This window comes from Rattus norvegicus, chromosome 13 (assembly GCF_021556685.1).
Source record: "Rattus norvegicus strain SHRSP/BbbUtx chromosome 13, alternate assembly SHRSP_T2T, whole genome shotgun sequence".
In the NCBI taxonomy this organism is placed as follows: domain Eukaryota; kingdom Metazoa; phylum Chordata; class Mammalia; order Rodentia; family Muridae; genus Rattus; species Rattus norvegicus.
Genome location: NC_141546.1, coordinates 91,840,311 through 91,912,399, shown reverse-complemented (window position 1 = coordinate 91,912,399; position 72,089 = coordinate 91,840,311). Strand labels below are relative to the sequence as shown.

At 42.8% G+C, this 72,089-nt stretch overlaps 1 long non-coding RNA gene and 2 pseudogenes across 1 annotated transcript; 1 reads left to right on the top strand and 2 right to left on the bottom strand.

Moving 5' to 3' along the window:
- Window positions 1-19,054: 19,054 nt before the first annotated feature.
- On the top strand, window positions 19,055-69,033 carry LOC134481599 (uncharacterized). Its single transcript, XR_015636197.1, has 3 exons — window positions 19,055-19,324; window positions 20,316-20,395; window positions 68,821-69,033. It is a non-coding gene; the product is annotated as an uncharacterized LOC134481599 (long non-coding RNA).
- On the bottom strand, window positions 36,389-36,736 carry Rpl30l1 (ribosomal protein L30-like 1; annotated as a pseudogene).
- A 542-nt stretch (window positions 69,034-69,575) lies between the features above and the next one.
- Window positions 69,576-69,919, bottom strand: LOC148001832 (large ribosomal subunit protein eL34 pseudogene; annotated as a pseudogene).
- Window positions 69,920-72,089: the final 2,170 nt, after the last annotated feature.

The following is a 72,089-nucleotide window of genomic DNA, read 5'->3' as shown; positions in this document are numbered from 1 at the left end:
TCAACAGAGGAATGGATACAGAAAATGTGGTACATCTACACAATGGAATATTACTCAGCTATCAAAAACAACGAGTTTATGAAATTCGTAGGCAAATGGTTGGAACTGGAAAATATCATCCTGAGTGAGCTAACCCAATCACAGAAAGACATACATGGTATGCACTCATTGATAAGTGGCTATTAGCCCAAATGCTTGAATTACCCTAGATCCCTAGAACAAACGAAACTCAAGACGGATGATCAAAATGTGAATGCTTCACTCCTTCTTTAAATGAGGAAAAAGAATACCCTTGGCAGGGAAGGGAGAGGCAAAGATTAAAACAGAGACTGAAGGAACACCCATTCAGAGCCTGCCCCACAGGTGGCCCATACATATACAGCCACCCAATTAGACAAGATGGATGAAGCAAAGAAGTGCAGACCGACAGGAGCCGGATGTAGATCGCTCCTGAGAGACACAGCCAGAATACAGCAAATATAGAGGCGAATGCCAGCAGCAAACCACTGAACTGAGAATAGGTCCCCTATTGAAGGAATCAGAGAAAGAACTGGAAGAGCTTGAAGGGGCTCGAGACCCCAAAAGTACAACAATGCCAAGCAACCAGAGCTTCCAGGGACTAAGCCACTACCTAAAGACTATACATGGACTGACCCTGGACTCTGACCCCATAGGTAGCAATGAATATCCTAGTAAGAGCACCAGTGGAAGGGGAAGCCCTGGGTCCTGCTAAGACTGAACCCCCAGTGAACTAGTCTATGGGGGGAGGGCGGCAATGGGGGGAGGGTTGGGAGGGGAACACCCATAAGGAAGGGGAGGGGGGAGGGGGATGTTTGCCCGGAAACCGGGAAAGGGAATAACACTCGAAATGTATATAAGAAATACTCAAGTTAATAAAAAAAAAAAAAAAGAATAACCTCTTTCCCATGGTCCTGTTACGTTTCTGACAGATTCCATTCAAATTTTTGTTAAAAAAATATGCTCATATATTTTACTCACTTTTAAACTGAGTGATTCAAAATGAAAGAAGAAAAAAACCTACAAATCCCACTGCTCCAAACTGATTGATGTTAAGATTTGATTGGCAAGACTGAAGACATCTTTGTCCAGTGAAATGAATACCAAATGGAGATACATTTAGTTTAATGGTCTTTGAAAGAAAGGTTCTTGTCTAACCATCCAGAGACCAACAGTCACTTTCTGCCCTTCCTTCCTTCCTTCCTTCCTTCCTTCCTTCCTTCCTTCCTTCCTTCCTTCCTTCCTGCCTTCCTTCCTTCAGTGTAAGTTGCTTTTATCAGATACTTTATCATAGCAACAAGAAAAGTAATTAATTCAGTGTCTGAAAGCATCTCCTAAGCTGGATCGCTGCAGTCTGACAGCACACTTCTGCCAGGCAAACGGTAACTGTATTGATGTCTAGCCACACACTGTCATTCCTTACTCTGTGCTTTGCTACAATGTTCCTTTCTCACAGCCTATGCAGGCCCCATCTGTTCTTCAAAGGTCACGTTCAACATCTTTAAATCTCATCTTGGTCCACTCTCTTTCCCTTCCCAGCATCCACCTTTCCTCTGGAGTTCTCCCAGAGTTACTGTCTATAGCACTGATTTTACTATCTGATCTTCTAATCTTCTTGCATTAGGCCCATGTGTTATTTCCCTGAGGAAATCCTAAGTATCTGGAGGATAGAAACTAAATCCAAAGCTACAGTTTTGCCCAGCAGCAGGCTGAGCAAGCAGAAAGTTGCCCAGTTAAAATGACCACCCATGGAGGTATACAAAAGCAAGACACTTCTACTTAGAAGGCGACAAACTCACAGATCCCAACCTACACTTATCCCCCCTGATAGTGAATATCCATTTTCACCTTGGCTGGATTTGGAGTCCCATGAGAGACTCACCTCTGGGTTTATCTTGGAGGGTACATCAAGAGATGTTTAACCAATGAGAGAAATCTCACCTTAACTGTGATCAGCGTAGGTCCCTGTCCTTGTCAGCTTCCTATTACTGTGATAGAACGCTGATCAAAACTAACCTGGGGAGGAAAGGGTTTATCTGGCTTATAGTCCCACGCCACAGTCAGTTATTGAGGAGAGTCAGGGCAGTGCAGGAATTCAAGCACGGATCAGGTGGCAGGAGCTGAAGCAGAGACCATGAAGGGACACTACTTACTGGTGAGGTCCCCCCCCCCCCCGCCGAGTCACTGAACTTGCTTTCTCACACAGCCTAGGACCACCTGCGGACTAGAAACACCCACAGTGGGCTGGGTCTTTCCACATCAATCATTAATGAAGAATGTGCTCCTCAACTTGTTCAGGAACCTATCTAGTGCAGGCAACTTCTCGGCTGAGGCTCCCTCTTCCGAGACGACTCTGATTTCTTGTCAAGTGAACAGTAACTCACTAGCACAGGGTCAGGCTGAGTAATAAGGGGGGTTGAGGGGGGCAAGCTAAGGTCCTACGCTCACCTCACTCTGCTTCCCGACTAAAGTCGCAACCTGACCCTGTTATTATGACCTCTGCACCATGATGACCCCACCAAACTGTGAGCCAACATAACCCTTTCCTTCTTAAACTGCCTCTTTTGTTTTTGTTGTTGTTGTTGTTGTTGAGGCAGGGCCTCACTACGTAGTCTTGACCACCCTAGGGTTTGCCTGTAGGACAGACTGCCTTCAATCTCATAGAGAATGCTGGGGCTAAAGGTGTGTGCCACCACGCCTGGCCTTAAACTGTTCCTTGCAAGGCATTTGGTCATAGTAATAAGGAAGTAACTGTCACTTTCTGTTTGCTAATCACAGATAGCTGGTAGCCTCCAAGCCCCTCAGGCCCTCTAGTAGAAAATATATATTTCAACTAATGTGAGGAGATCCTCCTAAAAAAGAAGTAAGTCAGGTAGGAGGTGGCAGTGTTACCTTTAATCCCAGAACTGAGGAGGCAAAGCAGGTGGCCTCTGTGAGAGTGAGTTTCAGAACAGCCAGGGCTACACACAGGAACTCTGTCTTGAAAAACAAAACAATAAAAAGGTGGATCATTTTCTGTGTAGTCATGTTTTTTAAAAAAATTAGATTTTGTGTGTTTGGTGATTGTCTTGTTTGGGTTTTGTTGCTGTGAAGAGACATCATGACCAAGACAACTCTTATAAAGGCAAACATTTATAAGACATTATAACTGTTGGCTTACAGTTTCAGGGGTTCAGTTTGTTGTCATCATGGTAGGAAGTATGACATCAAGCAAGCTGACTTTGTGCTGGAGGAGCCAAGAGTTCTATACATCTTGAGCTGAAGGCATCTAGAAGGAGACTGGCATCTGCAGCAGTCAGGAAAAGTCCTCTTCTACACTGGGTAGAGCCTGAGCACAGGACTTCAAAGTCCACCCCCACAGTGACACACTTCCTCCAACAAGGCCACACCTTCTAATAGTGCCACATCCCATGGGCCAAGCGTATTCAAATCACCACAGTGATGGTAATGTTTGAACCCAGTGCTCCGTATTCACTGAGCTGGTGCGCTATCGCTGAGCCTTACCCCCTAGTCCCAACAGATTTTTGTTTTTAAAGTTATTTGGTATTTCAGTTTATAAAAATTCTGAGTTTCTTCACTTGAACAATTGTTATTGATCAAAGGTTATGTGCTAGGCACTGGGGACACATTACTGAGCTTGATTTAAGTCTCTCCTTGGGAGCTAAGGGGCAGAAAGGGCAGGCATTAAATAAACAAGTGCTGTGTCCGTGGACGTGGACGATTCAACAGACAGATTGCAAGTGTTAATGGGGTCAGAGTCAGAGGGAGCCTGGCTGACTCAGGTTCAGGAGGGCTATCTGAGAGAGCTCTGTTCAATGTAAGAGCAGAGGGTTTCTGTCGTTTAACGGATAGGTGTTCTGCTGGAAGATTAGCTAAAGAATTTTAAATTTCATGGCACACACTAAGGATTGGAAACCAGGGCCTTGTACATGCTAAGCACATGCTCTACCACTAAGAGCTACATGTAAACCCTTGCACATATGACTGACAAGAGGGATGCTTGATAGGAGGGCCGTCTTCTTTGACAGCGTGTTACAAATAAAGACAAGATAAATAACCAGAGGGGGCTGGGGATTTAGCTCAGTGGTAGAGCGCTTGCCTAGGAAGCTAAAGGCCCTGGGTTCAGTCCCCAGCTCCGAAAAAAAGAACCAAAAAAAAAAAAAAAAAAAGAAAAGAAAAATAACCAGAGATGGCACGCGCTACAGTGATGCTTCTCAGAACCCATGGCTTTAATTACGGAATAGAATGGCAGCACTGGATATCTCCTTGATAAGGAAGTTAATAAGCCTTCCCGTTTGCTGGTCCACGAGCTCACAGCATCGGCGGGGCTCAGGCTCATGATGGAAGAGTCAGGTCCTCACTCCTGTTCCCTATACAACGGCTTTTTGTCCAAATGAGTGGTAAGTGCTTGGGTTTTGCACTCTGCTTATGTAGATATTTTTTAAATGTCATTTTAAAATGTAAAGTGATTACCAAATAAACACGGACATATTAGTCTAGTCTGTTAAATATTACCTTTAAAAATATTTACTTTTATTCTGAGTGTATGGATTTTTTTTTTTTTTTTTTTTTTTGCTTATGTGTGCCTGGGACCCCAGGAGCCTGGAAGAGGGTGTTGGAGTTCACGGAACTAGAATTACAGAGTTGTTAGCAGCCATGTGCGAGCTTGAAACTACACCCAAGTCCTCTCCAAGAGTAGCAAATGTTCTTAACTTCTCCAGCCACAAGAGATTGCCTTTTTATCTAACACTTTGCATGTGGTAGCTCCTAGTTCTTAGAAACAGACACCTCTCATAGTAACGATATTCAACATTCCCCAGAAAAAAGACAGCATGTGAGTTTGCTAAGTATGTTTTATTGGAGAGGGATCCTAAACCAAATGGTGTGTGTGTGTGTGTGTGTGTGTGTGTGTGTGTGTGTGTGTGTGTGTGTATTGATATTCTACTTAGGCAAAACAACTTTCCGGTTAAGGGAACACATAAACTCTGAGATTAATGCTTCCTACATGATCGTTGCAGAAATATGAAGCATGTGTTTCTGGGACAAAAGACTCTTCTAGTCACTATCGGCAGAGAAGGTCCCAGCCGCCTCTCCTGTGTTTGCAAACGCTGCCCCATTAACCATCTCCTTCCAACTGTCACCTTTTCTGGTGCTTTAAATGGAACTGAAGCTTAGTGGAGAACCATAGACTTGGTAAGGTGCTGGGCCAGGTGCATCTCAGAGGAAGGAGCCTGAGGACTGGGGGACACTAGGAAGGAAATAAGAACAACAGGGAGTCTGAGTTCCCTTGTCCTCTGCAGGGATTCTAACTGCACAGAATAGGGAGTTAGAGGATCAGAACTTCTGTCAGGATCACTGTTAAGTCATTCCAAATTGGGACCTATGGCTAACAGACTCTTCAAAGGGGCTCCATCCTGTCTTCTCCTCTTTCACTTTTCCTAAGCTATTTGGTCTTGACTCCAGACCCCTCTCCTCAAGCCCCCACCACAAGCAGAACATATTACTTTTCCTAATCCCAACATGAGGCTCGGAACCTTTTATTCATTTTCAAATGGTCGTGGAGTTAAGTAATAAATGAACAAAACAGGAAAAAAATGTCTTCACTCCTGTTTTTGAGATGAAGCTTTGACAGGGCCTGATCGTTTGGCCACCATAGGCCTTCGAGAATCTTTTGGGTCTTTTTGTGCATGGAAAGGCATCAGTAAGCCATGAGGAAGTCCCTTCCCCACGAGTTCTGGCTCCAGGCTCAACTCCAGAATGTTGGTGTGTTTTGGAGCGTGGTTACCTCAAACTTCACCATCCACAAATATTTAATTGCACAGACTCACAGGCCTGAGGTGGTCGGTTCTGAGAGAGATCAAATTCCAATGAAAGGGAAACGCGTTGTTTGGGATTCTTTTTTTTTTTTTTTTTTTGGGGGGGGGGGGGGGGGACCGAACCCAGGGCCTTGCGCTTCCTAGGTAAGCGCTCTACCACTGAGCTAAATCCCCAGCCCCGTTGTTTGGGATTCTTAACAAGGTTCCACCAAAGGTCAGTTTATCTCCTGGTTTTACCAACACCACCAGGACCCTCTTTTTGTGTTGTTTGTTTCTTACTTCGTCTTCTAATACCTCGCTGTTAAACTAGCCGTGCCTGGATAGTTTTACATTACAGTCTTCTGAAATCCTCAGTCATGGAAGCAAATGTGCAAACCAGAATATACAAGTGCCAAAGCTGGTTCTGTGAGCAGAAAGGCACCCTCCATGCGCTTCTGTGTCAGCCGCTCAGCAGCTCTGGGCTGGGACCTAATACAAGGGAGGCAACAGTGCCCCTTCCCCAGACTACAAATGAAAGGCGAGCCGAGGACGTAGCTGTTTAGGAATGCCCGCATTGCGATGCGTATTTACCACGGCCCTGCTTAAGCCTCGCTGCCGACGCGTTCACAATATAAACAGGAAGGATTAGAGTGACCCGCGTCCCCAAAGACTGCGGCAGCCCGGGAAAAGCTCCGGTTACCTTGCATCCTGCGCAGCCTGCCCCTTGATGGCAAATGCCCCAGATTCGAGCATTCTTTTGTAGTTCATGGGAAAGCAGGCTAATCCGTGCGAGCCCGCCCGCGCACAGCCCTGCTCCATTCAGCGTTCCCGCACAATACGCTCTCTGCGCGCCCGGCAGCCCGCAGCCGAAGCTCCTCCACCGCGACCTGGCCCGACCCGTGCCGCGGGTTTTGCTGCTTCCCCTCCACGTGCGGGGATGCTCCCACCCTTTTGGCAGCGGCGTGGGAAAGTCTGCACCAAAAAAAAAAAAAAAAAAAAAAAAGACATGCCGGGCTGCTGACCTCCCTCCAAAAACTTAGGCTGGCCTCTGTGTTCACTTACCCACCCACCCACCCCCCTTTTAAATATTTCCATTCATTCCCACACCTTCCTTTGCTTCATTAGCTCCCTCCCCCCACCTCTCTCCCCCCCTCCTCACTCCCTCTCAAACTCAGGGCCCTGTGCTCTACCATCCAGACACACTCCTACCCCTTTAGTTCTCTCAGTAAGCCAGGTCTTGAGAGCTTTTCTGGAGTGAGGAAATCACCACAGTATCTCTGTGAAGCAGGTACATTTCATAGAAGAAGGAACTGAGGCTCAAATGAACCGGGTAGGTACTGAAGGTGGAAGCAGGCCCCTAAAGGCCCCTTCACCCTTAAACTATGTACCTTGACTGTCCATAGCACAGACCCATCCCAACCTGTAGCTGGTGTCAGTCTGCAGAAACACATCTGGTTGCCAGCTCACCTACCTCCTTCAGAGAGAGGAAGGTCACAGCTCAATCAGCATGGGCCCATGGCTGATTCACAGCTCACTGAAGCATTTGTCACCAGGAAAGAACAGCTTGCCTAGGATGGCCATCCTGTTCAGTGAGTGCCTCCACTTCCGCCTGCTCCAGGTTCTCCTAAGGGAGCTCCCTCCATAAAGAAGTTGCAACTGTCAGCTGTAACCCAGCAAAATGGAGCAACCTATGGTCTCAGCTACAAGGGAGGCTGAAGTGGACGGATGACTTAGACCCAGCAGTTCTAGGCAGGCCTGGGCAACACAGCAAGACCCTGTCAGCACAGCATTCACAAGCTGAGCTTTTAAAAGAAAACCGAGCTTAGCATGGTGGTACAAGCTAAATCTCCCAACAAGGGAGGCAGGAGAATTGGGCTTTCCAGGTCAGTTGGACAGGGAGGGAGGGAGGGAGGGAGGGAAGGAGGGAAGAAGGAGGAGGAGGAGGAGGAGGAGGAGGAGGAGGAAGAGGAGGAGGAAGAAGAGGAGGAAGAAGAGGAGGAGGAGGAGGAGGAAGAGGAGAGAGAGATCTTGTCTAAATAAAATAGAAACACCAACAAAGCCATGAGTTTGTTTGTTTGTTGTTGTTTTGTTTTGTTTTTTCGTTTCCATGGATGAAAAGAGGTTGCTCTACAGGGCCTGTTGATTGGTCTCAGGGTCCTGGAAAATGCCTGAAGTGGTGTCCCATTGTACCTTAGCATAAACGAAGAGTACAGGACTGGATGAAGCAGCATTCAAAGTCTGGAAAGCCCCCATATGTGTCGAAAGGGCTTGGAGTACGGCTGAGTATATTGAGGGCTAGGGCGAGTCCACACATGATTACAGAACTGAAATCGGGAACCCAGGATGAGCTCACTACTAAACTGGTGTGCCTAGCACACTCAAGGCACACACACACACACACACACACACACACACACACACACATTACCCTTAAACAGTAAAAAGATTCCAAATCTTACCCTTGCAATAGTGAGGGAAGAAAGAAAAGCTAATAATATACAGGCTACCTTTAAAGATTTTGTTTTATTATTGTGCCTGGACACACTGTGTGTGGTGGGGTGTTACGGTGTGCATGTGGAGATGAAGGGACAGCTTTGTGGATTTGGCTCTTTCCTTCGACTCTTTATGTAGACGCCAGGGATCAAACTCAAGTTGCCAGGCCTGCCCATCAAGTGTCTCTCCCTACCTAGCTTCTTAAACTGTGGGCATGATCACACACAGGGTTTTACATTCGTCTGAGTGTGTGTGTGTGTGTGTGTGTGTGTGTGTGTGTGTGTGTGTGTTCCATAAAACTGGCAACAGCGGAAGGGTTTCTGAACCCAGAATGACCAAAAGTGAATTTAGAAACCAAACCATAATGCAGTCAAAGCACTTCCTGGAGCAGTGGCTCACAAGGTATCAGATGATGTCCCTGCGGCCTTGGTTATAAATACAGAACACAAGCACTTTGCACTGCGCATGCTCTCATTCCACACAATGCCAGTAAACACCGCCCAGAACACCTCAGCTCAGACTTGAGATTGTGTTATGAATTGCAGTGTATTTACTGTAAACACAAAAGTTTCGGCTCTCGTAGTAGCATAATGGTGTGCTTATGGAGAAAACTTTTTTTTTTTAATATTTTCCTCAGCACGTACCACATTAGTATATCTTTGTATCAGGTTAGAGAAGACTGCTCATCCATAAAGCTCTTGCCTCACAAGCAGGAGAATGTGAGTTCAAACGTATTTATTAACAAGCTGGACGTGGTGTTATTTGCTTGTAATCCCAGTACTTGGGAGGTGGAGACAGGATACCTGGATCTCAATGGTCAGTCAGCCTGGCCTATTTGGTGCGTTCCAGACTTCAGAGAGACCTAATAGGGAAGCAGAAGGAGGGGTGTGCTTGATGACACCCACATTCATACTTTGACCTTCACAGACACACACAATGAACACACACACACACACACATACACACAGAGACACACAAATTCCTATTTTAGTTGCTGACTTGAATTCATAACAAGTCATTAAATGAATTTTGGCTTGGGATTAGGACAGAATGTCTGGCAGTTCCTGAAATGGCTCTAAGCATACTTCTGCGTTTTTGTACAATGTATTCATGTGAAGTGGTATTCTTAGTATTGACAATTATAAAATCAAAATATTGATCAGCCCTAAAAATGTTGCAGAGAGGCCAGGGAGACAGCTGATGGTTAAAGTACTCACCACAGAAGTGCAGGGATCAGAGTCAGAGCCACAGATAGCCCAGCCTTCAGAATTCCAGTCCTGGAAGGTGGAACCTAGAGCAAGTGGGTTGCAAATGGAGCTATGTCTCTGAGCTTTGGGTCTGCCCCAGCAAGTAAGGAGGAAGAGCTATGGAGGTTGATTCTTACCATCAACCTGGAATTTCCACATATGCACACATGTGCGCACTCACAATTACAAGCACATGCAAATGTGTAATCGCACAAGTGCGTGCCCCTACAAATGCAAAAGCTTTCGTACACATACATGCATACCATACACATGAACAAAATAGAATTAAAAATGTTGACGCTTTTCCGTCCCACGGTATTCAGCCAAACTTCCTTTCATCTTTAATCAACACTAAAATTGTATTTATACCAGAGAATTGTTTCAAAGTAAATTTCTTTAGGAGCCAGTAAATTTTTAATTTTCATACCCATTTTATACGCCCAATTTCCCAAGGTTTTCTAAAAAATTCTCAGGCAAAAGGAGTTGTGAACAGAAAAAATTTAATATCTGTAGTCCTTCTCGTATATTGTTGTAAGGGCACAAAACAAAACAAGGCTGTGAGATGTACTATAAATATGTCTCAAATGTTTTAAATGTACATATTTTATCACATTGGTTCTACCTGTAGTTTTCTCCTAAGGCAATAATTTAAATATGTCAAATAACTTAAATGTAGCAGTTAATGAAATATTGTTCACTATAGCAGAGTAGATCCAGATGTTCATCAACGAGGGATGGCTTAGTTAATTTATGATGATCCTTAAAAGAGGAATTATATTAGTAACAGGACAAAGCACATTATAATAATATTATTTTATCATATTTTGGCGGGGGATAAAAAGTATACAGAAATAAGTCTGGAGGGATGAATAGAAATTGTGCTTAAGGACCGATGATTGTTTTGGGTTTTCCCCTTTGTAGTTTTTTTTTTTTTTTTTTTGTTCCCTTAATATTGTTTAAAGGATCTTCAGTGAATACATACTGTATGGGTAATAGAGAAAAACAAACTTGCTTCTGAGTTAAGGTCTTGTTATCTTCTCAGCTGACCCCAAACCCCTGGTCTCAAGTCTCCCACAGTAGGTGCCCTACCACTGTGTCCCGCTTAAGCATTTGTTTTTAAAGGAGTAGATGTTTCTGCTCCCTGTACGGTGGTAAGTGAGAACAGTTTGAAAGAGGTTCTCCCAATGAGTGTAAATGCCTGCCAGGCACCAGAACGTTCATAACAAAATATGAGTCTGATTCCCCTGTATTATGTCCACAGAATGCAAGGCCTTATGTCTGTACCAGGGAACTGCACTGGGAAGTAGAGAAGTGGTGTTTGAAGTGCACAATTCCATTGGTTGCAGCTCTCACAGATGAGTTCAGGCTACTGTAACTCACACCAGTTAGACCAGTAACTCTACACAGACACAATCAGTTCGTGTCAGAGGCACCACTGCCGAGCTATGTCTCTTGTTTTGTCCTAGGCTTCCACCTGTGCTTAAAGTGAATTCACAAGGTAAAAGGATCTACCCATGTTAAGCGAGTACACACTACTGGGCTACATCCCCAGCCCTGGGATTTTCAAGGCAGGTCTCACTGTGATGTCTAGACCAGTTCTGAACTCACAGACCTCGTCCTTTCCCCTCCACTCCCCTGTCCCCGGAGTGGTAGGACTGTACACATACACACACGCACACACACACACACGCACACACACACACACACACACACGCACGCGCGCACACACACACGCACGCACACACACACACACACATGCTCTGCTACCCACAAATGGCCACTAACAACAACAAACACAAACTCTTCAAAGCTAGTATTACATTAAAAGAAAGCAGAGAAAGTCAGCCTAGATTTAAGTTGCTTTTTCTAGAGTTATGTCCCCACAATTGAAGATTTCTGGATGTCACTGAAGCACGCCTTTTAAAGGGCATTTTAAAAAGAAGCAATAAAATAAACGACTAGGTTGTAAAAAAGACCACAGGCATGTGTTATGTTTGTTTCCAGGACTTTTGTAACAAAATACTGATTGGTTTAAAACAACAAAAAGATATTTATTGTCTCCCAACTCTAGAGGCTAGAGTAAGGTGTCAGAACCTTGCTCTGGAAGCCTGTTGGGGAGAATGCCTCTTTACCCTTGTAGCTTCTGGTATCTTCTAGCCATCCAGAGCTTCAGCTGATTCCTTCTGCTATAATACATGGTGGTCTTAGCCTTGTGTGTGTCTCTGCTTGTCCTTTGAGGACAGTCATTGGTGGGTTAAGGCTCTCCCCTACCACAGTATCATTTCCTTGTAGCTAACTACATCAGATATGGTATAATTTGCAAAATATGTCCCATCCCAAGGTGCTGGGGATTAGGACTTTAGCATATCTTCTGGAGAGACATAATTAAACCCATAACTATGTCTATAGAATTAGCTTCCGACAGTCAACTCTCTGTTTTTTTTATAAATGACATTTGTGTCTTGAGGCAAAGTTATAGCAACTGGATCCTATGTGGAGCCAAAGACTGCCAAATCAGGAAGATTTCAGATGAGACGAAAATATTACAGATGACTCAAAAAAAATTCTATTTGATGGCTTGCTTCGTGTCGGCTTTTGGTTACCATAACCAAAAGTTTTACTTTGGCTCATTGTTCTGAGGTTCCAAACTCTGATGTGTTGGTGCTGTTGTTGCTTTGGGACGGTGATGGGACAGCCCACTGTGGCGGAGAACACACGGCAGGATAAGCTGTTCACCTTGTGGTGGCCCAGAAACAATGGGAAGAAGAAGAGTGCGGTGCGCTTTGACGGTTATTGGGGAATAATTAACCTTTCAGTGGATCCTCCTATCTTCTCCATGTAAGCACACTGGGATCGGAAAACGCTTTGAACCCTGGGGCCTGTGGAGGACATGACAGACCCAAAGTGTAGCAACACCGATATTTATGCTCCATGCTGGAGGTAGTGACACACGCATGTGATCCTGACAGTCACCAGCTCCATCGGTCCTGGACCCGAAACGAGGCAGAGCATCACGCTGCAAGGCCGGGAGCTACGGAGCTTCAAACACAACAGCCAGGAAATGGCGAGAGATAAGGTCTCTTTCCAGGTCATGCTCCGTGACCCCACTTCCTCCATCTAGGTCCCGCCGCCTAAAGTTTCAGTCATTTCCCGAAATAGTGCCACCAGCTGGGGACCAAACTTTAACATAAAGATCTACAGGAAATGTTTTATGTTCAAACCATAATGCTCCCCTGTTTTCATTTAAACTTCACCCGAACTTCAAAATTAGTGGTCACCAGACCTATGCACATTCCTATGTGACGAACCCCTCTCACTCTGTCTCTCCGTCCAGACCATTTTCGCTTTTGTTTTCAAACTCTAGAATCGTCCTTCTAACATCCCTGGTTAATAAATGTCTCAACGCTAAAACACCCAAAAGAGGGCTCCAGCTCTCTCCCCCCAAACATGTTCTCTCATCATTTACACAGTTGCCTCCGACAGCACGCAGGATTCCGGTCTTCATCCTTCTTTTCCTCTCATCCCTGTTACCAAACTCTGCAAGGGACAACACCTGCTCTGCGCCTCATCTCAACCCAGCACCTTTACAAAGGTCTCCTTCAACTCTGACCTCTCCAGGCTTGCCCTCTAGGAGGCGCCGCACTCACTGAGGCTTCCTTTAGCTTCTTCCGCCCTCTCACAAGACTTGCACCTCTTTATCCTTCTGTCTCAGTTCCGCTGCCACCCACAGCTTCTCCTCCTGCATCCCTGTTGCCTGTCTGTTTCATGTCCGCTCTCCCACCCCCACCCCACCCGCCGCCGCACACAAACCAAAACATGGGGGCAAGACTGTTGTCTGTCTCATTCTTCAACCACATAGTAAGAGAAGAAAAGGGCATTGAAGAGGCTGGGAGGATGCCTCAGTGGGTAAGTGCTTGCCACACGAAGGTAAGGACCTACGTTCAGATCCTCAGAACCTATGTAAAGCCAGGTTTCATCCTGCTCACCTGTAATCCCAGGGCTCCCGAGAGTAAAACGCGAGATAGAAACAAGAATCCCATGAGGCTGGTCTAGGCCAGCTAGTCTGGTATATGTAGCAGAATAAAGAGACTTGGTCTCAAATATGGTGGAAGGTGATGACTGACACCGGAAGTTGTGTTCGGACCTTCATATGTGTGCTATGGCACACATCTGCAAACACACACGCACGCACGAACATACACACACACGCGCACACGCATACACACACACACACACACACACACACACACACACACACACACACACTGTGAAGGTGCTGGGGAGAGGGCCCAGTATGTAAAGCTCTTGCCGCACATACATGTGGGTGTGGTGCCATTCACCTGTAAGTCTACTGTGCTTAATCATCTACTTTGTGTGTAGTTCTTTCTCTCTCTTTTTTAATAAAAGATTTATTTATTTTATGTCTATAAGTACACTGTAGCTGTCTTCAGACACTCCAGAAGAGGGCATCAGATTCCATTACAGATGGTTGTGAGCCACCATGTGGTTGCTGGAATTTGAACTCAGGACCTCTGGAAGAGCAGTCAGTGCTCCTAACTGCTGAGCCATATTTCCAGGCCCATATGTAGTTCTCTTGAAACTTAATAAAACAGTGCAAGTAACATCCCTCAGAACCACCTGACTGTGTGGATGTGTCAATCTCCTTCCCTCCAGAGTCCTCTCTTTGTAGCAACTGTGACCTTGGTGACGATCAGTGATGACACACACACTGGAGGGCATTCAGCTTAAATCACGATAGAGGACACTGAGCATGCAGTCAGAAAGGTCTTTGAGGAAAATGAAAATAGGTGCAGGATCCACTTGGGGCAACAAATGCTGGCCAAAAAGAGTATGGATTTTGGAGAGAAGTAGCCTACTTGGCTCCCAGACTCACTGCTTTCCTCTCTAGCATCACTCGTTGGTAAACGCAGTCCATGCCTCTGGGGTATACACAGAGGCAACAATCTGCCTTACAGGTTGCAATGCTAGGTGGTAGACACACCCTATGCCCTACCACTTTTGAAGGCCATTCTATCCATCAGCCCTCCAAAGGAGAAGTCCCTAGAGTTGCAAGGTTCCTTACAGAGCTCCGATTTTGTCTTGTGGTTGTTAGTGCTAGACCCGGTAATATTTTTTGCTGGTATTATCTTGTTTTGTTTTTATAATCCACACACCCTTTGCATGATAGGCTGTTATACACAAGAAGAATTTACACTAGATTCTTTATGACATACTCTTTTTTCCCTTTGTCAGCATTACACAGGCAATCTTGCCGACAGAATCATGTCTGTATTCAGCTGGGATTCCCACTGTTCTTTAGGGGTAATTTTCAAGTCTTTCTACACAAGTTGAAGTGTAGTTCCCATTGATAAATAACAGCCTCAAGCTTTTACCTCCACACACTATTTTGACAGGTCACCCCTCCAAGGAAGACTTTGTGTTTGAGAAAACTAATTTGTCTAAAGGAAGAGGGTATTTTCAAATCATACTTCAAAAAAAATCATGTCAAAGAACAAGAATAAAAGAATAAATGAGCTATGGAGTTAAGGCATCAAACAGGCACAGGGAAAGTCTCCAATAGAAAGAATAGAGAGATCAAAAGTAACACATAAGGGAAAGTATGAACCCAACTATTTCTTAGATGTAGAAAATAAAGGGACAATAGCACAAATGTCAGAGAGACAAGAAGATCCTCAAACTACTGCATCATGGATTGGCTGTGTCAGACCTTCGTGTACTTCGTGTGCTGAGAACACCATCTCTAGCTGGTGGTGCCATTTGGGGAGGTGCTGGAAACTTCTGGGGGTGCACCTAACCAGAGGAACTGACATTGGGAGTGCTTCCTTAGGGATCCCGGCCTGGCCTCTGTACTTCCTGGCTACTGTGAGGTGAACAGCTTTATCCTACCATGCCCTTCTGCCATGATGCTCTGCTTCACCATAACCCAGAAGCAGTGGAGTCAGTGACCATGGAGCATCTGAGCCCGTGAGACAAAGTAAAGCCCCCTTCCGCCTTGTTTTTCCTCAAATATTTAGTCAGGAAAACACAAAAGTCCACCTCAGAAAAAGTCTCTCACGTATGGCATACCTATGACATCTCAGCACCTCAGAAGGCTGAGGTAGAATGATCACATGCTCTGTCTGCATTGACGCAGGCAGGCAGGAAGACAGACAGACAGACAGACAGACTGAGAGGGGTGGCAAAGTAGGGAGAAAATTTCTTCATTGCACTAAACTTGACTTCATTGTTTTAATGAACAAGAGTTCTAACTTCAAATAACTTGCAATAACTTGCCAACTCCATCAAAATGTGGGTCATTGAGAGCCACACTTCTCACTGAACTACTAGATCATTTGTTGCTGCTGAAAACTGAAAACTATAAGCTCGTGAGTCTAGTGTGGTAACATGAACCTGAGGTCCTATTGCTTGGGAAAAGAAGCCATGATCATTTCCTGGATAATGTGACGAGTCCCTCCTTAGAAGAGAAAAGTAAACCACACAGTAACCATCTGTGATGGTGTGAATGCTTGGTCCGTAGGAAGCGGCACTCTTACGAGGTGTGTCCTTTTGGAGGAAGTACATCACTGTGAGGGTGAGCTTTGAAGCTCCACCCAATATGGAAGAGGGCTCCCTTCTGGCTGCCTTCAGATCAAGATGTAGAGCTCTTGGCATCTCCAGCACCAAGCTGGTCTTCATGATGCTATGCTTCCTACCATGACGTTAAGAGGACTGAACCTCTGAAACTGTAAGCCAGCCCAAATTAAATGTTCACCTTTGTAAGAGTTACCTTGGTCAAGGTGTCTCTTCACAGCAACAGAACCCAAACGAAGACACTATTCCTACCTGATTTTCTCCTGCAGATTCCTTAATAGTAGAATTTCTTTATAGAACTCTAATCAAGTCCTCTGGGTTTGGAGGCTGGCTAAAAGAAAGATTTATTTGAGAGATGACTAGTAGGCACCCAGTAAATGTTATCCCTAAAAATGTTTCCAAGTGAACAGATATTCTAGGGCTTTGTTTTTGGTGTATTTGTTTTGTTTTTGCCTAGAATCAAGGCATGTTATAAGGTTTACAAAATGCTTTTGTGGAATTATTAGTCATGTGCAATTTGCAACTACCACACAGACTGTGGGATGAAAGAACTGGAGAGAAGGGGACAAACTATGCCAAACTATACAGTAACAATTGGCATGATTTTATGGAATCTTCTTCTCCCTTCTCCTCTTCCTCCTCCCTTTCTCTTCCTCCTCCTCCCCAATCCCCCTTCATCCCCCTTCTCATTCTCCTCCCTTGAGACAGGGTCTCTCTATGAAGCCTTGACTGTCTTGGAACTTGCTATAGAGACCAGGCTGGCCACTAACTCACAGAGATTCATCTGTCTCTGCCTTCCAAGTGCTGAGATAAAAGGTGTGCATTACCATGACTGTCTTGGAATCTTCCTTTCGAATTTTCAAAATGCTGGTTTCAGGCAAAAGTCCAGAGTATTAGTTCTAATTCTCTGGTTGTTCTAGTTCTTGTAAAGAAAGATACCCACAGACTAACACACACTAACAATACTGTCACTCCCTGTGACCCAGCAATGACTTAAGAAACACTTAATGTGCATTCTCTACCTGCTTTCATAGCCCATCAATGATGAGACACATGAGGCTTTCAGAGAGTAAGCCGATTGCCTAGGGGCACCCAGTGTGGATCTTTGACTCTAAGGAAAGGCAGTTACATTTCTTAGTGGGCAAAGAATAGACTGCTAAGTTTATAAACCTCGTAACTTGGAGCATGACTATCTAGTCACAGACTACTTAGAATTCCACCGTTGGGAATATCAGGGATTGAACTCATGTCTTTGAACATGTTAGGCCAGCACTTTACTACTATATTCTCAGCAGTATTTACCAGCTTAACTTTCTGGTGGTACAGGATAAAAACAGAGAAAGGAACGAGCTTCTTAGAGACCAGATCGTTTTTATGCGCTAACAAGCAGGTTGGATCGTAGTATTGACCTAAATTAAAAACCCAGTTAGGGGAGTGCTCAAGTAGCATGCAGGAAACCCTGAGCGTGATCCCCAGCATCAAATAAGCCAGGCGTAGTGACACAAACCTGTGATCCCAGTGCTTCACAGAGGTCTAGGCAAAAGGATCTGAGGGCCAAGGTCATTTTCAGTCACATAATGACTGTCAAGGACAGTCTAGGCATGTGACCCTGTCACTAAATAAATAAATAAAACATATTAGGGGAAAAAGAACAGCTAGTTGTTTTTGTCAAAAAATATTAGAAAAATAATAAGCTGTTGATAGACGTTCTAGCACGTTAGAGAAATACAGGAGAGGACTGTGGAGATGGCTTAGTGAGCAAAGTGCTTGCTATGTAGACTCAAGGACCTAGATTTGCATTCCCCAACACCTGTGTAAAAAGTCATGCAGGTCCGTGCATACCTATAATACCAGAGCTGGGGTGGTGGAGACTAAGACAGGTAGTTCTCAGGGACTTGATGGCCCACCAGGCTAGCCAAAGTGGTGAGCTCTAGATTCATGGAGAGACATTATCTCAAAACATAAGAGAGAGATAGAGGAAGGCATCTGACACTGCACTGTGGCTTTACAGGGGTTCACTCTGACCCACACACACACTTACTAGGAAGAGTAGCCAGGAGAAAACACAGTGGGTTGCACACATCATGGTTACACAGGTAGAAACACAGCCAAAACAATGCCATTGAGCCATTGCGCAGATCCCTGCGGTGAAATCGCAGCAGCCCTAGCAGAACCAGCATTGGACACTGCTGCCAAGCACCTACACTCTTGGAACCCAAGGCAACTGCCCTTTGTACCATAGCTGAGCTACTAGGAAGATTCTTGCTATCTGCTTTTGAATCACCAGAGCTCGAAGTCCAGGGCTAGGGAATCTTGTTTATGTACCAGGGTCCCAAGCATCAGAGGATTAGGAAATGGTTGTCTATCCTCTCACCATCCTAGTAATGGGAAGTGTGTGGAGATCCCTGTGGTGGCACATCCCCCTCAAGAGGAAGAAGACTGTGCTGTTTGTGCCTTGCCAACCACGCATTTAGCGCTCCACTTCCCACCAAGCAAATCTCCAGCAGTACATGTGTTCTGGGTTTTGGTTTTCATTGTTGTTTGGGCTTTTTTGTTTTTGTTTTGTGATGCTTGTTATGTAGGCCAGGCTGGTTTCTACATATCTCTGTCTCCCAAGGGCTAGAATTAAAGAACTGAGCCACCATGAATGGGCCAAACAGTTGTCTCTGGGAAGAGACCAAGGAGACAGAAAACAAAGAAACCTCACCACTGGGTGATAATGGTACGGACAGACAGACAAGGACAGACAAGGACAGACGAGAAACTTCCAAGGATAAGTTTGGGATAGCGTATACATAGAGCGGTACTTCAGAGCGCAAAACCTCAAGGCAGAGTCAAGGGCCCCTTTCCTTCCGATGTATGTGAGCACTCTTGGGGTTCTGTTACCTTGGCAACAGAACAGATCTGAAGAGGCCCAACCCTCTTGTCCAGTTACTGTAACTATCACCAGTCAAAGGAATTGACCTACGTGGACTCAGTGGGCAGCTGCAGGCTGCTCAAGGTTCTATGGACATTACATTCGTAGTTCTCATACGAGAAAATATCTCGCAAAAGCAACATGAGAAAGGACTTCTTTGGGCTTACCATTTAAGAGAGGGTCCTTTGCAATGTGACAGAAGACATGGCCCAGGAGTGGGAGATCATCCATCAGTTTGCATCTGCCATGAGATACAGCGAGATGTAAGCATTGATACTTGGCTTACCTTCTTGTTTTATTCAGTCAGTACTCTCTCGATCATAGGCTGGTGCTGCCCACATTTAGGTGCAGACATCTATCCCCCAATTAAATGTCTTTGGCATCACCCTCACAGACACACCCACAGGTATGTCTCCTAAGTGACTCTAAATACCATCAAGTTGACGCTCAAGACTGAGTGTTCTAGTCGTTATTTCGTGCGATGAGAATACAACCTTGAGAACTAGTTACTTTTCTATTTAAGGGGCATCGTATTAGGTGTAATTACTGAGGGTCGGACAGACCAGAGTTCGGACTCTGCCTTTTCTATTTCATCAGCCGTGTGATCTTGAGTTAGACATTTGCCTCTCTGTCTGTGTCTTCCTCTGGGGATATAGTCGTCATGCAAAATAAAGAAGAGAAAATCGTAGAGACCCCCCTGCACCCCTGTGCAGCGAGGGCTCGGCATCTGAAGTTTGTAAGCCATATTCCATGGCAGACAAAGCCTTCTATGCCCCCCTTTCATTGGGATAAACAGGTTCCCCTATGGGAACAACTATGCCATATTTCCCTTGGCCCTTCTCCTGATGCAAGTCCTATTAACAGAGAAAAGAATGCCTCCTAGACAACTGGCTAGGTGGGTTGATGGGTAATTTAAAGACTAAAGACACATACAATCTACAAGAATTTTTTGAAAAAGGAAAATGGGAAGGACAGGAGAGAAGGCTGTTGTATGCAAGTCTATTTTACAGATAAAAAGAGCTAAGGCTTAGAGACCTTGGCTTGCCAAGGTTATGTTCCTAGGAGGGGGTAGAATCTAGCTTTGTATCTGTGTCTTATTGAGTCTACACCCACCCTCACAGGCACTCAACACAACACAACAACACAACGTAACTTAAATTATGAAACTAGGTCATTGCAGAAGGTATTCCTGTCGCAGAATTCACAAGCCTCACTGTCAATTTCTCATGGATTACTTCCTTTCTTCCTTTTCAGGAGAAACCTTCGGACGCCTGAGCTGGCTGGCCTTAAGGGAAGTGGAGGCCTGGGCTTGATGCTCTCCAAGGTTCTGAAAAGTAAGGTTTGAAATTTAAATTTCGACTGCCCTTGGAAAGGTAGCCTCTTTTATGTTGGCTCTTCAGTTTTTTTTACACTCAGGGCAAAACCATCTGTGAACGGATGAAAATGAAATAATTATGAAATTTAGGCAGTTCTTAAAAGATGAAGTTTTCAACACACCCACATCCATTCACTAAAATTAAGGGAGATGAACTCTGCAAACAGACTTCCTTTATGCAGTTTTGGCTTTCCTCCACAGTTATGAAAGTCAATCCCTGCCAGCAATGTCTAAATTCACGATGGAGATTTCTTTTTTAGTACTGCAGTGAATATATCCTCCTACTGATGCATCATTGGTTCTGGAACATGGCTGAAGCCAGGGTAAGCATCTGGAAGCAGGTACCTGGTGGCATAGGTAAGAAACAGCCAGTAGAGAAAGGATCAAAGTCAGAATTGGCAGGCTGGAGCCTGGAAGAGGAAAAGTAATCAGAAGGAAACGAGGGGCGTGAGAATCTGAAATAAAGGGGCGAAAAACAAACAAACAAGAGAACCCAGAAAGTTTGAACGGGGCCGGTCAGAAAGGGCAAGAAGCTATGTCCAGTGGTGAGTCAGGTCTTTCAGCCCCTGGGGAGGAAGGGCTCACTCGCTGTCTCTTTCTCTTAATGCCAACTGCAGCAATGCTGTTTCTTTCCAAGTCTTTCTACAGAGCTCCACGGGGGTTGACACTGGGCTGGACTGACATCTGCCGCTGCTTCTTGCTGCATTCTGTGCTATTTGGAGATATTCTATTGATATCATCTTCTCTGACCTTGCTTCGCTTCCCCCCTCCCATCTCTCCTTCCGCTGTCCTATTTGTAGCAACGGCTGCCGTCCACTAACAAGGGCTCTTTTATCTACCGGTCTTTCTCTTGCTTTTGTTTCTCTTGTCTATTTGGAGTTAGCTTCTTGATAGAAAGCCAGCACGGATTCACTCTTGTCCTTGAGAAACTGTTGGACGCAGCCGACTTGCTAGAACCAGCATGTGAAAGTGAAAAAAAAAATTTAAAAAACCCAGAATCCTATATTTCATAGCAGTATGCCTAGCAGCTTTAAGTTTGAGCCGAGGAAATGATCGTTTTTTCCCTTGTCATTGTGCCTTTACAATGACAGTCCCAGGCCACCGAGTTGCAAAGACCCCATGCATTTAGAATAAATAAATAAAAAGGACCAGCTCCTGTCGTATGGATCCTGGCTTCGGCTGTTTGGAAGATACCATAGCAGCTGAAGACGTTTGCTGCTTACAGAATACTAATGGCTCTGACTATTCTGAACTGAGCTTTCTCGTGAAAGGGGGGGGGGGAGAAAAAGATATAAAAGGGAAGTTTATTTTGAGTTGGTCACTTAAAATCATAAGCTGAGTTGAGAAAAATTCTGTGTCACCAATATATGAGTATAGACATATATGCGTGCATATAGATATACAGACAGAATTCTTTTCCGAGATGCTTTTGGGTTTACACCAAGTCGGAAGTATCACGACTTTTTAGTTATTTAAGTTTTGTGTGCTAACTTTGTCACAGCAGTCTGTCAACAACGGTTACTGATGTGCATATACACAGAGCAGTCGGAGGCCGATGTGCTTACACAGAAAAGTCGGAGGCTGCTCTTGTTTTTCTGACTCAATTTAGATAGAACAAATTAACCTAAAAGTCCAAGTCCGTTTACCAGTGATTCACTATTGGTCACATATCATGTATACTCTGATGTATGATCCCTCTCTTCAGTGCCTAACATGCCGTGTTAGGGAACATGGAGATGAAGAGAATTAACCGTCATTCCTAGACAAAGGATTTCCCTAGTGGCTCTGGTACTTACAAGTTGATGAAACATAAGCAAATCAGTTTCTTTCTTTCTTTCTTCCTTCCTTTCTTTCTTTCCTTCCCTCCTTCCTTTCTTTCCTTCTTTCTTTTTTCCCCCTCTTTCAGTTTACTCTGCCTAAAGTGAAGGAAAAAGAAAACCAACCAGACCTGACTATATCATAAATAATAAGGATTAAGCGAGGCCATGATGGGGACTAGCTCTGTAAGCCACAAAGACTCTACAGTGCAGGGATTAGGAATCCTGACTGTAGTTTAACACTGTGGCTATGAAACAGTGACCACAGTTCAGAAGCTAGCCACTTGAAATTATTGTCAACCTCTTCTCCCAAGTACAAGTTAATACAATTATAATAAATTCAAAATGTGCTGCAGTCACCTCCTAGGGGAATTTCATTCAATCAGATGACTTATTCAGAAATGAAAAACATCATTTGTAGGGGCAGGAAGTAACTTGGTTCAACAAAGGTCTTCTCATTTTAACAATATATGTTTTAAGATGCATATACTGTAAGGAGGATCATTTAAATAATCCAGGGGCTGGAAGAAAATAAAATAGTACTTTATATATTTTTTAATTAATGGCCACCTCCCAAGCACCAGGTGTGTAACAGCACCATTGGGAAGGGCTGGTTGAGAGACACGCCCTCAATAAACAGTTAGCCTTCGAAGTTTGGAGACACATGAGAGAACATTTGGAACAATGAGAAGGAATGTCCCCTGCTTCTAATGAAGGTTCAGTGAATGCACCACAAACTGGAGGGAATATTTCAAGTGCCGGGTCAGTTATCTTCAGTTAAGGATCGCCAACCTTTCCCCCAAAGTTAGACAAACAAAGAGAACAGAAACAAACACAAGAACACAGTATGAACTGACACCATAACGTGATACACTTTTTCAAACAAAGAGAGTTAACTGTAGCACCCACAAGATGTGGCTAGCTGGAGGGGCTACTGCTGCTCACTGGTAGGGCGCCCACTTAACAAATGTGGGGTTTTAGATTCAATCCCTAGCCTCACGATAAGTAAACAGGTAAATAGTGAGATTCCCCACAATCCCTAACACCACGCAGCCCTGAAAACCCAGTCATTTTGCTTATTGGAACACTAAAATTATTGTCCTGAGAGTTGTCATTTTCTTACAAAATGGAAAGCCTTCCCCCAGCCCTCTGGTGCTGGTGCTGCACTGATTTGACTGATCGACTTGCCTAGACATCTTTTACTCTAAAGTTACTATGCTCACCTGAACCTATTTAGGCAAGAATGGTTTATTAGCCTTGTATTTTTTTTTTAAAAAAAATTCTCTAGCTGGGATATACAAACAACTACTTGAATGGTGATTGATACTTTTGCCCTTTCAGGGCCTCAAACTGTCATGTAACGTTTTGGTGAAATGATGCTTTCCTCAATGAATTTTGGTCATTCTTCATCATCCAGTGATTTTCCTATAACAGGAAAAAGAATCTATTGATAACCTTTTTTTTTTCTGATATTATCTCAGGCATTTGACATGTCCCAGGGTGCACGGAGGTGGTATGCTCCATTTCCAGTCAGAGGACCCGGTTGCCTTTTGTGGGGGCTGTGGGTTTCATCTGCCGCTCACTCGCTACTTCTGTTTGCTGAGACACTCAGTGTTCCACCTTAGCTCATGCCACAGAGAGCAGCTCTCACTGGGAAGCTGTTGCTGGATTAAATCCCATGACCTAAGTGTCTGGGAAATACAAGGTCTGCAGCTTTTCTCATTGTGAAACAGGAAAAAGATCTCTGTTACAGTGTGTGGTTGGTTTTCCCAGTCATCATATTCTCCCTAAGCTGAACCATTTTCTACAGAGACTCAAGATCAGAACAAAGAAGCAAAACAAACAAGCAAGCAAGCAAACAACTTCAACCCAAAAGATGTTTCCTATGAATAGAATGAGCAAGATTGCAACTATGTGATAACATTGAAAACTTTGTATATATGTTCTACATAGCTTTTCCATGTAGCTTGCAGGCTGCCTCTGCCCAGCAGAGTGGCTGAAAAGCACACTCATTTCTTTCTAAATCAGGTTTCCTTTTTTTCTTTTTTTTAAGCCCCTGGAGGGATTGAGTTAATTCCTTGCCCTTACTTTCTCCCAGTCTCCCAGCCTAACCCAAACCCCAGCAAATGCAGATGAGTTCAGGGAGAATTAGCCCACACCTTGGAGATGTTCACTCACCCATCTGTTTTTCATTGGGAGGATTTGTCTCAGGCCCACCCCCTGTAAGGCACTGTGCTAACTGTTGTGATTTCCAAGGTGAAAACCAAATTTCACAGTGTGATTGGATCTGTGGTGGGACCTCAGTCAGCATATATCAAGTCGGAAGTGACAGTATTTCTCAAAATCAAAGCTTTTAAAACTACACTCTACAATGTCAACACTGGATTTCTAGATTAGACATAACTGGTCACTCAACCAGCACTCAGATGAAAACCAAATCTTTGGCAAATAAACTTATACTTTTTGGTATGTGTTATATTGAAGTATTTCCTCTCCTAGTTCATGTAATTTTATTAAAAGACTCATGTGACCAACTAAGCTGATAACGGGTTGTGATTTGCAAAATAGCACTATGGGAGTCTGTGTGGGTAGTTCAGAATGTAAAAATCAATAGGGATAAGGCTGTGACAGGCACCATCTAGAAATAAAACAAAAGACAATGCTAAAACAGTGATACGGGGGTGGGGATTTAGCTCAGTGGTAGAGCGCTTGCCTAGGAAGCGCAAGGCCCTGGGTTCGGTCCCCAGCTCCGGGGGGGGGGGGGGGGGAAGAAAAAAGGAGCTAAAACAATGATACAGTAACTCCCCAGCTGATTTACCTTGAGAAAGATATTTCCCTACCATAAAAGTAGAGGACATTCTTTTACCTGGAAGTGTTACAGTTTAGAACTGATGAAGAACAACTTAAGAAATGGCACTAACCGGTGGGCAGGATTATATAGAAAGAAAGGCAAATATGGGAAAAAAAAGATAAAAATTCCTTGGTGTTAATCTCTCTTACTTCCATTCCCCACACTTGCACCCTATCCGTGGTATAGGCCAAAGATAAGTGGAACAAGACACAGATATTTGATAGAGTTAGAAGTTTTCAGACAGAGATTTTAAGTCTTGTAGAGAGAAAAACATGAGAGAAAAGTATATTAATGATTAAGCATAGTCAGAGACTGATTGATAAACTTCCCCATGAAGGTTTAAAACCTTGATACTTTGACTGTGTTGTAGTTTCTTAGGGATTTGTCTGCCTGGTCACCGTAGTCCTCACTATCTTACCTTGATGGCTCCTGCATGGGAAGGGAAAGGGGTTTTTGTTTGTTGTTTGTTTATTTGGTTTTGTTTTGTTTTGTTTTTGTTTTACAGGATAGGGTTTCTCTGTGTAGCTGTGATGGTTTGTATGTGCTGGGCCAAGGGAGAGGCATTATTAGGTTTGGCCCTGTTGGAGTAGGTGTGGCCTTGTTGGAGTAGGCATGGCTCTGTGGGTGTGGTCTTTAATACCCTCATCCTAGCTGCCTGGAAGTCAGTATTCTGCTAGCAGCCTTTAGATAAAGATGTAGAACCCTCAGCTTCTCCTGCCTGGATGTTGCCATCTTCCCACCTTGATGATGATGGACTGAACCAGTGAATGTGTAAGCCAGCCCCAATTAAATGTTGTCCTTATAAGAGTTGCCTTGGTCATGGTATCTGTTCACAGCAGTAAAACCCTTAGCAAGACAAGCCTTGCCTGTCCTGGAACTCACCTTGTTGACCAAGCTAGCCTTGAACTCACTGGGATCTACCTGCCTCTGCCTCCCAAGTGCTGGGATTGAAGGTGTGTGCCATCACCACCCAGCCCTCTCCTTTTGTTTTACCAGTTCCCTCATTATATTTGTCTTTTATTTAAATCCTTCTTCAGAATTCTGAGGACTGTAGGGCAGACCCAGATTTTCTCCAGATGTGGTAACAACTGGGTGTCCCATAGACACAACCACCACCCAAAATACAAACTGCCTTCCTTACCAGCTTCTTCTTTCCTTGTGGCTCCTTATTTAAATATCACTGGGCAGAACCAGTCTGTTCTCTGCTGCCTAGGAGTTTTAATTCCTCATGACCCAAGCATAATCACTTATGTCCTTAGGTTATGCCCATTCAGCTTTCTTTCTTTTTTTTTTTTTTGGTTCTTTTTTTCGGAGCTGGGGACCGAACCCAGGGCCTTGCGCTTCCTAGGCAAGCGCTCTACCACTGAGCTAAATCCCCAACCCCCCATTCAGCTTTCTTAATGTGAGTTTTGGTTGATCCCTCGTCCTCACACAGATAGGTGTCATTGTCTGGCCTTACTGCCTCTCAGTGTGCAAAAGACCTTCAGCTGCCCCAGTACTGGCCTGGGCCTCCCAGCATGGCAGGGGAAAGTAGGACAAGCAGATATGTATAGAAGGTGCAAAACACTAAGGGTAACTTTGCTCTATAGCAACCTGCTAAGCAGCTAAGCCAGTCCTGAGGTAGTAACATTGCATTCAGTCCCAGTAAGGAGGATGATGCTAATTCATGTAGGAAGACTCCAAGCACCTTGCACTGGCCCCATCTCCCAACGTAGCTTCATTAAGGAATTAAGGTTCTAACAGTGAGTTTGCAGGGATGCAGACAAAACACAGCAGGGCCTTTCAGCCTCACTTCTCTGAAAAGATATGAGTATCCATTTCTAGGTAGTTCTTAGGCCAAGTCAGTGTGGTTACCATGAGTGCCACACCAGCCTTGGCTGATAAAGGGACCAGATTGAGCAGCAGTGGACTGAAGGCCTGTGAGAAGATCCAGCACCAGAGATCTCCCAAAACAGAGGGATGTCTGTTGCTTCAGGGCACCAGCCTGGGTAACTCTGGCTTAGATGGGCACCCCTGCCTCATATTCTTCCTCTTGACCCTCCAATAAACTTATATTTGTCATGTCTCTGCTTAAAGCTCTTATCTCAGTAATGCTTTTCTTGTCTCCCTGACAGGTCCTTCTACAATATTCCATGAAAACAATTACCAGGCACACTGTAAACCTTCCAATCTGTATATAGTCTATCGTCACACAGAAAGGCAAGGCAAGAGTTTCTTGTTAACTCCTAGATCTTTTTTCATTTCTCTTTTCATTAACTGTTGTGTGACAAAACATTTCCTGGAGAGATGAAACACATATTCTAACGCTGGAGACAGGGAAGCCACAACAGACCAAAGTACAGATACCACCCAAGTCCAATTCGGTGAACTAATGAGTTTTATTGGGGTTACTTACAGGAATATAGGTAATGGGTTACTCACAGGAACAACAGTGACTCAGAGACAGCTACAGCACCAAAGCCCATCCTAGCACGGGTGACAGATCACCATGCGGAGTGCTCAGAGCTTATTGCACAGCCTGAACGCAGCTCAACAGGTTGAAGCATGTCCTTCCATGTGCCTGAGTTGGTTTAAACATCTTCTAGGCAGCTTGGCTAGTTTCTGCTTTGTCCAGGCAGCTCGTCTGGTCTGAATCTTCTTTATAACTATTCTCTTCTGAGAATCTTCTTTGAAGCTCAGCTTCACTTCACCAAAAGGGGCTCTTGCTTTTACTGCTTACTTTGGCAGGGAGGGGCTTAGTGAATCAGCTCAGTTTCATGGACTTCCTGATGTTATCTTTAAGTTGTTTGCCTTCCTGCTTAAGCTTCCCTGGAGGATGATCTGTTTCAATCTGGGAGGGGACTATTATGCAGCATTAAACAAGTACTTGATCCTTTGAAGACACAACTCTGCACAAGTCAGGTGCAATACTTACTCCCTTCCCACCATCACCCCAGCCCACCAAGCACACAGCCTAGCAGCAAAGATCAGCATTCAGTAAGATGATGTGACATATCAGGGGTAGAACAGGACCCCATGAGAAGCAGCAGTGCAGTTGAGAATTTCCTCTGTTACCTAGTGACAGTCACGTGAGACCTACGTGAGGAGCAGGGTACTGTGGGAAAGAGTTTGGATGGGAGGAAGGTTGGGAAAAGACTGACAGCAAAAGAAACTGTACAAAGCCTTGAAGGTAAAACAGAGCTTGGTGAAAAAGTGGCAGGCAGGAAGTTGGGAGAGAACAGTGGTCATTTCAGTGCTTTGCTTCCCAAGAATTATAAAGAAAAATCTCCATGATGTTGACCAAGAAGAGGAGGAGGTCATGACTTCACTTATACCTACTACCATACTTATACTTAAACTCTTAATATGTTTGTTGACAAAAATAACATGCATTCATGATACGTGATATAATATTTTGATATGTATGTGCAATGTTGACTGATTAAGCTAATTAAAAAGCTTTAATATTTTAAAAATATTATAGTGAGGATATTAAATTTTAGTTCTAGCTATACACACACACACACACACACAACACACACACACACACAAACACACACATATATCTTTAGCTAGACTCACCATGGTGGACAATAGATCTCCTGAATTTATTTTCTTTCCAATTGAAACTTTGTACCCTTGGCCAATGTTAGGCTAGAACTACTGCTCACCCCTGCACAAGCAGGAAACCCTGTCTGTCCTCTTTCCCCCAACCCTGCGTACATAGAGAAAACTCCAGGCTAACACGTCATCATTCCTTGTCTCCACATTTCTGGCAACCTACCCTCTAGTGCCCATCCAGGGGCTCAGTTTTTGACTTGTACAGGAACAGTCCCAGCTCCTAGCTGCCAGGCCATCACTCCTTGCCTAAGGTCTATAAAACCACCTTGCTTTAGCCTGGGTGTGTGACTTCACTGACCTCCACCCGTGAGATTACTGAACCCGCTGGGAGCTGCCTCCTAATAAATCTACCTTTACCCTTTAATCTGGTCTAATCTGGCCTATATATGCATCACTGAGGGAGAGGGGAAAGCCTATTAGCCAACTTCTCCCCACTCCAACCCCTAGTAGTATAGTCTCTATTTCTTGGTTAATTGTGCCAGAATTATTTTCAATCTCAAGTCTTTGGGTTTTAGTGCCTCTCTTCCAAATGACAGCCGTCTAGCAAGCAGCGTGCCTGACTTATTCTGTCTCTCAAAAAGGTCACATCAGCTGAAGGAAATGTTACACGTTTGAATTGCAGTTGCTATGTATGTGTCACATAGATGCTCTTGAGAATCCCTTAGCTGCTTTACATAAACACTCTGGAATATACTTACTTTCAATATTAGGATTGTCATGTAAAAAGAAACTAACCCGGAACCCCTTGGATAAGTGTTGAGCATAATTAAAAAAGCTTAAGCCTTAGGCTTTCTTATATAAAGTTTCGTGCAGTGAAACTATCGCACATGCTCGGGTTCCTCTGTAACACGAGGCTGTCTGTCTCTCGATGCTCTGCCTGAGGTAGACCAGCCATGAGCACTCGTGCTGTCCAAGAGCACACAGAAGGTAACTGACAAGTGACTACACGGTAGTGTGTCAGCACTAGGATTTATAGCATTCACTTCTAAATACCTGGTCCTTTCAAGTTCAATCCCAGCAATGAATGTCACTTATATTACATGTCTGAATTGTAAAATTGAATCTGTTAGAGAATTCAGTTTACTGTTTTGTTTTGGGTAGAATCCTGGAAAACACGATCCAGAAGAGCATGGATATTAAAGCTATAGATAGTTTTTTTACAAATTGAAAAACACCTTAAGCCAACTGAGCAGGTAAGGGAGTTTTGTTCTTTCATGCCAACCCACAGATGTTTGAAATAATCATCTTAATATCAATGATGTCTGGAGACTCACCTAGCATGTACTTTAAGGGACATCTTGTTTTGAGCAACCATTTTAAACACTAGTAAAATGAAGAATTAATTAGCCTGTACAGAGACTCAGCAAACTAATTCCTTAGTCTGCCAGACCATCTGTTCAGGACCACCCTTTGAAGATTTTGGCATTGTTGAGGATGGTGGAGACAGTACTTCTGATGCTGGTGCTGATGCTGGAGACAGGCTCTGATGCTGATGCTGATACTGGAGACAGGCTCTGATGCTGATGCTGATGCTGATGCTGATGCTGATGCTGATGCTGATGCTGATGCTGATGCTGATGCTGATGCTGGAGACAGGCTCTGATGCTGATGCTGATGCTGATGCTGATGCTGATGCTGATGCTGGAGACAGGCTCTGATGCTGATGCTGATGCTGGAGACAGGCTCTGAGGATGATGCTGATGCTGATGCTGGAGACAGGCTCTGAGGATGATGCTGATGCTGATGCTGGAGACAGGCTCTGATGCTGATGCTGATGCTGATGCTGATGCTGGAGACAGGCTCTGATGCTGATGCTGATGCTGATGCTGGAGACAGGCTCTGATGCTGATGCTGATGCTGATGCTGATGCTGATGCTGATGCTGGAGACAGGCTCTGATGCTGATGCTGGAAACAGGCTGCTCCTTTGTATTTATCACCTCACCTTCCAAAGGCATGGCAAGAAACAAGCTTATAAAAGACCTGGCTCTCTCTGCACTTACAGTCCAGCCACAGGGTGAAGCCCACTTTACTAGCAAGGGCCAGGAGAGTTGTCTGAGTAAGTGCGGAGAAGGTTCTATATGCCCCGCCAACCCACCCCCTGAATTCTCCCATCTAGATCATGTCTTGAAGCTTCACTTTGGAATTTTCATTTGCAGTGTTTTACATATTCATCCTTAAACAGAGGGGAAAGGATCCTACTCTATGTAGAAGGGAAAGACATTTCGTGTAAAAACAAACAAACAAACAAACTACCTGAGAGTAAATTAACGAGACAGATTTTATGGGTTTTAAATTGGCTTGGGTGGTAACTTAAAAATAAAAGTCAGGAATTCCTAAACCACGTTGAGTCATAGACAGTGAGAGCTGAAGCTAGGCTTAGTGGTGTAGACTTGTAGTCTCCGCCACTTAGGAGGTGGGGACGGGAGGGTCGGGTGTTTAAGTCTCACCTGAGTTACAGAGTGGTTCAAGGTCAGCTTGAGCAATTTAGTGGGGCCTTGTTGCAAAATTTAAGTGTTTTAAAAGGGTGAGGAGTTGCAGTTTAGCGGTAGAGCACTGTGGAGTATCCCCGAAGTCCTAGGTTCAATTCCCAGTATGGGGATGGGTATGATTTACATAAGCATGCGGCTTCCTAAGGTATTGCCATGTTTGAGTATAAGAGTTCCTTAAAAATAATAAGTCTCCAGCTGTTAAGCCCACTTCACAGAGGGCTGGGAGTATGTCTCAGGGGAAGAGTGTTTGCTTAGCACGCTCAGACCTTGGAGTCAATCGTGTTCATCAAACCAAAGCGCCGTGTATTTACCGACTGAGGTGTAAACCTGTTGTTTTTTCTGCTCAGCACTAATCTTTTCCTCTTGTGATGACTGAACTCTGATTCCCTCCAGGGAGCCAGCACTCTATCCACTCTCAGTTCACTTAGCCCTGGGAGAGTACACAGCTTGGACCAGACCTTGACTGACACAGTCTATTGTCATGGCTACGATCGTTGGCTCAGAGATGAACCCAGGCCCCAAGCCAGGCTAATGAGATTGACTTCCAGGGCCATGGCTTCCATATAGGAGGCAATGATGATTTGTTTCCTTTCGGGGTTATCAAGAATGAATGTAAAACTAATTGCCGAGAGACATCAGATGGGAAAACCAAGCTGAGTAAGGCAGAGGCAAAAAGATAATCCTGACGGCATTGTTTTGGTAGCTAGATGCAGCTTAGCCTGAACACGCATCCCTAGAATTTTCAGTTAGATGAACCAAAAAATTTATTTCTAGGTTTATATCCATTTAAGCATGTTTCCATAGATGTAGGTTCGGTCAAGAAAAAAAAAAAACCCTACCAGGGAGAAGTATATTTTATATACATACAAACATGGTATATTATCATTCCTTATCTTGCTACCATTAATAATTTGCCTATTTGTGAATTTCATAGCTACACACTGTGTTTTTTAATTGGGGATCTCATTTACAATTCTAAAGACTTAAGACCGGGAAAGAAAAGATGGCTAATTTTTAAGACTCCCTTCATTGGTGACTTCTGTTTGTTGTTTGTTGTTTGTTTTGGTTTTGGTTTTGGTTTTTTGAGACAGGGTTTCTCATTGGTGACTTCTTATGTTTGGAATGAAATAGCTAGGAATAAGAGATATCCAAAGACAGCAATGATCCCTTCCCTTAGAACCTAAGAGAATGTAAACAAATCAACCCTGACATCTCTGGCTTTCCTGTGTTAGTGCCTTGCCCTTTGCCTCATAGGTTAGCAGTTTGGACCCGATATGCTGTGGCTATCGTAACCTTGTCTGTGACATCCGGTCCCGTGAAACCATCACAGACTGCTCTTCAAAAAAAAAAAAAAAAAAACCGGACCAATATATCTGTTTACTCAAGGGAAGAGTCAGAGCTAGCACCAAGTCCGACTCTGTTCACTTCCTTAAGCGCCATGCTCAGCACACAGTTAGCACTTCGGCCCTTAGCTATTAATAAGTCCCTCTCCCGGAGAAGCTAAAAGCTCTAATTTTATCCAGATGCAGGCAGCGCGCAGAACCAAGCCACTCGCCCCAACATCCTAACAGAGCTGCTAAAAGCTTGGCGTGACTCGCTGACTTCTGAAACGTTCCTCTCTGTCCTCCATCTGAAACCCCGGGTTGGAACAGTACGCCCCTGGCGATCTACTTTTCTGCTACTGTAGTTCACACTATGGCTCTGTGATGTATTCCTCTGCTCACAGAGAAAGGCAGTTACAGACTGAGAATTCACTCAGGAGCTCAGCACCACATCCTTAAAGTCCCTCAGAGGCAAATTACAATGAGGCTGGCTGCAAACTCTGAGCTTCATCAAAAGAAGATTTGTAAACAAGTCTTTTGCTCCACTCCTGAAACTTCTGCAGGCAGAGGGAGGAATGCATCATTCTTTCAGGCCCCATGGAGAGAACCAGCATGCAGCAGGCAGCCTCTTATAAGCTGAGCTGAATCTTAAGACACGCAATGTCCTGTCTGGGATTTCTGTCTGTTCCTTTTTCTGCCAGAAACCCACTCATCAGGCCCCCGGTTGCTCAGAGAAATTGCCCCGATATCTTTTCGCTCTCTGTTCCCCTCCACGGTGATGCTCTGCATAATAAGTGCTCTTGAAAGGCAACAGTATTAAATAACCCTAGTAACAATTCCAAGACCACTATTCTGGAACTTTCATGATTGGAAGTTTAAGGGAAACTATTTCAACTATTAAAAAGTTTAAATATGAAGAACTTAACTATCTCTACTACACCTCTCTTATTGACGTGAGGCTTCATCAATCAAATACATTTCCAAGGGAAAAGTAAGAGCATGGTGGTACACTTGAGTTCTGTGTGTCACTTGCCTAGCATGCACAAAGCCCTGGGTTGGTATCCAACACACACACACACACACACACACACACACACACACACACACGGGAGGGAGAGAGGAAGAGAGGGAGGGAGGGAAGGACGGAGGGAAGGAGGGGAGGGGAGGGGGAAATGACTCCATGAGAGAAGTACCTGTATGGTTCCAATCCTCAGCACCCACATAAAAGTCTAGGCAAGGCTGTGCACACCTGCAGTCCCAGTTCTGAGAGGCAGAGACAGAAAGGTCCCCAGAGCTCGGTGGCCAAGCTGCCTAGTAAGCTGATGAACTCCAGGTTCACTGAGGGAGCCTGTACTAAACAATAAAATGGACAACAATAGTAGAAGATACGCAGTGTTGATCTCTGGTCTTCAGGTTCACACATGCATACGGGAGAAAAGAAAGAAGGGAGGGAGGGGGAAAGGAGGAGGGAGGAGGGAAGGGAGGAGGGAGGGAGGAAAGCTACTGTTTCTGTCTGGGAATAATTGCTGGCTGTCTGTAACACTTCAGAAGTTTGAAAGAGGCTAAATTTCCTAGAGCATCCTGCTCCCAACTGTAAAATGGACGTTTATATTAAATGTTAAGGAAAATGTGACTTGGTCAAAAGCTGAACCTCCCCTTTCATTTTAAATAACATTCTCCAAGATCTTTGAAAGAAATGTATACACAGGACACAAATATTTGACAAAGTTTCCTTCTGCTATTCTATAATTTTCAACATTGAGGAACAGTCTAATACTACTCACAGAATTCACAAATTATACAAATGAAGCATGAGACCTTTAGTTTCGATGCTCAAGTCAGCATATGAGTGACTAATTTTTCCAACTTAGTAGAAGAAGGTAGAACTATGAGTCAGTGAGTGGCTCACCCTAATGAACAGAAATAAAACTTATGCTTCTCCCAGATGGATTGTATTTTATTTTAAAAATATTTATTAAGGCTTATTAGTCTTCTGCCTGAATTTTGTTAATAGATCTTGTCCATATGTGTTTTAACTCTTCAGAATGCTATAGTGTTTAGACATGAATAGTCTAATATTGAGTCATAGGCATGGAATGACTTGGACAGCTGATACACATAATGATCTAATTCACACAGAGCCATAGACATGCCACTATCTTCTGTAGCCACCCTGGAAAACCATTTTAATATTTAACAGAAACTGTACGTTTGGGGAATAGTTCTTCAGCACGTGTTTAAATACCACCCACCACACCGTAAGTGCAGTAGTAAGACCATCCCATGTCTATTGTTCAGACCTCGCTAAATGCCACTCACAGCAGATCTTACTCAGTGTCAGGAGATAGTCTTCTTAGAGATGACAACAAACAGATGAACAATATTAATTATCATTAACTTATCAATTCACCAATCCCTCTCCAGGTCATGGTAAATATTGAAATGAATCTCAAGAGTGTCAACAGAAGTCAGTGGCCTGTCTGTGATTTTGAGATCATACATACATACATACATACATACATACATACATAAAATATATCATATATAATAATTGTATGTGTGTATTACCTACCAATATCTATCCCATACTGATAATTAATATGAGATGGTTCATATACAACTATTTCAGGATACTGAAGAAAAAACTGTTTCCACCTCCTAGGATGCATTTAGATGTGGCCTTGTTAATAGATGTAATACGGGAGTGTCATACTAATGGATTTCCAAAAGCATTATGTACACATTAAAAAAATATGAGGCTCTAGTTTTAAAAGTTTTTAACATTTTAGTTTATCCATTGTGTGTGTCCATACGTGGTGGTTTGAGCATGTCATGAACACACCTGTGGAAGTCAGAGAATAGCCTGCAAGGGTCAATTCTCTTCCACCAAGTGGGTCCCAGGCATCAGAATCAGGCCGTCAGGCTGTGAGGCGGTTCCTTTACCTGCTGAGCCGTCCTGGCAACTCCAAGGAAGTAAGGCCTGTGAAGAACTCCTTTTAATTTTATAAGCAAATTGTAAAATTATTATGAGTGACGTTTGAAGGTTAACAGTGTAGTGCAGCTCCTCAAAGAGAAACAGAAGAACAAAAAAAAGGGACACTAAAATTCTTTAGAAACTCATGTTCATAGCAGCCAAAAGCTTGAACAAGTGCTATGGACAATTAATTCCACAGGGAATTGGATAGCAAAGTTTGGCAACTGTGCAGAAGCCTAAGTAGACGGACACAGTGGAATCCGAGAGAAAAATAAAGTCACCTTTAAGGAAGGCAGCTGAGAAATCTTTCAGTGTTATCTTGGCAGAACATCTCAGAATTTCACAGAAGTGCTTTGATTCCAATTGAGATTTGGGTGGGATATTAGACAGAGGTCTCTAGGAGAACATAACTGGTGTGCGTGCGTGCGTGCATGCGTGTGTGTTGAAATTGGGTAGATAGAGACTGGGGTGTCCAACAATGGCGTGCTGGCAGCTCTTCAGTCTATGAAGCGGCATTCACTCAGCAAGAAGAAAAGGCAGGTAGGCAGCCAGCAGTGTGTTTTTCTTAGACATTTCTACATTTGGGTCATTTATGAAAGTGCCACTCGCTCTAAGGGAGGGTCTTCCCCCAACCTTAGTTAACCCCTCCTGTCCACTTGAAAAATCAAGATTAGTTGTCACAGATGGATTCGATCTCCTTTTGTCTAATGTTTGCTGCTGAATTTAAAAGGGAAATTAGGAAAGGGAGAAATAAGGGTTACAGATAGACTAATTACAAAGGGACTACCCTGTCTCAAATAAACAACCAACCAAATAAGTAAAATAACCATTAAAAAATGAAAAGAACATTTTTTTAAAGGAGCTCTGGCAAAGTTTTATTAAAGGAAAACTTTCTTGTTTACCTCTCACCAGTCTGTTCTGGCATGCTTCTGATGGTATCAGAATCACCTGGGTCAATGATAGCCAGTGTGCATACTCTGTAGTATTTTCCACACGCTGTGCCCAATTCAATGTTATTACCACTGTAGTGATGGACACCAGTTTTAGCCAACATGGCATAGTATTCTATTTCAGATTTCCTCAAAGCTGGACAGTTGTTGGAGAGGATAACCAATTTCTCTTTGCCTTGTCTGATCGTCTTCAGAGTCTGTTTGTGTCCCAGCACGTACTTTCCACTTCCCATAACAAGCTGGAGCCTAGAGTCGATCGACTCCAGAGACTTTTTCGTCCTCTTTGCAGCCACCATCCTCTTGCCTTAGGTGCAGGACAACCACCAACCAAGATCAGGCGCCAAGATGGCTGGGGAGTGAGAAAGGGAAAAGAACACTTCTTATATCATGAAGACTTGATACTAGATACTTTATAAGAAATTAGCCCGGTGAGAGAGAGACCCAACCGCCTGGTCAGGTGGGCACTCCTGAGGCTGCAGAGCGGAAGAGACCACCAGCTCTGCTCACCCCTGCCCACATCCCTGGCCCAAGAGGAAACTGTATAAGGCCTCTGGGCTCCCGTGGGGGAGGGCCCAGGAGCGGCAGGACTTCTGCGCCTGAGACACCGCCGGAACCTGAAAGAAACAGACCGGATAAACAGTTCTCTGCACCCAAATCCCGTGGGAGGGAGAGCTAAACCTTCAGAGAGGCAGACAAGCCTGGGAAACCAGAAGTGACTGCTCCCTGCACACACATCTCTGACGCCAGAGGAAAAAGCCAAAGACCATCTGGAACCCTGGTGCACTGAAGCTCCCGGAAGGGGCGGCACAGGTCTTCCTGGTTGCTGCCGCTGCAGAGAGCCCATGGGCAGCACCCCACGAGCGAACCTGAGCCTCGGGACCACAGGTAAGACCAAATTTTCTGCTGCAAGAAAGCTGCCTGGTGAACTCAAGACATAGGCCCACAGGAACAGCTGAAGACCTGTAGAGAGGAAAAACTACACGCCAGAAAGCAGAACACTCTATCCCCATAACTGACTGAAAGAGAGGAAAACAGGTCTACAGCACTCCTGTCACACAGGCTTATAGGACAGTCTAGCCACTGTCAGAAATAGCAGAACAAAGTAACACTAGAGATAATCTGATGGCGAGAGGCAAGTGCAGGAACCCAAGCAACAGAAACCAAGACTACATGGCACCATCGGAGCCCAATTCTCCCATCAAAACAAACATGGAATATCCAAACACACCAGAAAAGCAAGATCTATTTTCAAAATCATATTTGATCATGATGCTGGAGGACTTCAAGAAAGACATGAAGAACTCCCTTAGAGAACAAGTAGAAGCCTACAGAGAGGAATCGCAAAAATCCCTGAAAGAATTCCAGGAAAACACAATCAAACAGTTGAAGGAATTAAAAATGGAAATAGAAGCAATCAAGAAAGAACACATGGAAACAACCCTGGATATAGAAAACCAAAAGAAGAGACAAGGAGCTGTAGATACAAGCCTCACCAACAGAATTCAAGAGATGGAAGAGAGAATCTCAGGAGCAGAAGATTCCATAGAAATCATTGACTCAACTGTCAAAGATAATGTAAAGCAGAAAAAGCTACTGGTCCAAAACATACAGGAAATCCAGGACTCAATGAGAAGATCAAACCTAAGGATAATAGGTATAGAAGAGAGTGAAGACTCCCAGCTCAAAGGACCAGTAAATATCTTCAACAAAATCATAGAAGAAAACTTCCCTAACCTAAAAAAAGAGATACCCATAGACATACAAGAAGCCTACAGAACTCCAAATAGATTGGACCAGAAAAGAAACACCTCCCGTCACATAATTGTCAAAACACCAAACGCACAAAATAAAGAAAGAATATTAAAAGCAGTAAGGGAAAAAGGTCAAGTAACATATAAAGGGAGACCTATCAGAATCACACCAGACTTCTCGCCAGAAACTATGAAGGCCAGAAGATCCTGGACTGATGTCATACAGACCCTAAGAGAACACAAATGCCAGCCCAGGTTACTGTATCCAGCAAAACTCTCAATTAACATTGATGGAGAAACCAAGATATTCCATGACAAAACCAAATTTACACAATATGTTTCTACAAATCCAGCACTACAAAGGATAATAAATGGTAAAGCCCAACATAAGGAGGCAAGCTATACCCTAGAAGAAGCAAGAAACTAATCGTCTTGGCAACAAAACAAAGAGAATGAAAGCACACAAACATAACCTCACATCCAAATATGAATATAAAGGGAAGCAATAATCACTATTCCTTAATATCTCTCAATATCAATGGCCTCAACTCCCCAATAAAAAGACATAGATTAACAAACTGGATACGCAATGAGGACCCTGCATTCTGCTGCCTACAGGAAACACACCTCAGAGACAAAGACAGACACTACCTCAGAGTGAAAGGCTGGAAAACAACTTTCCAAGCAAATGGTCAGAAGAAGCAAGCTGGAGTAGCCATTCTAATATCAAATAAAATCAATTTCCAACTAAAAGTCATCAAAAAAGATAAGGAAGGACACTTCATATTCATCAAAGGAAAAATCCACCAAGATGAACTCTCAATCCTAAATATCTATGCCCCAAATACAAGGGCACCTACATACGTAAAAGAAACCTTACTAAAGCTCAAAACACACATTGCACCTCACACAATAATAGTGGGAGATTTCAACACACCACTCTCATCAATGGACAGATCATGGAAACAGAAATTAAACAGTGATGTCGACAGACTAAGAGAAGTCATGAGCCAAATGGACTTAACGGATATTTATAGAACATTCTATCCTAAAGCAAAAGGATATACCTTCTTCTCAGCTCCTCATGGTACTTTCTCCAAAATTGACCATATAATTGGTCAAAAAACGGGCCTCAACAGGTACAGAAAGATAGAGATAATCCCATGCGTGCTATCGGACCACCACGGCCTAAAACTGGTCTTCAATAACAATAAGGGAAGAATGCCCACATGTACGTGGAAATTGAACAATGCTCTACTCAATGATAACCTGGTCAAGGAAGAAACAAAGAAAGAAATTAAAAACTTTTTAGAATTTAATGAAAATGAAGATACAACATACCCAAACTTATGGGACACAATGAAAGCTGTGCTAAGAGGAAAACTCATAGCGCTGAGTGCCTGCAGAAAGAAACAGGAAAGAGCATATGTCAGCAGCTTGACAGCACACCTAAAAGCTCTAGAACAAAAAGAAGCAAATACACCCAGGAGGAGTAGAAGGCAGGAAATAATCAAACTCAGAGCTGAAATCAACCAAGTAGAAACAAAAAGGACCATAGAAAGAATCAACAGAACCAAAAGTTGGTTCTTTGAGAAAATCAACAAGATAGATAAACCCTTAGCCAGACTAACGAGAGGACACAGAGAGTGCGTCCAAATTAACAAAATTAGAAATGAAAAGGGAGACATAACTACAGATTCAGAGGAAATTCAAAAAATCATCAGATCTTACTATAAAAACCTATATTCAACAAAATTTGAAAATCTTCAGGAAATGGACAATTTCCTAGACAGATACCAGGTATCGAAGTTAAATCAGGAACAGATAAACCAGTTAAACAACCCCATAACTCCTAAGGAAATAGAAGCAGTCATTAAAGGTCTCCCAACCAAAAAGAGCCCAGGTCCAGACGGGTTTAGTGCAGAATTCTATCAAACCTTCATAGAAGACCTCATACCAATATTATCCAAACTATTCCACAAAATTGAAACAGATGGAGCACTACCGAATTCCTTCTACGAAGCCACAATTACTCTTATACCTAAATCACACAAAGACACAACAAAGAAAGAGAACTTCAGACCAATTTCCCTTATGAATATCGACGCAAAAATACTCAATAAAATTCTGGCAAACCGAATTCAAGAGCACATCAAAACAATCATCCACCATGATCAAGTAGGCTTCATCCCAGGCATGCAGGGATGGTTTAATATACGGAAAACCATCAACGTGATCCATCATATAAACAAACTGAAAGAACAAAACCACATGATCATTTCATTAGATGCTGAGAAAGCATTTGACAAAATTCAACACCCCTTCATGATAAAAGTCCTGGAAAGAATAGGAATTCAAGGCCCATACCTAAACATAGTAAAAGCCATATACAGCAAACCAGTTGCTAACATTAAACTAAATGGAGAGAAACTTGAAGCAATCCCACTAAAATCAGGGACTAGACAAGGCTGCCCACTCTCTCCCTACTTATTCAATATAGTTCTTGAAGTTCTAGCCAGAGCAATCAGACAACAAAAGGAGATCAAGGGGATACAGATCGGAAAAGAAGAGGTCAAAATATCACTATTTGCAGATGACATGATAGTATATTTAAGTGATCCCAAAAGTTCCACCAGAGAACTACTAAAGCTGATAAACAACTTCAGCAAAGTGGCTGGGTATAAAATTAACTCAAATAAATCAGTTGCCTTCCTCTATACAAAAGAGAAACAAGCCGAGAAAGAAATTAGGGAAACGACACCCTTCATAATAGACCCAAATAATATAAAGTACCTCGGTGTGACTTTAACCAAGCAAGTAAAAGATCTCTACAATAAGAACTTCAAGACACTGAGGAAAGAAATTGAAGAAGACCTCAGAAGATGGAAAGATCTCCCATGCTCATGGATTGGCAGGATTAATATAGTAAAAATGGCCATTTTACCAAAAGCAATCTACAGATTCAATGCAATCCCCATCAAAATACCAATCCAATTCTTCAAAGAGTTAGACAGAACAATTTGCAAATTCATCTGGAATAACAAAAAACCCAGGATAGCTAAAGCTATCCTCAACAATAAAAGGACTTCAGGGGGAATCACTATCCCTGAACTCAAGCAGTATTACAGAGCAATAGTGATAAAAACTGCATGGTATTGGTACAGAGACAGACAGATAGACCAATGGAATAGAATTGAAGACCCAGAAATGAACCCACACACCTATGGTCACTTGATTTTTGACAAAGGAGCCAAAACCATCCAATGGAAAAAAGAGCATTTTCAGCAAGTGGTGCTGGTTCAACTGGAGGGCAACATGTAGAAGAATGCAGATCGATCCATGCTTATCACCCTGTACAAAGCTTAAGTCCAAGTGGATCAAGGACCTCCACATCAAACCAGACACACTCAAACTAATAGAAGAAAAACTAGGGAAGCATCTGGAACACATGGGCACTGGAAAAAATTTCCTGAACAAAACACCAATGGCTTATGCTCTAAGATCAAGAATCGACAAATGGGATCTCATAAAACTGCAAAGCTTCTGTAAGGCAAAGGACACGGTGGTTAGGACAAAACGGCAACCAACAGATTGGGAAAAGATCTTTACCAATCCTACAACAGATAGAGGCCTTATATCCAAAATATACAAAGAACTCAAGAAGTTAGACCGCAGGGAAACAAATAACCCTATTAAAAAATGGGGTTCAGAGCTAAACAAAGAATTCACAGCTGAGGAATGCCGAATGGCTGAGAAACACCTAAAGAAATGTTCAACATCTTTAGTCATAAGGGAAATGCAAATCAAAACAACCCTGAGATTTCACCTCACACCAGTGAAAATGGGTAAGATCAAAAACTCAGGTGACAGCAGATGCTGGCGAGGATGTGGAGAAAGAGGAACACTCCTCCATTGTTGGTGGGATTGCAGACTGGTAAAACCATTCTGGAAATCAGTCTGGAGTTTCCTCAGAAAATTGGACATTGAACTGCCTGAGGATCCAGCTATACCTCTCTTGGGCATATACCCAAAAGATGCCTCAACATATAAAAGAGACACATGCTCCACTATGTTCATCGCAGCCTTATTTATAATAGCCAGAAACTGGAAAGAACCCAGATGCCCTTCAACAGAGGAATGGATACAGAAAATGTGGTACATCTACACAATGGAATATTACTCAGCTATCAAAAACAACGAGTTTATGAAATTCGTAGGCAAATGGTTGGAACTGGAAAATATCATCCTGAGTGAGCTAACCCAATCACAGAAAGACATACATGGTATGCACTCATTGATAAGTGGCTATTAGCCCAAATGCTTGAATTACCCTAGATCCCTAGAACAAACGAAACTCAAGACGGATGATCAAAATGTGAATGCTTCACTCCTTCTTTAAATGAGGAAAAAGAATACCCTTGGCAGGGAAGGGAGAGGCAAAGATTAAAACAGAGACTGAAGGAACACCCATTCAGAGCCTGGCCCACATGTGGCCCATACATATACAGCCACCCAATTAGACAAGATGGATGAAGCAAAGAAGTGCAGACCGACAGGAGCCGGATGTAGATCGCTCCTGAGAGACACAGCCAGAATACAGCAAATACAGAGGCGAATGCCAGCAGCAAACCACTGAACTGAGAATAGGTCCCCCGTTGAAGGAATCAGAGAAAGAACTGGAAGAGCTTGAAGGGGCTCGAGACCCCAAAAGTACAACAATGTCAAGCAACCAGAGCTTCCAGGGACTAAGCCACTACCTAAAGACTATACATGGACTGACCCTGGACTCTGACCCCATAGGTAGCAATGAATATCCTAGTAAGAGCACCAGTGGAAGGGGAAGCCCTGGGTCCTGCTAAGACTGAACCCCCAGTGAACTAGACTATGGGGGGAGGGCGGCAATGGGGGGAGGGTTGGGAGGGGAACACCCATAAGGAAGGGGAGAGGGGAGGGGGATTTTGCCCGGAAACCGGGAAAGGGAATAACACTTGAAATGTATATAAGAAATACTCGTTAATTAAAAAATAAATAAATAAATAAAAAGAAAAAAAAAGAAATTAATCAGTATATTTCCAGCATATTAAACACACCTGAACAGACATTGGTAAAGTTGATTACATCCAAGAGCCTTTATCTTTTAAAGCTATTGGAAATTATTGTTCTCTCTGGGCTTTTGTAGAAATGATGAACCGTTAAATACTGAGAACTATGTTCATTTTTAGACTCTTTGTCCTTAGTAGAGACTAGCAATGCATTAGCTTCTGAGAACCAATTTGTACAGGATCTTAAAGACCCCAAATGGAAGCAGTTGAACACTTTAGGATCTACACGATCTTCTGTGTGTACAAAATGCTTGTATTTATAATTTCTGTAGTTTTGAGAAGATATCTATTTGATGCTTTTAGGTCTGTTCCCCCCCACACCTGAAACAAAATCTTGTTGAGTAATATTTAGTTTTATAATAGTCATGAATCCAAGTCTTTGGGGTGTCTCAGAGGTACAAAGTCTAGAATCTGCATATTAGCAATAACGTATATTTTATTTTCATAATAACTTTGGAAAGTGTCTCAGAAAACCTGGGAGTTCTATTGTCATAAGAACTTAATATGTGTTTATGAAGACGATTATGTACTCTAGCCAATCTTTTGGGCACAACCAATGTGTGTGTCTTCATATTCATCTTGTATGATCTGCATATAGTACATCAGACTTAGAAGTTTAGCCTTGAATTTAACTTTAAAAGAAAAACTGACAAATGAAAAGAAAGACCTGTTTGACAAGAACTTCAAGTCCCTGAAGAAAGAAATTGAAGAAGATCTCAGAAGATGGAAAGATCTCCCATGCTCCTAGATCAGTAGGATTAACATAGTAAAAATGGCCATCTTACCAAAAGCAATCTACAGATTCAATGTAATCCCCATCAAAATCCCAACACAATTCTTCACAGATATGGAAAGAGTAATTCTCAACTTCATATGGGAAAACAGAAAATCCAGAATAATGAAAACAATTCTCAACAATAAAAGAACAACTTCTGGGGGAATCACCATCCATAACCCCAACCACTACTACAGAGCAATAGTGATAAAAATCATATGGTATTGATTGATACAGAGATAGACAGGTCAATCAATGGAATAGAGTTGAAGACCTAGAAATAAACCCATACACCTATGGACACTTAATCTTTGACAAAGAAGCCAAAACCATACAGTGGAAAAAAAGAAAGCATATTCAAAAAATGTTGCTGGTCTAACCGGCTGTCTGCTTGTGGAAGAATGCAAATTGATCCGTATCTATCGCCTTGCACGAAGCTCAAGTGTAAGTGCATCTGGTACATAAAACCAGATACACTGAGTCTAATAGAAGAGAAAGTGGGAAAGAGCTTCGAACTCATTGGCAGAGGGGGGAAATTTTCTGATCAGAGCACAATGGCTCATGCTCTAAGATCCACAATTGACAAATGGGGTTGCATGAAATTTCTGTAAAGCCACTAGGACAAAACAGCAACCCTATATCTGATAGAGGGCTAATATCCAAAATATACTAAGAACTCAAGAAGTTAGCCTCCAAAAAACCAAATAACCTGATTAATAATGGAGTACAGAGCTAAATGTAGGATTCTCAACAGAGGAATATCGCATGGCCGAGAAGCACTTAAAGAAATATTCAACATCCTTAGTCATCAGGAAATGCAAATCAAAACTACCCTGAGATTCTTCTACCTTACCTCAATCAGGAATGGCTAAGATCAAAAACTCAAGTGATAACAGATGCTGGCAAGGATGTGGAGAAAGAGGAACACTCCTCCATTGAGGGTGGGATTACGGACTGGTACAACCACTCTGGAATTCAATCTGGTGGTTATTCGGAAAATTGGGAATAATTCTACCTGAAGATCCATTCATATCACTCCTGGACGTATACCCAAAAGATGCTCCACAATACCACAGGGGCATGTGCTCCACTTTTTTCATAGCAGACTTATTTACAATAGCCAGAAGCTGAAAACAACCCAGATGCCCTTCAACTGATGAATGGATACAGAACATGTGGTACATTTACACAATAGAGTACTTTCAACTATTAAGAGTGAGGACTTCATGAATTTTGCAGGCAAATGGATGGAACTGGAAAATGAGGTAACCAAGACCCAAAAAGGACAGGCATTACATGTATTCAGTAATATGTGGATATTAGCCAAAAAGTACAAAATACCCTTGATACAATCCACAGACCATAAGAAGTTTAACAAGAAGGAAGGCCCAAGTGAGGATGCTTCGATCCCACTTAGAAGGGGGAACAAAATAATCATGGAAGGCAGAGGGAGGGAGGGACTCGAGTGGGAGACGGGAGGGAGAGAAAAGAGAGGGGCAGGATCAAGTCTGGAGGAGTCAGAAGACACAGGGCCAGGAAAGGGATATGTGGGGGTGAGGTGGAGGGGATTGTGCAGTGGGAATGAATAGCAATATGCAGCTGTGGGAGTTGGGGGCTGGCAGAACCTCTAGAAAGTCCCAGAGAACTGGGATGTGTGAGGCTCCCAGGACTCAATGGGGATGACTTTTGACAAAATGCCCAACAGTGGGAAGATAGAACTTGAAGAGACCACTTCCAGTAGATAGACATCCCCAGTGGAGGGATGGTGTCGCCAACCTGCCTTCAAAACTTTTGACCCAGAATTGTTCCTGACCAAAAAATAAATAAACAAATAAATAAATAAATAAATAAATAAATAGAAAGAAAGAAAGAAAGAAAGAAAGAAAGAAAGAAAGAAAGAAAGAAAGAAAGGCACATAAATGGAGCAGAGATTGAGGGCACCAAACCCTGACACTATTAGTGATGCCATCTTGTGCTTGCAGACAGGACTCTAGCATGACTGTCCTCTGAGAGGCTCTACAAGCAGCTGACTGAGACAGATGCAGATACTTACAGCCAACCATTAGACTGAGGTTGGGGATCCATATAGAAGAATTAGGGGAAAGACAGAAGGATTCAAAGAGGGTTGGCAACCCCATAGGAAGACCAACAGCATCAACTAACTTGGACCCCTGAGAGCTCCCAGGAACTAAGCCATCAAACGAAGAGCCTACATGGGCTGAACTGTGGCCCCCAGCACACATGTAGCAGAGAACTGCCTTGTCTGGTCTCAGCGGGAGAAGATGTGCCTGATCTTGTAGAGACCTGATGCCCCAGGAAAGGGGGACGTGAGGGTGAACTGGGGTGGAGTGAGGAGTGGGGAGCACCCTCTCAGAGGCAAAGGGGTGGGAGCATGGACTGAGAAGGGGGGTAACATTTGGAATATAAATAAATAAAACAATTAATTATAATAATAAAAATCCAACCCGGTGGTCAATAAAATGTAAACTATTTAATAACAACAAAATGAAAAGAGGTACCATACTTTTTTTGTGGGCTTAGCTGCTAACAGTGGATGCTTCAGTGTGAATGGCCTTTATGGAGTTGTTGCCCTGTCTTTGGTTGGCATTCTAAATTCTGAAGAAAAGTCACATCAAAATGATCGAGATATTAACTGCGTGTGTGTGCGTGTGTGCGTGTGCGTGTGCGTGTGTGTGTGTGTGTGTGTGTGTGTGTGTGTGTGTCCCAGAACATCTGATGACCTTCCAATTATACGGAGTGAATAAGATGGGGCTTAACTTGTAGCAAGGTGACATGTTTATCTAAAGAACTAGAGAAACTTCCAAAGTTCCTGGTGATGATCTTGTCAAAGATGGGAAGTCAAAGATATATGCCCTAGATAAGGAGGATCTGTTCAGTATACAGGCTTCTTTTCCTTTTGCCACTGAGTTTCCTTCCTTCCATCTCTCTAGAAGCTCTTTTGTATATGTGAGTTCTCCAAGATGACAGCCTTCTTTGGTGAGGGAATGGCCACCTCCCCATCCTCTCAGGGTGCTGGCTTAAATACTCTTATTCCATCGAATCTTAGTTCCCAAGTTCTGGCTTGCAGACACGAGTCTGGTAAACCTTTTTTTTTTTTTTTTTTTTTTTTTTATTAACTTGAGTATTTCTTATATACATTTCGAGTGTTATTCCCTTTCCCGGTTTCCGGGCAAACATCCCCCTCCCCCTCCCCTTCCTTATGGGTGTTCCCCTCCCAACCCTCCCACCATTGCCGCCCTCCCCCCATAGACTAGTTCACTGGGGGTTCAGTCTTAGCAGGACCCAGGGCTTCCCATTCCACTGGTGCTCTTACTAGGATATTCATTGCTACCTATGGGGTCAGAGTCCAGGGTCAGTCCATGTATAGTCTTTAGGTAGTGGCTTAGTCCCTGGAAGCTCTGGTTGCTTGGCATTGTTGTACTTTTGGGGTCTCGAGCCCCTTCAAGCTCTTCCAGTTCTTTCTCTGATTCCTTCAATAGGGGACCTATTCTCAGTTCAGTGGTTTGCTGCTGGCATTCGCCTCTGTATTTGCTGTATTCTGGCTGTGTCTCTCAGGAGCGATCTACATCCGGCTCCTGTCGGTCTGCACTTCTTTGCTTCATCCATCTAGTCCAATTGGGTGGCTGTATATGTATGGGCCAAATGTGGGACAGGCTCTGAATGGGTGTTCCTTCAGTCTCTGTTTTAATCTTTGCCTCTCCCTTCCCTGCCAAGGGTATTCTTTTTCCTCATTTAAAGAAGGAGTGAAGCATTCACATTTTGATCATCCGTCTTGAGTTTCGTTTGTTCTAGGGATCTAGGGTAATTCAAGCATTTGGGCTAATAGCCACTTATCAATGAGTGCATACCATGTATGTCTTTCTGTGATTGGGTTAGTTCACTCAGGATGATATTTTCCAGCTCCAACCATTTGCCTACGAATTTCATAAACTCGTTGTTTTTGATAGCTGAGTAGTATTCCATTCTGTAGATGTACCACATTTTCTGTATCCATTCCTCTGTTGAAGGGCATCTGGGTTCTTTCCATTTTCTGGCTATTATAAATAAAGCTGCGATGAACATAGTGGAGCACGTGTCTCTTTTATATGTTGAGGCATCTTTTGGGTATATGCCCAAGAGAGGTATAGCTGGATCCTCAGGCAGTTCAATGTCCAATTTTCTGAGGAACCTCCAGACTGATTTCCAGAATGGTTTTACCAGTCTGCAATCCCACCAACAATGGAGGAGTGTTCCTCTTTCTCCACAACCTCGCCAGCATCTGCTGTCACCTGAGTTTTTGATCTTAGCCAATCGCACTGGTGTGAGGTGAAATCTCAGGGTTGTTTTGATTTGCATTTCCCTTATGACTAAAGATGTTGAACATTTCTTTAGGTGTTTCTCAGCCATTCGGCATTCCTCAGCTGTGAATTCTTTGTTTAGCTCTGAACCCCATTTTTTAATAGGGTTATTTGTTTCCCTGCGGTCTAACTTCTTGAGTTCTTTGTATATTTTGGATATAAGGCCTCTATCTGTTGTAGGGTTGGTAAAGATCTTTTCCCAATCTGTTGGTTGCCGTTTTGTCCTAACCACAGTGTCCTTTGCCTTACAGAAGCTTTGCAGTTTTATGAGATCCCATTTGTCAATTCTTGATCTTAGAGCATAAGCCATTGGTGTTTTGTTCAGGAAATTTTTTCCAGTGCCCATGTGTTCCAGATGCTTCCCTAGTTTTTCTTCTATTAGTTTGAGTGTGTCTGGTTTGATGTGGAGGTCCTTGATCCACTTCGACTTAAGCTTTGTACAGGGTGATAAGCATGGATCGATCTGCATTCTTCTACATGTTGCCCTCCAGTTGAACCAGCACCATTTGCTGAAAATGCTATCTTTTTTCCATTGGATGGTTTTGGCTCCTTTGTCAAAAATCAAGTGACCATAGGTGTGTGGGTTCATTTCTGGGTCTTCAATTCTATTCCATTGGTCTATCTGTCTGTCTCTGTACCAATACCATGCAGTTTTTATCACTATTGCTCTGTAATACTGCTTGAGTTCAGGGATAGTGATTCCCCCTGAAGTCCTTTTATTGTTGAGGATAGCTTTAGCTATCCTGGGTTTTTTGTTATTCCAGATGAATTTGCAAATTGTTCTGTCTAACTCTTTGAAGAATTGGATTGGTATTTTGATGGGGATTGCATTGAATCTGTAGATTGCTTTTGGTAAAATGGCCATTTTTACTATATTAATCCTGCCAATCCATGAGCATGGGAGATCTTTCCATCTTCTGAGGTCTTCTTCAATTTCTTTCTTCAGTGACTTGAAGTTCTTATTGTACAGATCTTTTACTTGCTTGGTTAAAGTCACACCGAGGTACTTTATATTATTTGGGTCTATTATGAAGGGTGTCGTTTCCCTAATTTCTTTCTCGGCTTGTTTCTCTTTTGTATAGAGGAAGGCAACTGATTTATTTGAGTTAATTTTATACCCAGCCACTTTGCTGAAGTTGTTTATCAGCTTTAGTAGTTCTCTGGTGGAACTTTTGGGATCACTTAAATATACTATCATATCATCTGCAAATAGTGATATTTTGACCTCTTCTTTTCCGATCTGTATCCCTTTGATCTCCTTTTGTTGTCTGATTGCTCTGGCTAGAACTTCAAGAACTATATTGAATAAGTAGGGAGAGAGTGGGCAGCCTTGTCTAGTCCCTGATTTTAGTGGGATTGCTTCAAGTTTCTCTCCATTTAGTTTAATGTTAGCAACTGGTTTGCTGTATATGGCTTTTACTATGTTTAGGTATGGGCCTTGAATTCCTATTCTTTCCAGGACTTTTATCATGAAGGGGTGTTGAATTTTGTCAAATGCTTTCTCAGCATCTAATGAAATGATCATGTGGTTCTGTTCTTTCAGTTTGTTTATATAATGGATCACGTTGATGGTTTTCCGTATATTAAACCATCCCTGCATGCCTGGGATGAAGCCTACTTGATCATGGTGGATGATTGTTTTGATGTGCTCTTGAATTCGGTTTGCCAGAATTTTATTGAGTATTTTTGCGTCGATATTCATAAGGGAAATTGGTCTGAAGTTCTCTTTCTTTGTTGTGTCTTTGTGTGGTTTAGGTATAAGAGTAATTGTAGATTCGTAGAAGGAATTCGGTAGGGCTCCATCTGTTTCAATTTTGTGGAATAGTTTGGATAATATTGGTATGAGGTCTTCTATGAAGGTTTGATAGAATTCTGCACTAAACCCATCTGGACCTGGGCTCTTTTTGGTTGGGAGACCTTTAATGACTGCTTCTATTTCCTTAGGAGTTATGGGGTTGTTTAACTGGTTTATCTGTTCCTGATTTAACTTTGATACCTGGTATCTGTCTAGGAAATAGTCCATTTCCTGAAGATTTTCAAATTTTGTTGAATATAGGTTTTTATAGTAAGATCTGATGATTTTTTGAATTTCCTCTGAATCTGTAGTTATGTCTCCCTTTTCATTTCTGATTTTGTTAATTTGGACGCACTCTCTGTGTCCTCTCGTTAGTCTGGCTAAGGGTTTATCTATCTTGTTGATTTTCTCAAAGAACCAACTTTTGGTCCTGTTGATTCTTTCTATGGTCCTTTTTGTTTCTACTTGGTTGATTTCAGCTCTGAGTTTGATTATTTCCTGCCTTCTACTCCTCCTGGGTGTATTTGCTTCTTTTTGTTCTAGAGCTTTTAGGTGTGCTGTCAAGCTGCTGACATATGCTCTTTCCTGTTTCTTTCTGCAGGCACTCAGCGCTATGAGTTTTCCTCTTAGCACAGCTTTCATTGTGTCCCATAAGTTTGAGTATGTTGTATCTTCATTTTCATTAAATTCTAAGAAGTTTTTAATTTCTTTCTTTATTTCTTCCTTGACCAGGTTATCATTGAGTAGAGCATTGTTCAATTTCCACGTATATGTGGGCATTCTTCCCTTATTGTTATTGAAGACCAGTTTTAGGCCGTGGTGGTCCGATAGCACGCATGGGATTATTTCTATCTTTCTGTACCTGTTGAGGCCCGTTTTTTGACCAATTATATGGTCAATTTTGGAGAAAGTACCATGAGGAGCTGAGAAGAAGGTATATCCTTTTGCTTTAGGATAGAATGTTCTATAAATATCCGTTAAGTCCATTTGGCTCATGACTTCTCTTAGTCTGTCGACATCACTGTTTAATTTCTGTTTCCATGATCTGTCCATTGATGAGAGTGGGGTGTTGAAATCTCCCACTATTATTGTGTGAGGTGCAATGTGTGTTTTGAGCTTTAGTAAGGTTTCTTTTACGTATGTAGGTGCCCTTGTATTTGGGGCATAGATATTTAGGATTGAGAGTTCATCTTGGTGGATTTTTCCTTTGATGAATATGAAGTGTCCTTCCTTATCTTTTTTGATGACTTTTAGTTGGAAATTGATTTTATTTGATATTAGAATGGCTACTCCAGCTTGCTTCTTCTGACCATTTGCTTGGAAAGTTGTTTTCCAGCCTTTCACTCTGAGGTAGTGTCTGTCTTTGTCTCTGAGGTGTGTTTCCTGTAGGCAGCAGAATGTAGGGTCCTCGTTGCGTATCCAGTTTGTTAATCTATGTCTTTTTATTGGGGAGTTGAGGCCATTGATATTGAGAGATATTAAGGAATAGTGATTATTGTTTCCCTTTATATTCATATTTGGATGTGAGGTTATGTTTGTGTGCTTTCATTCTCTTTGTTTTGTTGCCAAGACGATTAGTTTCTTGCTTCTTCTAGGGTATAGCTTGCCTCCTTATGTTGGGCTTTACCATTTATTATCCTTTGTAGTGCTGGATTTGTAGAAAGATATTGTGTAAATTTGGTTTTGTCATGGAATATCTTGGTTTCTCCATCAATGTTAATTGAGAGTTTTGCTGGATACAGTAACCTGGGCTGGCATTTGTGTTCTCTTAGGGTCTGTATGACATCAGTCCAGGATCTTCTGGCCTTCATAGTTTCTGGCGAGAAGTCTGGTGTGATTCTGATAGGTCTCCCTTTATATGTTACTTGACCTTTTTCCCTTACTGCTTTTAATATTCTTTCTTTATTTTGTGCGTTTGGTGTTTTGACAATTATGTGACGGGAGGTGTTTCTTTTCTGGTCCAATCTATTTGGAGTTCTGTAGGCTTCTTGTATGCCTATGGGTATCTCTTTTTTTAGGTTAGGGAAGTTTTCTTCTATGATTTTGTTGAAGATATTTACTGGTCCTTTGAGCTGGGAGTCTTCACTCTCTTCTATACCTATTATCCTTAGGTTTGATCTTCTCATTGAGTCCTGGATTTCCTGTATGTTTTGGACCAGTAGCTTTTTCCGCTTTACATTATCTTTGACAGTTGAGTCAATGATTTCTATGGAATCTTCCGCTCCTGAGATTCTCTCTTCCATCTCTTGTATTCTGTTGGTGAAGCTTGTATCTACAGCTCCTTGTCTCTTCTTTTGGTTTTCTATATCCAGGGTTGTTTCCATGTGTTCTTTCTTGATTGCTTCTATTTCCATTTTTAATTCCTTCATCTGTTTGATTGTGTTTTCCTGGAATTCTTTCAGGGATTTTTGCCATTCCTCTCTGTAGGCCTCTACTTGTTTATTAATGTTTTCCTGTGCTTCCCTAAGTGTGTTCATGTCTTTCTTGAAGTCCTCCAGCATCATGATCAAATATGATTTTGAAACTAGATCTTGCTTTTCTGGTGTGTTTGGATATTCCATGTTTGTTTTGGCGGGAGAATTGGGCTCCGATGATGGCATGCAGTCTTGGTTTCTGTTGCTTGGGTTCCTGCGCTTGCCTCTCGCCATCAGATTATCTCTAGTGTTACTTTGTTCTGCTATTTCTGACAGTGGCTAGACTGACCTATAAGCCTGTGTGTCAGGAGTGCTGTAGACCTGTTTTCCTCTCTTTCAGTCAGTTATGGGGACAGTGTGTTCTGCTTTCCGGCGTGTAGTTTTTCCTCTCTACAGGTCTTCAGCTGTTCTTGTGGGCCTGTGTCTTGAGTTCACCAGGCAGCTTTCTTGCAGCAGAAAATTTGGTCTTACCTGTGGTCCCGAGGCTCAGGTTCGCTCGTGGGGTGCTGCCCAGGGGCTCTCTGCAGCGGCAGCAACCAGGAAGACCTGTGCCGCCCCTTCCGGGAGCTTCAGTGCACCAGGGTTCCAGATGGTCTTTGGCTTTTTCCTCTGGCGTCCGAGATGTGTGTGCAGGGAGCAGTCTCTTCTGGTTTCCCAGGCTTGTCTGCCTCTCTGAAGGTTTAGCTCTCCCTCCCACGGGATTTGGGTGCAGAGAACTGTTTATCCGGTCTGTTTCTTTCAGGTTCCGGTGGTGTCTCAGGCGCAGAAGTCCTGCCGCTCCTGGGCCCTCCCCCACGGGAGCCCAGAGGCCTTATACAGTTTCCTCTTGGGCCAGGGATGTGGGCAGGGGTGAGCAGTGTTGGTGGTCTCTTCCGCTCTGCAGCCTCAGGAGTGCCCACCTGACCAGGCAGTTGGGTCTCTCTCTCACCGGGTCTGGGAGCAGAGAGCTGCTGCGGGCCGGGATCCGCGGGTGTGGGACTTCCGGTAAACACAGACCGTGCCTCCTAGAGAAATTCTGCTTCCGTGTCCCAAGCTCACCAGGCAGCTTTCTTGCAGCAGAAAGTTTGGTCTTACCTGTGGTCCCGAGGCTCAGGTTCGCTCGTGGGGTGCTGCCCAGGGGCTCTCTGCAGCGGCAGCAACCAGGGAGACCTGTGCCGCCCCTTCCGGGAGCTCCTGGTAAACCTTTTTGCCTCTTGCACTTACAGTCCATAGTTTCTTAGGTATCAAGACCCAGGGACATAGAGGAGGGAAGAGAGATACATAATAAGAGGATCATGGATCTCTTGCTATCAAAGAGAGATTATTTTGATTAGAAGATCTCATTTCTGTGGTCCTTCAGTTTCTCATCAAAACAGTCTCAAAAAAAAAAAAAATCTCTTTTCCCAAAGATTCAAGCTTTTGGGAGGGAAGAGGTAGGCAATGAGGAGATGTCAGATGGGTGAGAAAATTCCGTTTCCCCGGTGTGAAGCCATGTGGAGACACATGAGGAGGTAGAAGTCTGAAGGGAGAGTGGGAGTGTTGAGCAGTTGTGATTCAGGGGTAGAGGCAGCAAGTGGAGGAAGGGAAGGAAGTGATGGAGCTCAGCTGAGCAGTGGGCCTAGCAATCTGGCAGTAAACTGGGACCTAACGAGGCCCACCTGGAGTGGTTAGTGACAAAAGAAACATTTGTAGCTCACCGAGAACATTTAATTGAGGAGAAAATAATACGGTGTTTGGCTAGCAGGAGACTCACGCTGTATCTTGGCCCCAGCTTCTTTTGGAACTTTGAAATGGGCAGGAAGTGATGGACAGGTTTGTGTTCCTGGGATGGAAACTGGGGGTTTGGTGATATTTCAGCACTCGTGCCAGTATTCACGTTATTCGCACCACAGAGATGTTACTACCCGGCTTATTAAAATTGTTTCATCTCGTTCTCTGATTAAGTTCTTGGCAGAGATGTACTTCTTCTGAGCTAATCATAGATTTGTGCCTTTTAACTTCTTGTATTTTCAATCTTTTACATGAAAGTTCAACTTTTGCTTTTTTTCCCCCTTCTGTATATTTTATAAAGACCTGTCTTCCCTGTTCAGTCATGAGAGCTTCATTCACCTTAGAGACTCCAGTCTTCGTGTTTTCTAAAAGCCTACAATCCATCTGTTACCATCTTCTCTGATAAATTGTATTACCCTTTGTTGTTTCCTCCAACTTTTGGCAGAAGGAACTCTTCTCCAAGAAGCCCACTTGCTTCATATGGCAAAGAAGTGCACATATTTTTATCAGGTTTTGCTGAAGCCAAATCGTGAAACTTGTCCAGAAATGTTTACATTTGCTTCTTGTTTGTGCCACTGGTATGCTATGGAGAGTGGTGAAGAGTTAGATTATGGATACAAAAACCCGGAAATTGAAATACTGTATCAGTTTATCAGTGGTTTTTTTTTTCCAGTTTTTCAAGACAGGGTTTATTTGTGTAACAGTTCTGACCATCCTGGAACTTGCTTTGTAGACCAGACTGGCCTTGAACTACAAGGACCAGCTATCACCCCTAACTCATAACTATATCTTTTACGACCGTGTACAGTTAGGTAGAAGTGTTGAGTTTTAGAGGGTCCCCCATCTCCAGTGCCACTACCACAGACCAGTCAAACCCAAGCCAACCCAAATTCAGTTCATAACATAAGACATAGGCTGGCTACCAGGGTTAAGTTCAGAGCTGCCCAAAGCCATATGGGGAGTTCTGTAGGACACTGGTGAGGGCATACCTCAGGCCCATGGCCTAAAATCGTATCTGCACCCATCCTGATCAGCCATCTTGGCCAATAAGTAGGCCCCCTTCCTTCTTCCTGGCTTCTGGATCTGGAAGATGAAGAAAGGACGGATAGTTTCTTGTGTTTTCCCAGACTCTCAGAATGTCTCCTAGAAAACTCATACACACCTCCACCTCCAAAGTTCTATCTTGCTAAAATGCTGACCATGTGACCCTTTGGTGAGCCCTATGGGCATTGGGGTCTGGCCAACAGCATCAAAGCCAAACCCCAGCGCCATTCCACTATCAGTTTTGTGTTGTCCTTGAACAAACAATCACAATGTAGCCGTTTAAAAACTCAGGCTTTTATTCTCCCAGGAGATCAGTAGTCCAGGTGTAGGCTAGCTAAGTCCTCACATCAAGATCTTGCAAACCTGAGATCAAGGTGCCAGCAATGAGCTATTTCTTTCTGCAACTTGCCTTTCAATTCCACGTGGCAGTTGGTAGAATTCATTTCCTTGTATCAAAAAGACTGAAGTCCCCATTCTCTTCGGGCTTGTTAGCTGGGCTAATCTGGACACCTTGAGGTCATAAACAGTTAGTTCCCCAGAGCCTGTTCTCTCAGTCTGACAGTTAGCTTCTCAGAGGTATCATACATTCTGATAAGTAACTCGTATGTGTGGTCTGGTACCACCCAAAACGGGCTGGCCCTCCTCATCAATCACTAATTAAGAAAATGCCCTACAAGGTTGCCTAAAGCCCACTTATTTTCTTAATTGGGTTTCCTCCTTTCAGACTTATCCAGTACACACAGAAAAAAAAGTACAAGGAATAGATTGATGGCATATGACAAAGTAGAGCTCTTTAAGCACAGTTTCTTTCTCAGGTCTTCTGGAATGGAAACTCTGAGAAGAGATTCTCAATGTGTGCATTGTGTGATGGACCCTGAGACGAGGGAGGGACTCTGTTGTCACTGAAAGGCCCCATTTTCTCTTGTGTTCTTGCTGGGGTCGATGCCAGAGTCATCATCCCTTGGAGGCCACATGGATCCTGAAGTCTCTTCACCCTGATGCTTGTACCCATTTCTGTTGTTAGACAACGAGTTCGAAAATGTGGTTATTGAGGAAAATGGCAGACCCAGCATCAAAGGTGGGAAGAACGGAGACAGCTCTGTTCTGGCTGTAGCCCATGGATGCCCTTCCAATTCCCACTTTATCATTTTCTCCGTGTCATCACTTGGCAGCCTTCTCCAGGCAGACAACCAAAGAGCTGACTGATGTGTTGAGGTTAGGCACATGGAAAACCACACCACTGGAATTGCCATCCAGCTCCCAGATGATTCCCGAAGCCCAGTAGACACAGAAGGGATGTTCTGAGCCTCATGGCTACAACACTACAGTTTTGGGCGGGGGATTGTTGCGGTAAATATTAAATAAAGAATCTACCGTCCCACACTAGTGCCAGCTCCAATGGGCCACATGGCATCTCTGGGGTATTTTCATCTTAGTCAACAAAAGAATGTCTCACTGCTACCCCCCAAGCTCCCATTTTTTATCCCATGCTGCCGAGGGCTACTCTCGTGCTGGGGGCTCTACCCACGTTCCCAGCATCTGCCCCCTATGATTGTAGTCATATAACCCCACTAACCCGTTAAAATAAAAACTCAATAAGCTTATAATTTAGCAATCCGATTTATATCAGTAAACCCTCACCCCACAAAACGTCCACACAATAAACTCTAAACCAATTAATATTAATGAAAACTTCCCACCTAGATAAGACAAATTGTCCTATAAAAATCCGTCCCTTATGTAATACTCATAACTACCTGTGGCCCTTTAAGGCCACACAGATCTGAGTCATCCTTCTCCTCCTCTATCTTGGTCTTTCCCTCTCTTTCTCCCCTCTCTCTCCTCCCTTCAAACTCTGTGCCCACCTTACTTTTTTACTGGCCAATCACAGGCTTTTCCTTATCCTGTGCCTGTCTTCAGCTACATAAAGACACAATCTACACTTCACCCCTTCTGACAGAAAAAAGAACTTTTCTGTCAAATGTGAGCTAGCACAACTATTACCATTCTGTAATTATAAAGTATAAAATACCTAACACCCAGCCCATCATTTTTGTCAATTAAATAGTACATTGTTATCTATCCTAGCTTAAGAAAGGCTTAAAATCTATGTGTTGTGTCTTGGCTAGCTTGTATACTATCTGAAAACTAATTACATATGTATTCTCAATTTTAAATAGCCTGGGTGGGCTATGAGACTATAATTAGTCTTCAACCCCGTCAGAAATCTGAGTACAACCAATACTATCTGAAAATATAGGAAGCCTAACACTGCTTCCCAAACTGAGACAAGTTGAAGAGACAACTGTCTACCTGTATAGTCCCCTGTTAGCAACACATAAGAGCATCAGTCTTCAGCCTTCTGGCCCTGGATCATCTGACAGAATTTGTAACACAGAACTTTGAAGGACTGATTATTCTGACTTGGCAGAGGTTTTCAGTCAACTATTCTGTGTGTCCTTTTCTAGACAGTATTTTGTAGAGAAAAATAAACAATTTCTGCCCAGTGGCTACCTAGCCACAATGTATTACCTCACCTGGAGGCAGAGACACTCAATTTCTTCTTTGAATCCACAAAAGGGGAGCTGTTAGGAGCAGATAGGTCTCAACAATAAAATAAATAACATTAAATGCCACATTTTGTGGATTTCTGATATTTTTGAAAAAAAATCTATGTACAGTAATCTGAACTTGTTGTCCATTAACTACTCTTAGCTATTTCTAATGAACTTTCTTGAAAACACCCTAACAGTAAACTCAGAGCCATGAATTTGCTGTCTGGCCCTTAACTCACATGTTTAATCAGCTCAGCTCAGTATATAGTAGCAGATATAGGGCTGGGTCTAAGCCTTGTATTTTTTTTGTATTTTATTGGATATATTTCTTTATTTACATTTCAAATGTTATTCCCTTTCCCAGTTTTTTGTTCATAAGCTCCCTATCCTCTCCCCCTTCCTCATAAGGATGCCTCCCCATCCACCCTCCCTTAACACTCCCCCCTCTGACATTCCCCTGCACTGGGAGTCCAACCTTGGCAGGACAAAGGGCTTCTCCTTAAACTGGTGTCCAATGAGGCCATCCTCCGCTACATATGGAGCCCAACTGGAGCCCAGGGTCAGTCCATGTATAGTCTTTGGGTAGTGGTTTAGTCCCTGGAAACTCTGGTTGGTTGGCATTGTTGTTCTTATGGGGTTGCAAGTCCCTTCAACTCTTTCAGTCCTTCCTCTAATTCCTCCACTGGGGGTCCCATTCTCAGTTCAGTGGTTTGCTGCTAGCGTTTGCCTCTGTATCTGACATGCTCTGGCTGTATCTCTCAGGAGAGATCTACATCCGGTTCCTATCAGCATGCACTTCTTAGCTTCATCCATCTTATCTAGTTTTGGTGGCTGTATATATATGGGGCACATGTGGGGCAGGCTCTGAATGGCCGTTCCTTCAGTCTCTGCTCTAAACTTGGCCTCCTGGCTTCCTTTGATCATGACCTGTGCCGTGGAGGTGAGGGCCAAATAAGTCCTTTCCTTCCACAACTGCTTCTGGTCGAGTTGCTTTATCCCAGCAGGAGTCAACCTGACTCAGATATGGACTCTCAGGCCTGGAAAAGGGAGCTGGCCTTCCCCTTATTCACAAGCTGCTTTTTCTCCACCTTGACTGTGGCATGGACCACTTGGGAGTAGAATTGAACTGGAACGTGGAGACCGTGTAGTTGAGGTCAAAGAATGCCCCTTTGGCTGAAGTATGAAGCAGGTTTGGTGAGAGGTGCTCCATATAGAAAACTCAACTACTCCTGCCTCACCATCGTGTCTTTGGGATGCAGCTGGTACTGCAGGAAGTGATTTAGCTCTCTGCCAAATGGGGAGGGGCAAAAAAACAGGAAAATCCCCCAACTTTAGCAAAAGACATAAGCCTTCCTTTCAGGCAGCTGCAAATTACAAACAACAAATGTGTATGTGTGTGAGTAACTATAGATTTTTCCTGGTAAGACTGTATGCATTAATAAGTGTTCTCTTGAGTAACAGAACTTATAGAATGAATATATATGTATGTATATACACATGGAATGAATATATACTCATATATAGAATGAATATGCATATTTTATATTTTATATATAGAATGAAATATTTTATATTTAGAATGAAATATATATGTGTGTATATATATATACATACACATATATATGATTAGAATTACTTACAGGCTGTCGTGGTCCAACTAATTCAGCAAGGTCCAATCAGTAATTGGCTGCCCCACAAGCAAGGCTGGGTGTTTTGCTGGTCTTCAGTGTACACTAGAATCCTGAAGGGCTTCCGGCAGAAGGCGTGGACTAGATTAGAGGTGTGCCTTTTCCCCTCAGAGGTTTGATTAGAAGTGGGTCTTCCCGTTTTTTGGTTTGAGTTAATCCCAGCTGTAGCAAGCGAACAACCACGAACAACCTGGAAGGTCACTGACTTTCGGGTGCTCTGTTTCGTGCTTTGTCTTTAAAATGAAACAAGTTGAAAAGCCATTCCTTCAGAAAAAGAATATTTGTGTATCGGTGATATAACCTTCAACAAACTCTCTGAACTTCGGTCTCCACACTCCGAGACTGGAATAATTAGGATTGCTCCACATGGAGACTGGGTTTTTCTACAAGTCAAACAAGAGCTTGTGTATCCCCAACCCTCTACCTGGAAATTATTGACATGATTAGCTCGTTTCTCTCCTTCCCCTCCGGCTTCTCTTGCACACTGTATCCCACTTGTTTACTAACCCTTGTAATTCGTTTTCACATTTGGTTCTGGTTTATGATATCCTGTTTCCCCTTCTCTTTGGTGAGACCCTATCTCATGAGACCATTTCTCATGCTTTCATGTTGAAGATACAGCAGTCTTAGTGGAGACTGTTTCTACTATTAGAGCAGAGGAGGGGGATCTATCTTTTCTTGGGCTTCTGAGTGTCCTTCAAGCACTTTTAAAGCAGCATTTCAATCTGATAAAATTGCTATTGGTGTTAACAAGTTCTTTAATCTGTTATTGAAGGTACTCCTGATGTCTAGCGGGTTGCAAAGAGCTAAAGAGAAACGGCAGGTTCTGGTCACTGGAAGAGCTCCATACAGTAGCAATCTCTTAGGGTCAAGCCAGGTCTGGTCGTTGTAGCTACTGCCAAGGGCTGAGGAATTCAATACTTGCAATTGCCTAGACAAGCAGTTCTCAACCTGTGGGTTGAGACCTTTTGGGGTTTGAATGACCCTGTCACAGGGGTCACCTAAGACCACCATAAAGCACAGATATTTACTTTACAGTAGCAAAATTCCAGTTAAGAAGTAGCAACAAGGGGTTGGGGATTTAGCTCAGTGGTAGAGCGCTTGCCTAGCAAGCGCAAGGCCCTTGGTTCGGTCCTCAGTTCCGGGGGAAAGAAAAAAGACAAAAAAGAAGTAGCAACAAAAATAATTTTGTGGTTGGAAGTTACCACACGTGAGGAGCTGTATTAAAGGGTCACCGCATTAGAGAACCACTGGCCTAAAAGCTGTAATGCCAGCTGCTACTAAGGGCTAAGGACTCCAGATACTTCAGGTCTACACAGGCTGTACACCTGTAAGGGTGTATGCTCTAGGCTTACATAGAGCTGTAATGTCAGAGGGTGCTGTCTACACTGTGCTGGCTTACCCACATGCTCTCACTGCTGACAGCCACCAAACACTGAGGGATACAATTGGTGCTGACGGTGAGCATTTTGAAGAGCTTCTCCTTGCCCAGGTAGCTGACTGGTACAATTATGAACCTTCTTGGAAGGGACAAGTTCAGGTTTTTTTTTTTTAAATCACCCACAACCTAGGTAGAAAAATCCCATGGATAAAAGGAATTAAAACTTGGTAAAAATATCTACTTAAAATCTGAGTAAGGAGAAAATGTTTACATTAAGTCTTAAATGTCTTTTGTGCCACAACATATGAAAACTACGAAGGGCTAATGAGGTCATGTCTAAAGGAAAGAGGCAGCTAGTAAATATATTTCTGTGGGTCTGCAGGCATAACTGAAACATCAGAGAGAATGTGGGAAAGTGGCCGCAGGGACAGTACTTATAATCTCTGAAATTCCTCCCAAAGCATAAAGAGCCACTGGGATAGTCAGCACAAGATCCAGAGGAGACAGCTACACAAACATCTAGATGGCAAAGTGTTCCTGTGAACCCATTTCACATTTGCACTAGGAGGAAAGGACCAATTGCAAATAAGCTCTTAGCAGGCCTGAGATCAAGGGAAGTTCAGTATCAGTGAAAGTACCCATCCCAGGTCTTGGAGAAGTGTAACAATGTCTCACGGTGTAACAAGAGCCAATGGAGTAGACTGGGTCCTATAAACACTCAAAACTAACTGAATCTTCTCATAAAACAAGGTCTCCCACTGATGATAAATGTTGATAGAGGATGAAGAACATAAAGAGAGAATCTACTAGAAAGATAGGAAGAGAGGTAGCATGTCACCACATGTAATCCTGGCACTTGGGAAGTAAAGGCAGGAAAATAGTGAGTTCAAGGCCAGTTTGGGACACAGGCTGAAACCATAAACAAAGAAGCTGAGAAGAGAAACAATTGTCTTTTAGAAAAGAACACAGTGCAGAATTTCTATCTCTATAAAGAAGTCTCTCCCATTCCTCTTCGGAAAGCACAGAAAAAGCTTATTTCATTACACAAAACAAAACCCAACACTTTGTTCCTCCTGACTCAGTCACCTGAATGTTAGAATTAAGCACAGTGCAGCATCATACCTGATCTGATAACTGCCAGATTGTCTCAGTTCCCAAGTATGAGCTCTAAAGAGCACAGACTTTGTGGCTCTATGGCTTGCGTGCTTTTTCCCATATTGAGTATAAAATACATGTTAAGTGAGTAGATGAGAAGAAAGTGAAGAGACAGCATACAAGGTGAGTGTAAAAGAGGAATTAGCCAATATCAAGAGTCTACAAATGGATACAATCCTGGTTTTGCATTGGGGTCACCTGTATGACATTAAGAACTCTGTGGGGCTTAAAAGATGAATCAGCGGGGTTGGGGATTTAGCTCAGTGGTAGAGCGCTTGGGTTTGGTCCCCAGCTCTGAAAAAAAGAAAAGAACAAAAAAGATGGATCAGCTAAGAGCATAAGCCACTCTTTCAGAGGACCTCAACTCAGTTCCCAGCACCTACATAACAGCCCACGACTGTAACTCCAGTTCCAGAGGACACAATGACCTCTGCATGCATATACCCACAAGTATACATGACTTAAAAATAACAGAAATAAATCTTCAAACGTAATAAAAGCTATACTCTATAAAGTATTTTTAAAAGAATTTTCTTTTTATGTTTAAAGAAATTGAAGTGTTTTTTGTTTGTTTTTTTAACAAGTATTAACAAGGCTCCAATTTGACTAGGTAAAAAACAAATAAACAAATTATCAGCATTAGGAATGAAAGAAGGGTTAACTTCATTATACATGGACAGACACTAGAAGATATTATGATTAATTTAACACAAACACCAGTTTATGCAAATGGAGCCTCCTTGCTAAAGGGCACAAGCCCAAACTGACATAGAAGAAACCGCTGTCAGAAACACCTGATGTCCATTAAAGATATTTACAATTTAAAAACCTTCCATGGTAGGGAGGGCATGAAAGATAAAAACAAAAACAAAACAAAAAAGCCCCAAAAACCAAAACCAAAACAAAACAAAAAACAAACAAACAAACAAAAACAAAAAAACCAACCTCCAGGTCCAGAGAGCTCTCCTGGTGGATTCTATGAAATATTCACGACACAGAAAGTATCAATTTTATGCAACCTCTTTCAGAAAATAAGGAAAATACTTTCTAATTCATTGTATAAGAAAAACGTATCCTTAGAAAAGAAAACATTAAAAGAAGATAATATTATAGAGTATCATCTTTCATGAGAAGAAATGTGGTATCCTTTAAAGAATAAAAGTCAGCAATATATAAAATGAACAACGTGGCACGTCTAAGTAAATTGATGCAAGATTAGTTTAACACAAAACAAACAAAAACAAATAAAATCCCAAACCCACTGGTGGGGCCCATGTGGCTTGGCAGGTGTAGGCACTTGCCACCAAGCCTGACAATCTGAGCTGGGGACTCTCATGGTGGAAGAGAGAAACAGGACCCACAAGAAGCCCTGCAACTTTCACATGCACCCTTAGGCATATGTGCAAATAGCAGAAATACATTATGGGCGGATGTAACTTACTATCCTGACGGAAGAAAGAAGGAGTCAATCGCTTCCAGTGGGTGAAAGAGAGCTTTTAACAAAATCAAACTCAATTTATAATAAAAATTGTGATCAAAGTAGGAATGGAGAGACTTTCTCAGTTGTCACAGAGAAACAGAGAGAGGGGGGAGAGAGAGAGAGAGAGAGAGAGAGAGAGAGAGAGAGAGAGAGAGAGAGAGAGAGTGTCACGGAAATGTTTCAGTTGACTTTCAACTTAGCAGTGAAGGGCCTTTCCCTCTCTGATCACTCCCATCAGTTCTAAAGCAAAGGAATATATGCTCACGCACTGGAAAGAAGAGAAACCAAACGGTTCCTTTTGTTTTGCTGATGAGATCATATACACAGGGGGTGCATTAGGGTACACACACACACACACACACACACACACACACACTACTGAAGAATTGGTTTTAAATTGACTTATACAGTGCTGGCTATGTGCCTGCTTGAGAGTCCAGCAGCTGCTCAGTCCACAAGGCTAGATGTCTTGGTAGGACAGCCTGGAGGATGCCTGCAGAGCCACTGGTCTCAGTCTGGGTTGAAAGACTGAAGAAGCTGGGTTCCAATGCCAGCAAAGGAAAGCGGTGGAGGCAGCAGCCACAGTGGACTCCCTCACCAGCAGGGAATGAAGGCAGGCAGGCAAAAGCAGCAATGGTTTCCCTCCAGACCTTGGAATCTGTGCTGCTGGAAGGTACAGTCCCCTCTGGACAAGGGCCTTCCCAGCTTCAGCTAGTCCCAGCAAGTAACCCCCTACACCAACACGGAGATAAGTCTCTTAGTTCATTCAAAATTCGGTCAAGTTGGCAAGTCAAGATTAACCATCACCACAAGTTTATATAAAACTTACAATTCCTAAGTTCAAACAGCAAAATCCTATCATATGGGATCAGCACATAAGTGCTAGTCTCATTTCTATATGCTAGCAAAAATTAATTAGAAAGTCAAGTGTTTAAAGAAGTTCTATTTCTTTTTTTTTAATTTATTTAATACTTAATAATAATTCTTTGGTTTCCAGGCAAACATCCCCCTCCCCCCTCCCCTTCCTTATGGGTGTTCCCCTCCCAACCCTCCCTCCATTGCCGCCCTCCCCCCAACAATCTAGTTCACTGGGGGTTCAGTCTTAGCAGGACCCAGGGCTTCCCCTTCCACTGGTGCTCTTACTAGGATATTCATTGCTACCTATGAGGTCAGAGTACAGGGTCAGTCCATGTATAGTCTTTAGGTAGTGGCTTAGTCCCTGGAAGCTCTGGTTGCTTGGCATTGTTGTACATATGGGGTCTCGAGCCCCTTCAAGCTCTTCCAGTTCTTTCTCTGATTCCTTCAACGGGGGTCCTATTCTCAGTTCAGTGGTTTGCTGCTGGCATTCGCCTCTGTATTTGCTGTATTCTGGCTGTGTCTCTCAGGAGAGATCTACATCCTGTCGGTCTGCACTTCTTTGCTTCATCCATCTTGTCTAATTGGGTGGCTGTATATGTATGGGCCACATGTGGAGCAGGCTCTGAATGGGTGTTCCTTCAGTCTCTGTTTTAATCTTTGCCTCTCTCTTCCCTGCCAAGGGTATTCTTGTTCCCCTTTTAGAGAAGGAGTGAAGCATTCACATTTTGATCATCCATCTTGAGTTTCGTTTGTTCTAGGCATCTAGGGTAATTCAAGCATTTGGGCTAATAGCCACTTATCAGTGAGTGCATACCATGTATGTCTTTCTGTGATTGGGTTAGCTCACTCAGGATGATATTTTCCAGTTCCAACCATTTGCCTACGAATTTCATAAAGCCGTTGTTTTTGATAGCTGAGTAATATTCCATTGTGTAGATGTACCACATTTTCTGTATCCATTCCTCTGTTGAAGGGCATCTGGGTTCTTTCCAGCTTCTGGCTATTATAAATAAGGCTGCGATGAACATAGTGGAGCACGTGTCTTTTTTATATGTTGGGGCATCTTTTGGGTATATGCCCAAGAGAGGTATAGCTGGATCCTCAGGCAGTTCAATGTCCAATTTTCTGAGGAACCTCCAGACTGATTTCCAGAATGGTTGTACCAGTCTGCAATCCCACCAACAATGGAGGAGTGTTCCTCTTTCTCCGCATCCTCGCCAGCATCTGCTGTCACCTGAGTTTTTGATCTTAGCCATTTTCACTGGTGTGAGGTGAAATCTCAGGGTTGTTTTGATTTGCATTTCCCTTATGACTAAAGATGTTGAACATTTCTTTAGGTGTTTCTCAGCCATTCGGCATTCCTCAGCTGTGAATTCTTTGTTTAGCTCTGAACCCCATTTTTTAATAGGGTTATTTGTCTCCCTGCGGTCTAACTTCTTGAGTTCTTTGTATATTTTGGATATAAGGCCTCTATCTGTTGTAGGATTGGTAAAGATCTTTTCCCAATCTTTTGGTTGCCGATTTGTCCTAACCACAGTGTCCTTTGCCTTACAGAAGCTTTGCAGTTTTATGAGATCCCATTTGTCGATTCTTGATCTTAGAGCATAAGCCATTGGTGTTTTGTTCAGGAAATTTTTTCCAGTGCCCATGTGTTCGAGATGCTGCCCTAGTTTTTCTTCTATTAGTTTGAGTGTGTCTGGTTTGATGTGGAGGTCCTTGATCCACTTGGACTTAAGCTTTGTACAGGGTGATAAGCATGGATCAATCTGCATTCTTCTGCATGTTGACCTCCAGTTGAACCAGCACCATTTGCTGAAAATGCTATCTTTTTTCCATTGAATGGTTTCGGCACCTTTGTCAAAAATCAGGTGCCCATAGGTGTGTGGGTTCATTTCTGGGTCTTCAATTCTATTCCATTGGTCTATCTGTCTGTCTCTGTACCAATACCATGCAGTTTTTATCACTATTGCTCTGTAATACTGCTTGAAGAAGTTCTATTTCTGATAGCTTAAAAACCAATTAAGAATAAAATTAGCAAATGTATAAGACCTGAACATCAAAACCTAAGACTTATTTGAAAAGAGACCTGCATTATTTATGAAGGACCTTGATATGACATCATCCTATGATAGAAAGATAAAAGGTAAGGATGGATGCTTAAAAAGGAGAGGGTACAGATAGAGAAAGGACCTAAGCTTATTTCATCAGGAACTCGATTCTTTGTGCTGGAGGTGGAACCTGGGTCCTCATGCATGTCAGACAAGTGATCTGCCACTGAGCCGTGTCCTCATCACGGTTATATTAGAGATAAAATTTGGAGCACATGAGCTTCATACTTTTAAAAAGTACAAGCATATGTCATGATCATGAATTGGAAATGACAATATTTTAAAGATGTGTTTTCCTCTGCTAGTTGATTTTGAGATTCTGTGCAGTACTGATTAAAAACTACCAGTGGGGTGTGTTCACTCATGCATGTGTGTTTGTGTGTAAACTGACAAGATGATTCTAAAATCTTCGCAGAAACGAAAATAATCCAGAACAGTCAGAATAATTTTAAAGAGTGGCAATGTTTGAAAATTTTACAACTACTTGATTTTGAGACTTATTATAAAATTACCATAATTAACACAGTGTGATATGCACATAAATATGGATGGACATCTGAATTAATGAAATTAGAGACTCTAGAGATAGAGCCATGCATGTGAGAATGTGCGAGTGTGTGTATGTGTGTGTGTATGTATGTGTGTATGTGAGACTTATAACTATATATCCATATGTGACAAAAATACATTCAATCGCTCCTTGTCCTTACACTGTATAGAAGAACTAATTACAGAGTAAGCTGGGCTGGTGAACTATGCCAGTAGATGAAGGCACTTGATACCAAAATGAATGACTGAGCCCAAACACCAGACCCCACGTAATGGAAGGAGAGGACTCACTTTCTCAAACTGTCCTCTGACCGTCAATGTGCACTCTATGGGCAAGTATGTCCCTCTCACACACACTTTAAATAAATATAAAAGAAAATTTAGTTAAAAATGTGCAAATTCACTCTTTTTTAAAGAAAAATACATACGTGACAGAAAGGCAGAAATGGAAGTTAATACACCCATGACCCTGTTCCATAGAGTAGGATGGTGGGACCTAAGAATCACCATGACCTGTCATATACAAGGACGGACCAGGGAAAACACTTTAGTCTGAATCATCAGGGCTAAGGACCAGAGGCCTGGAGGTAACTACCAGTAGGTCTTGGAGGAATTGGGATGTGGTACTTGGGGAGATGTGCAAGTCTTGGTCTACAGGCTTGAGACCCAGAAGCAATCACAGAAGTCCCAAATTGACACTTTTATCATGGCTGTTTCAAAATACCCAACAAAATCAAATTAATGAAAGAAGGATTTATTTGAGCTCAAAGATCAAAAGCGCAGTCCATCCTGTTTGGAAAGACACAGTGTTAGAAACTTGAGGTGGCTGGTCACATGGTGTCCACAGTCAGGAAGCAGAGAACAGTACTGGTCCTCGGTTTAACTTTCCCTTTTTACTAAGTCCAAGACCCAGCCCATGAATGGTACGGTCCACAGCTAGGTGTGACTGTCTGCCTCTGTGAACCTAGTGTAGAAACTCCTTCAATGACGTCATCAGAGGTTGAGTCCTAGGTGATCCAAGGTTTTGTCAAGGTGGACAACTAAGTCAGCCACCAAACTGAGTAAGAAAAATAAGAACGTCACTCAGTCTGTGTTGGAACATTTGGTCTTAGGGGACCTATTAAATAGAGGGAAGTTATCTCACTGACAATATGGCCCTTGAAGGGTATTATGGGTGCCTGGTCAGTTGTTTCTTTTTCTCCTTTTTGCTTGCTGGGCCACTCAAGGTAAACAAGCCTCCTCCATCATGTGGATTTTCTCCACCTTTTTGTTTCTACCAGGCCTTCACGGGGCTGGATGACAACCAGTCACCATTGTGGGAATTGTTGTCTTTGGTCATTATACTGAACAAGCCCTGGTGATATTCCCTCAGATACCCCTAGAAATCATGGATTACCTGCTATCTAGGTATTTCTCAGCCCAGTCAAGTTGACCCATAAAATGAACCCTCAAAATGATATAAACAATAGTATTTTCTTGATTTTTTTTTTTAATGAATGGCAAGAAAGTATTACTACATATTTCCCCAAAATTTCACACAGGGAAGCTGAGATCAGTCACAAATCCCAATTCCTAAAAATCTTTTATTAACTCTGCTTCATTGTGTATTTATTTACAGACTCGTCTAGAAGACACATTAATAGTCTCTGATAATACTCTAATGAGGTTCGTGAGTAAGTGATCTCAGAAGACATCTCATTTCCTGTTTTCTGTTATTCAACATTGTATAGTGGTTTCCTTTGAGTTTAAAACCTTTCCATCTTGGAGTGAAACTTCTTAAGACACAGGATGTGAAAAGGGAAGTGAAATAAAAGGATATTTTAAGACAGGATGTTTTTGGGAGAAGTTTTAAACCCCTCCCCCCAAAAAACCCCAAAAAACAAAAAACAAAACAAAACAAAATAAAACAACAACAAAAAACCAAAAACCAAAAACTAAAAAAAAAAACCAAAACACAAAACAAAACAAAAAACCAACAAAAAAACAAAACAAACAAACAATAAAAACGTTCTAAGGGGAGAGGAAATACTCCATCCTTCAGGGAATCTCATTAAGTGGGAAGTAAACAACTCAGAATAGCTTCCGGAAGTCCCTGAAACTGATCGTATTACCTAGGCCTGTCTTTCCTCAAGAGTATAAAATAATTATCAAGGGTATAATTCTGAAAGTCACCCGGAGACTAGTCCAGCCACTCGAAAGGAGCACAAACGAAACGAACCCCTTTGAAGAAACAAAGACCAATTGAGCTACCTAAAAAGGCTCAGCTCAACTGAGCCACTGGAAAAAGGTACAGTGAATTATTGTTACATATGATCAAACTACAGAGCAATACATCGGGACCTTTTTTTTTTTTTGACCAAGTCTTGATTTTTATTACTTAAAAAGGTTGCATATTTGTTTTGCTTTCTGACTCTGTGCTTGTGCCTTCAACACTTTCACAATGATTTTTCTGCTCCCCGGTAAGGAAAGCCCGCTTGATCCTGTCATGGACACACGGCACACGTGGAGTCACCATAGGTCCTGCTGACGTGCTTGTTTGTCTTAGACAGTCTCATAAGGACTTTGGGTCTCCCAGCACGTGCGGATTTAGGTGCTTTCCCAACCGTCTTGGTGTAAAGGTAAACAATCCTGTTGCCAGGGGTTCCAGACAGCCTAGTTTTGTTAAAGGCTGTATTGTAGGAAAGCATATGACGACGGTATGTCAAACGCTGGACCATCCTGAGAGCCTCCAAGCACCATCCCCGGAAGAGCTCCATCGGGACTTTTTACTTCCACCTGCCTGAAGCTTCTCCTGATCCTTCTGTTTCCCTTCTCCGTAAGAATTGGAAGCCCAGGAACCACACAGCTCTGAGTGGCTCAGCAGTGGCATTATAGCTCTCAGGGGAAGGTATCCCCAGGGGAGGAGCTCGGGAACCTTAGCCTTGCTCCACTTCAGTTTTTTTTTTCTGTTGTTTGTTTGTTTGTTTTTGTTTTTGTTTTTTTCTCCCTTCTTCTCTTCATTGCTTCTTAGCTTCTTCCAATGAGAGAGTCACACCAGGCAGAAAATCTCAGGAAAGAGAGTTATTGGCGGGTTCAGGATGTAGAAGGATGAATCCGGGGTGGCTTCCTTTGCTCCCCCGGAGTGGACAGCAGGGAATTGAACAAAGAGCAGGGTCTATAAAGGATTTCTTAGTGGGCGGAGCTTTTCAGGAGAGAGATTTCCAAAGCGAGGATTGGTGGGATTTCAAGAGCTGAGCTTGGGATGGGGGCGGGGTGGGGGGTTAAGGATTCATGGATTTTCCAATTCAGGGATTGGCAGGTTTTGTGGGGAAGCTCAGGGAATTGTGGGGTTCTGTGGGAAACTCAGCAATTGGTAGGTGTTTCTGCTCAGGGATCAGTGGCTTTTTGCACCTCTCTATCAGGCCCGTGAGTTGGGATGGGAAGATCTCCCAGCTGAGGCCCCATTGCTGCTCAGCTGCTTGGGGAGCTTGGAGAGGCGCTGCTGTGGACAGCTCCTGTGGGACAGCTCCTGCTGTGGTATTAAGTTATGGAGGGAAAAGAGATGCTGCTACTGTGGACAGCTCCTGTGAAGGCTGCAGGCTGAGGTGGGAAATGCAGTGGTTTTGAGAGGTGCGGCCATTTTGACAGCTCAGGCAGCGAGACTCTTCTGGTAACCACCATTCCATCCTCGGTTTCTACGAGATGAACTTTGAAAGGTTCCACATATGAGTGAGGTTGTGCAGTACTTGCATTCTGCTTGGCAGTACTTCGTGATGCCGTAATATTCCATTATGTATGTATGTCACACTGTCACTCATCGGCTGATAGATATTTATGCCGTTCCACATTTTGGCTATTGTGAATGAGTCTTTTACTCTTTTGTATCATATGTTCTAATCACGACAGCCAATATTCTAGCCTCTATGATGTGAGTAAAGAGGAGTAAAGGATCATTAAATATTATGCAATTAATTAATAATTTCCCTTCAGAAAAAGCACTACCTCTCCATTCTATACCAGTGGAACAGAGGAACTAGAAGGAGTTACTCATCATATGGCAAAATAACATAAAATAAAATTCACTAATAAGACAAATATAACAATTTATCTGTAAATTGTTATGCTCATAAATATGTATATACATATGTGCTGCTGAATTACTGTACTCAAAATGGAATTTAGCGAATTTTATCATGAAGTTCTGAATATATTTGTAAGAATTATTAATTAACCTTGAAAATGACACATTCTCCTGCAATGAAATACCAAGTAATAGCATAAATTCCAGTTTGTCGTAAAGGTACGCTTCCAGGACATGAGGAAACTCGAACAAACAAAGTCAAGCATATATACATCTATACAGAGCTAACATTTCTAATTTATGTAATCATCCCAGAGAAATGCATATATTTGTGTACTAAGTGGCATTCAAGTATGTTCATAGAAGCATTTTTATAACTACCCCACAATGATTGCCACTTAAATAGCCATTCATATAGGTTTTCTTTTCTTTCTTTTTTGCTTTAACACTTATCTATCTATCATCCATCTATCATCTATATCTATCTATCTATCTATCTATCATCCATCTATCTATCATCCATCTATCTATCATCTATATCTATCTATCATCCATCTATTATCTATATCTATCTATTATCTATCTATCATCCATCTATCATCTATATCTATCTATCATCCATCTATCATCTACCTATCTATCTATCATCTATCTGTCTATCTATCTATCATCTATCTATCTATTATCTATCTATCTATCTATCTATCTACCTATCTATCTATCTTTTGTATGGGGGGCACATTCTATGCCACATCTTTGAAGGTCAGAGGAGAGTTTGTAGTGATTGATTCTCTTCTCCCACCATGTGTAGTCTAGAAGCTGAGCTT